The sequence below is a fragment of the Melozone crissalis genome, unplaced genomic scaffold, assembly GCF_028551555.1.
Source record: "Melozone crissalis strain CALT ecotype California unplaced genomic scaffold, PUWL_Pcris_2 ptg000026l_1, whole genome shotgun sequence".
NCBI lineage: Eukaryota > Metazoa > Chordata > Aves > Passeriformes > Passerellidae > Melozone > Melozone crissalis.
Genome location: NW_026535804.1, coordinates 11,049,187 through 11,112,693, shown reverse-complemented (window position 1 = coordinate 11,112,693; position 63,507 = coordinate 11,049,187). Strand labels below are relative to the sequence as shown.

General features: G+C 49.8%; 1 protein-coding gene across 1 annotated transcript; it reads left to right on the top strand.

Annotated features, from left to right (window-relative positions):
* The first annotated feature begins 2,796 nt into the window (after positions 1–2,796).
* Positions 2,797–33,571, top strand: RGS9 (regulator of G protein signaling 9). The gene is made up of 17 exons (XM_054278776.1): positions 2,797–2,949; positions 10,980–11,076; positions 13,740–13,790; positions 13,955–14,061; positions 14,508–14,559; positions 15,978–16,036; positions 16,439–16,515; positions 18,363–18,444; positions 19,314–19,376; positions 24,134–24,163; positions 24,753–24,814; positions 26,939–27,052; positions 27,920–28,035; positions 28,889–28,976; positions 29,477–29,615; positions 30,211–30,296; positions 31,610–33,571. Exons 1-17 carry the CDS (start codon positions 2,887–2,889, stop codon positions 31,779–31,781), a joined length of 1,458 nt encoding a protein of 485 aa, XP_054134751.1. The 5' UTR covers positions 2,797–2,886; the 3' UTR covers positions 31,782–33,571.
* The last annotated feature ends 29,936 nt before the right edge of the window (positions 33,572–63,507 follow it).

The window sequence follows — 63,507 nt, the reverse complement described above, 5'->3', positions numbered from 1 at the left end:
TATCTGAATCTTTAGAGCTCAATGAGGCTGAAGAGCTCACACCTCAGCCTGAGCTTCTCAGGGCTATTTTTCCTGGATCTCCTGCAAGACCATTTTATTTTTGAACTCACTTGAAGACCCAGATTTCAAATGTGTCTCTTATATTCCTCAGTGGAACTGGTAAAGTCAGCATTTTGGGATGAAATGACCATTTTTATTCCTTTAAGTATGTGGGACATGGGAAGTTGTTGATAGTTGATCCTTTACTTAGGCCAGTGTTAGCACCACACCTGGAGTATTTCTGAGTCCTTTTACCATCACTTGTGTAACAGACCAAGTTTGGTTTTAAACTGGAAGTGGTTCAGAGGAATCATTGTAGACTATAACAAGTTTTCCTATTTTGCCTATCAAACCAAGAAAATGAGCTACATCTTTTTATGTGCTCCTTACTCTGATATCATCTCCCAAAGAACTCCTTGCATGTTCTCCTGCCAGTATCTGTCTCTCTAAGAGATAGAAGCACTTTAGTTCACTGGCATCATCAAAATACCTGCTTGCCTTTGCTGTCCTTTCTCTTGCTCCCTAACTCCCCTCTGAACTCCCCTTTTCCTCCCTTTTGCTTCCAGGATCCTCTGTGCTACTGGAGTTTGTCACCCCTGGCCTTTCAGAGGGGCACCAGGATCTGAGCTTGGTTTGGCAGAACAAAACAGCACTTCAGACCCTGAATTATGAGACACTGCAAACATGAGGAGCTCCCCTCCTGCTCATTTGGCCATCAGCTGATGCCTTGGAGCATGAGGATAACTTGGGCACCAGTGTGGGATGACAGGTTACTCATCCGAGAGGAGCAGAGTGTCTGATCAGCAGCTGCTGTGACTTACAGGGGAATTCCACATGGGAAGGGCTGAGCAGACACAGGGGAAAGCCTTCCAAAGCACTGGCTTGTCTGGGTGCCATGAAAGAACAGAGCTAAAGATAAAACATTTCCACAGAACAGCAAAGCAATTGGGAAAGCAGCCTGTGCCTTGAGGGCATGACTGTTCATGGAAAAAGCTCTGCTCCAGCTCAGAGCCAGCCTGCTCCCCTCAAGTGTGAGAACCACAGATCCTGAATCCAGAGCAGTCACACGCACCATGGTGTGGAAGGCACTGCCCTGAAAAACAGCTGCACACGTGTGGGGTGTGAGTGCTCCATCTGTGACATGGCAGCGTGGATGTGAGGTGTGTGAGGCACACATGGCTGGGGGTGCAAATGTGCCTGTGCAATCTGTTCCTGTACATGTGTACATGCTGGGGGTACAAATGTGCCTGTGCAATCTGTTCCTGTACATGTGTACATGCTGGGGGTACAAATGTGCCTGTGCAATCTGTTCTGTACATACACACATGGCTAGGGTACAAATGTGCCTGTGCAATCTGTTCCTGTACATGTGTACATGCTGGGGGTGCAAATGTGCCTGTGCAATCTGTTCCTGTACATACACACATGGCTGGGGCACAGATGTGCCTGTGCAATCTCTTCTGTACATACACACATGGCTGAGGGTACAAATCACAGAATCACAGAATCACAGAATCACAGAATCACAGAATAATGAGGTTGGAAGAGACCTCTAAGATCATTGAGTCCAACCTGTGCCCTAACACCTCACCTAGACTCTAGCACCAAGTGCCATGTCCAGGCTTTTTTTAAACACATCCAGAGATGGTGATTCTACCAGCTCCCTGGGAAGAGCATTCCAGTACTTTATTATTCTTTCTGTGAAAAAAAAATTCCTAATATCCAACTTATAGCTTCCCTGACATAGCTTGAGGCTGTGTCCTCTGGTTTTGTCAGTGCTGCCCGGTGGAAGAGACCGACCCCACATACCCGACACTCAGCCACAGCACCTTGGCCTTAGCTTGTTTAGTGTGACTTCACAGATTCCAGAATGTTCTTGTGCATTTATTTTATCCATCACTTCAGCACAAGTTGCCCCCCAAGCCTGACCCCTGGGGTCTACAGGGCTCTGCAATAGGTCATGACCCAAAACCCTGGGGGATGGGGCTGCCATTCCTTGGACCCTGCACACCCTGGGGAGCTGTGGCCCAGCAGGATGCTGTGTCCAGGGATCGTCTCCTGAAGTGCTGCCCAGGGCACCGCATCACCCTTCAGGGACAGTCAGTCTGCATCGCTTTCTGTGCCTGCTGCAAACCCAGGCCCAAAACCTGGCCATTCCATTCCATTCCATTCCATTCCATTCCATCCCATTCCGTTTCTCCCATCCCATTCTGTTCCACTCCGTCCCATCCCATTCCATCCCATTCCATCCCATTCTGTCCCATTCCGTCCCATTCCGTCCCATCCCATCCCATCCCATCCCATTTCTCCCATCCCCTTCCAGCCCATCCCATCCCGTTCTGTTCCATTCCGTTCCATCCCATCCCATCCCATCCCATCCCATCCCATCCCATCCCATCCCATCCCATCCCATCCCATCCCATCCCATCCCATTTCTCCCATCTCATTCTGTTCCATTCCGTTCCATTCCATTCCATTCCATTCCATTCCATTCCATTCCATTCCGTTCCATCCCGTTCCATTCTGTTCCATCCCATCCCATCCCGTTCCATCCCATCCCGTTCCATTCCATCCCGTTCCATTCCATTCCATTCCATTCCATTCCATTCCATCCCATCTCCTCCGCGCTCTCCCACGAGCGCCCCCAAGCGGCCGCCCCCCGCTCCTTCATGCAAATGAGCTCGGGGCGGCGGGCGCTGATTGGCTGCGGCGCGCGGCGGTGGCGCCGCCCCCGGCGTGTGGCGGTGTGGGCAGCCAGGTGCGCCGGGCCGGGGCCGCTCCGCTCGCACCAGCACCGGCACCACCGGCACCGGCACCACCCGCACCGGCACCGGTACCACCGGCACCATGACCGTCACACGGCTCGACCAGGGACAGCGCTACCGCCCGCGCATGGCCTTCCTGAAAAAGGTGAGGGCTCAGCCGCGCCGGGGGTAGCCGCACCATTAGGGGCGCGCCGGGCGCTGCGGTGCGGTGCCCGGGGCAGCGCTGGCGGTGCTCGGGGCGATGCCGCGGTCACAGCATCTTGCTCGGCCACCGCTCCCCGGGCACCTCCGGGCGGGTGGGACCGAGGGGGAACAGCCCCTGCCCGGGAGTTTGGAGCCATGACTTGTTGCAATCTGTTGGATCTGTGGAGAGCGCCGTGGATCCCAGCTGGCTCGGGGGGGCAGCGTGTGCTGAAGTGATGGAGAAAACAGGACTGTAATGGTGTTTATCTTTTGTAGCTTATCTGAATGGTTGCCCTGACACATTTTCTCCCTCTTCCATTATTCTCAGGGAAAAACCCATCAACAGCACCAGGCCACTCAGTGTAGCTGTGCTCCAGTCGGTCCAGTGTGTGTTCCAGTGCTTTCAGCTGATGTCCACATTCAGACATTGGTGTGTTACACTGGTCTATTACAGCCTGCTCTCCCTCCTTCCAGTGTTCCAGACACGAGTGCATTTGTGGCCAGAAGGAGTGGGATGATGCATGCCCACGTTTTTGGGTGTAATGTGTAATTCTGTGCAGCATTTGGTGGGTTTTTTCTGTAGCATTCATTCAAAGCATGGCCAGTTGTAGTGTAGCTAGTACTGCAGATTTTAAAAAGCAGAGTGTTAAGCTAGCTTTTCTCCCACCCACCTCTCCTGAGTGTGGCTTATCCTGTTGGATGGAATTAACTCAATTTCCAGTGACAAGTTGCTGTTTGAATTGTAGTTAGCTTTCCTCAACGCCCACAACCTGAGGAGGATTCCAGGGGTAAAGGGAGGGAATTTGGGGATATTCAATGCTGAGGTATAAGCCTGGCAGTACCTACTACACCAGAGGAAGTAAAGAGGGTATTTTCTGTGGTGCTGTGTCTTGCAGGGTAAATTTGGCTGGGGAGCCCCGCCAAGGGAAACACTCCAGGCCAGATTCTGCACTGAATAACACTCGGTGGAGTTGTGTGCGGGGGTGCAGAGGAGGAGAAGCTGTGCTTTGAGAAAACAACTGCCTGCAGCTGTGCTTCAGCTGCTCCGTGGGAGTGCAGCAGGCTCTGCACAGCACTCCCAGTTCCTCAGGTGGGAAGATCAGTCAAAACACAGCGAATGCACCACTCACACTGAGAGCAGCCAGGGGGGCTGAGCACTTCCAGGGCTTTGCAAGTCCAGGACCTGTTAGCAGCAGGGAGGGAAGCTTCTGGTGTTCAGTGAGAGCCCTTGGCTCTCAGCTCCACTTTCATTCCTGCTCTGTTTTTTCCAGACCTTGGAGAAGCCATGGAGGCTCAGCTGCTCCATGGCAGTGTGGGCTCTGTGCAGACAGCCCCATCCTCAGAGCTCCTGGGAACACCAGGCACCTTTACTGGCAGGAGCTGAGGATGCTCAGCCTGCACCCAGCGAGCACCTTACAGGCTTAGACCCATGAGGAGCTAAAATCCTGGAAAGAAGCTTTGTTAATTGCTTAAGCCTGTGCTCACGCTCTGCCCCCAGCTGACACAGGCTGTGCCTGGAGGGAGGGATCCCTGCCATGCTGCCAGCACATCCCTGTGTGCATCCACAGCTGCAGGGAGGGATCTCTGCCATGCTGCCATCCCTGTGTGCATCCACAGCTGCCATCCCATCCCTGTGTGCATCCACAGCTGCAGGGAGGGATCCCTGCCATGCTGCCATCCCTGTGTGCATCCACAGCTGCCATCCCATCCCTGTGTGCATCCACAGCTGCCAGCACCCCCTGTGCTGCCTCTCCATCAGGAAGATGTGCCCGCAGCAGCAATCCTGCCATGGGGCACAGGGAAAGGACAGGGGGTTGCTGTAGGGGTGGTGGGCAGTGCCCTGCCCTCGCTGTGAGGCTGCTCTGAATGACTCAGGCTGGATGTGCAGCTTGGTCCTTGTGGCTGAGCTATGAGGGGATCAGAGAGCCCTGTAACACCTGCTCACCATGCTAGCACCTAGGTTGTTTTTATTCTATTTTTTCCTCCCCTTCTAAACCATCTTGGCTGGAAGAAGAACGACCCAAAAGTCTCTTGGGATAGCAAGGAAGCCTCTGAAATGGATTTTGGCTGGATGCTGTGAGAGCTTGAATGAACCCAAGCTCTTGGTGCCTGTGCCTGCTCCAGCAGCCAGACCTGGCTCTGCTGGGCATCAGCTGGCAGAGCTGGGCTGTGCTCTCAGGAGCTCCTGGGCTGGGTGTTTTTCCTTGCTGAGCTGCACAGTGACTCACACCTTGTGGGTAGGGCTGATGGATGCCTTCTTCCCTGCCTCCTCCTCACTCTGGTCCCTGCTGGCTTCTCCCAAGCTGTGCAGCAGCCAGGGAGGGGCTGTTCCAGGCTCTGGGGGCTTTTCCAGCCTGGCTTTGCTTCTCCAGGCTTAGACTTTCAGCAGCTGCTGAGCCTCATCTCCTGGGCATCTCCAGAAATGTGTGAGCAGCTGAATTGTGGTTTTGCTGGAATCCAGCAGACTCCTGCTCTCTGAGGCCCTGGGTATGGCTGTAACTGAGCCTTAGGCCAAGCTCAGCCTCATCCCATCCTCCCTTTCCTTGTTCCAGGCTGGGAGATGTCAGTGCCACATCTTTTTTTGGAAACAAATCCCCTCCAGACTGGGAAGAGCCAGTACAGCCCTGCCCTCCCCACTCACAGATTTACTTCCTTTAGCTGAGGCATCACTCAGTGGGAACAAGCCACTTCCTCTCAGCTTTAATTAAGAAAAAGCAGGAAGTTTTAGCTGGTTAACAATGGATTTTTTTTCATTTCTTCTTTTTTCTGATCATCCATCAACGTGCAAAGCAAGGCTGGTAGTTGTAGACCTAGAAAACATTTGAATGAGCCTTCAGAGGCCAGAGTGGGGGTAAGGACTGTGGTGTAACCTTGGAAATCAGAGCAGGTAGGGCTGCCCCTTGCAAACAGCAGCAGGCAGTGAGGGGGGATAGAGCCAGGCAAATAGCATGGAGAAAGCAGCAGATCTTCAATTACAGCACCAGGACTGTGCGCTCAGCTGGGAACTGCAAATTCCTGCTGGGAAAATGGATATTTCTTCTGTCTGAAGCAAAGCTGCCTCTGTCTGGGTTGATGCTGAGAAGGGCTGAGCTCCTCACCTTGGCAGTGTTCTGCTGCTGCATTTGTGAGTCTCAACTCAACTTTGGAGTTTGTTTTTCCTGCATTGTGGATGCCCTGATCCAAAGGGTAAAACTCAGGGATGGGACCTGCACCCAGGGTAACTCAGCCAAGCAATCCATCACTGCCCACTGTTCCATCCTCCTCCTCCAGAACCATGGGCACCCCATCACTTGGTGGCCATTGGCCTCTCTGGGTTTCAAAAGACGGGTGGCTGCTAAGGAAGGCAGGAGCCTCCCCTGAAATGGAAAATGCAAACCCCCTCCCTCCCAATTGCTGTAAATTTTAAATTAAGGGGCACTCAGGCAAAAATATGGGAGCAGGAAATAACACTTCTTTATTAGGGAAGAAAATAAAAAGATAAAATAAACAATGCAGTAAACAAACCAACACTGCCAGAGTCAGAACCCAACCTGACACCCTGTGGGTCAGGGTGTTGGCAGCAGTCCCATTGGAATTGTGGCTGCAGCCCTCCTGGAGTGTCAGGGGTGGTTCTGCTGGAGCAGGGATCCTGTAGAAAGGTGCATCTTCCTCTGAAGATCCAGGGAAAGAGGCAGCTGCTGTTCCTCTGAGAAATCCAGTGGAGAAGCCGTGCTGGTGTTCCAGAATCTCTAGATTATATCCAGGCAGGAATGCTTGGCTGGTGTTCCAGAATCTCCAGGTTATATCCAGGTAGGAATGCTTGGCTGGTGTTCCAGAATCTCCAGGTTATATCCAGGTAGGAATGCTTGGCTGGTGCTCCAGAATCTCCAGATTCTATCCAGGCAGGAATGCTTGGCTGGTGTTCCAGAATCTCCAGATTCTATCCAGGTAGGAATGCTTGGCTGGTGTTCCAGAATCTCCAGATTCTATCCAGGTAGGAATGCTTGGCTGGTGTTCCAGAATCTCCAGGTTATATCCAGGTAGGAATGCTTGGCTGGTGTTCCAGAATCTCCAGATTCTATCCAGGTAGGAATGCTTGGCTGGTGTTCCAGAATCTCCAGGTTATATCCAGGTAGGAATGCTTGGCTTCTCCCTCTGGGCTCACATCTCCCAATGGGATGCTGTCATTCTTATCAGCCATGCAGGGACATTCAATAGCCTCTTATCAGCAGATGTCTCCCCAGATGTGGAAGAGATAAGGAAAGCTGCCCACTGAAGAGAAGCCAGCTGCCATACAGATGTAAATAAAATACAATTTGCTTGGCAATCCAGGACACTCTCCCTGGGGCTTCCCACAGGCTCCTGAATCCAGTGATGGTTTTTCTCACTTTTTGGGAGTTTGGGTTCTGCTTTGCTCTCAGTGAGCTGAGCCCTGTGACTCTGTGCAGTCCCAGAGGGGACACACAGCTTTCCTGTTGTCTCCTCTGTGGCTTTCAGGGTGACTTCACCTCCAGGCAGAGATCCCAGCTGATCTGAAGGGGGCTCCTGCCTTGTGGTGTCTGTGTGTGTGAGATGAGCTCTCCCTGGAGCCTGGCTCCTTCAGCAGTCCTGATGTTTACCTCTGTGTGCATCCCCACCCATCAACCAGTCAGGAAGTGGCTTCTGGCTCTGCAAAATTCAAACCAGACAGCTCTTTCCTGGCTGAAAGTGTGACAAAATGTACCAGAGCCTTCAGCAAAGCAAGGAAATGTTCCTGCTGTGTGTGAAGCAGCCCTCCCAGCCTCCCTGGTGCTGATGGCAGCTCCTGATCCTGTAATCCACTGTTCCCTTGGGAGAACAGACACAGACAGGCTGGGGTTTGATCAGCAAGGTGGATGCTTTGCAGCCAGGGCCAGGCAGCTCCTTGATTTTTAATGTATTTGTCATTTCTCCAGTGACAAGAGGGAACGTGGCAGAGTGTGAACACCACGAGAGCTGAAGAGCTGCTGGTTAAAGGAAGGGAACATGCTGTGCTGTGGGGCTGGGGGGGTTTCTGAGCCAATTCCCTGCTCTCAGCTGGTTGAAGATGTGTCTGGAGCCCACCTGGAGAGCAGCATGTGCTGTGCTGCCTGCCCAGAGCACAGATCCTGCCTGGGTCTGCCAGGTGTCACTGCACAGGGACAGGGGGACGAGCAGGGCTGTGTTTGCCCCAGGATCCTGCCTGGGTCTGCCAGGTGTCACTGCACAGGGACAGGGGGATGAGAGGGACGTGTTTGCCCCAGGATCCTGCCTGGGTCTGCCAGGTGTCACTGCACAGGGACAGGGGGATGAGCAGGGCTGTGTTTGCCCCAGGATCCTGCCTGGGTCTGCCAGGTGTCACTGCACAGGGACAGGGGGACGAGCAGGGCTGTGTTTGCCCCCAGGATCTCTGTTCTCTGTGAAAGCACTGTGCAGTCACAGAGGGTCACTTCCCAAGGTACTGGCTTTGCTTAGAATCCCAGTTTCCTAAAGAGTGCCCTGCCTGCCTCACCTCATCCCACACAGCTGAACTTCCTGAGGTTGAAATTGTGAGTTCTGTTAAAAAACCTAAAAATATGCCTTCAAATTCCATCACTTCTGCTCTGGTTTTGCTCTTTTAAAATATTTCATAAGTATTTATACAAATATTTATGTTACATTTTACCAGGCTTCTCCGTTCTAGCATTAATTTGTCAGTGCCTTTAAAAGCAGTTGAAAATCCAGTTTTACTGACAAGCCCAGAGTGTATCCTGTCAGTACAGCTTAAATCCTCACAGAACTTGGCAAGCCTTGGGACCAAAGTCACTGTGGTGCCTGTGAAGACAATACCCTCCATTATGTGAGTGTGTCATCAGCTCAGCCTGTTAAATCCTCTGCTCTCAGTTAAAAAGCTGCAGCCTCACCCAAAACAAGTGTGTGGAGAGACCAAATTGGTCCTGTTGGACCAGTTTTGATTTAATAGCCCTGGAAGGAGAAGACAAAAAGGAGAACATCTTCCCCAAAGCTCTCATGGCACTCAGATAATCAAAAACCAGGAGATGAGGAGTGTGCCCCAGCTCCATCCATCTGAGCACAGATCCCAGGTGAAAGAAAAGCTTTGTGCTTTGGGAATGCTGCTGGTAGGAAGTCAAAGAGGAGCAAAATACCTTTGAAAATCTTTATCTTTTAAAAAAGAAATAAAGATAATTGGGAATGAGGAATAAAAGTTGTCTGGCCCTGAGTGTGAGACGCATCCTGTGTTCAAAATGAGTCACCAGGATCCCTGAGGAGTCCCAGATGAGATGGTGCCAGATGGGAGGATGAGGATGAGCCTGCCCCATCCCTGGAGGGGCTGGGAGCTGCCTGGGGAATGCAGCCAGAGAGCCCCCCACGCACCTATCAGGAACACAGATTTTATTCCCTCCCCATTTTTCTTTCTAAGTGCCCAACGCTCCAGAGAAGAACCTTTCTGGGTGTAGTGGGGTCTGGCTAGCAGAGATTTTATTCATTATTTTGCCCTTATCTCTCATGGAGTGGTTCCATGCTGTCCTCCTGTGCCAGCCCTGGCTGTGTGTGTGTCCAGTGTGAGCTGCCAGGGGCTGGAGGTGGCACCTCTGGTGCCAGGGGAGGTTCAGAGAGGGCTGGGGCACAGTGTGGTGGGGTTCACAGGGCTCCCAGGAGCAGGGAAGAGAGGAGAATGTTGACTCCATGTTTCTGAAATCATATATATATATATATATATGCACATATACATATATATACACATATATATATACACATATATACATACATATATATATACATATATATACATATATGTATATACACATATATAAAATTACTGTATTATATTTAGTATTATTTTATTGCATATTATTATATTTATTATATATAGATATAGAATATTAAATATATTTATTTATTATATATAATAAATATATAATATGTAGAATTATATATAAATATAATAGATTATATAAAATAATACTACATATAATAAATATATTATTATATATTTATTATATAGTATTATTTTATTTTTATACATATCCATTTTATTAGATATATTATTAAAACTATATTTATTTTTATTTTATTTTATAGTATTATTTTATTATATATTATTATTTTATAATATATTATGATATATTATTTATTATTATATATTATTATATATTATTTTATTATGTACATATTATTAGAACTATAGTAAAAGAATAGAAGAAAGGATTTCATCAGAAGGCTAGCAAGGAATAGAAAGGAATGGAATGATAATAAAATCTTGTGACTCTCAGACACTCCAGACAGCCGGACTGTGATTGGTCATTAATTAGAAACAACCACATGAGACCAATCACAGATGCACCTGTTGCATTCCACAGCAGCAGATAATCATTGTTTGCATTTTGTTCCTGAGGCCTCTCAGCTTCTCAGGAGGAAAAACCTTGCCGAAAGGATTTTTCATAAAATGTGTCTGTGGCACACCAGTGCCCACCCTGTGGAGTGCTGGCTGCCCTCCTGCCCACTGCTGACATCCAGCCCTGGTGAATTTGCAGGGAATGCCTTGAGGACAGAAGGAATGATGCATCTGACTCCATCTTATCAGAAGGCTAATTAGTTACTTTATTATATAAATTATATAATATCATAAAATTATGAATTATAAATTCGACATTATTATATTTATTATTCTATACTATATTATACTATGTTAGATTACATCTAAACTGAATCTGCCAAGCACTCACTCTGCTCACACTGTCCAAAATCTCGTGACTATCACCCAACACACACACCTAGTCCTGAGAGGCCAAGGAAACAAAACACCGTGAATTTGGTTAAATAATCCCCATATTGCATTCTACTTTTGCACAACCACAGGCACAGCAAATGATAAGAATTGTTTTTTCTTTCTCTGGGGTTCAGAGAATGTGAATCTCAGAAATATCCTTGGGAAGAATTGTGCCTTGCTTTTCTCTTTGAGCAAAAATGTGGCCACACATCCCATCCCATCCTATCCCATCTCCTGCTTTGCAGATTGAAGCTCTCATGATGGAGATGCAGAGCCCAGACACAGGAATCAAGACACAGGCACAGCCAGTGATGGTCACCAGCATCCCTCACGCTGTCACAGGTAAGAACTGCCCTGGGGGAAGGGATGGGCCCAGTTCAGCACAGAAAATCTGTCTGTGATCCCCCTGGCTGTGTGCTGGAGCTCTGCCCCCAATAAATATATATAAATATCATTTGAGATGTACCTGCTACATGGCTGTGTGTTGGAGCTCTGCCTCCAGTAAATATATATAAATATCATTTGAGATGTACCTGCTACATGGCTGTGTGCTGGAGCTCTGCTCCCAATAAATATATATAAATATCATTTGAGATGTACCTGCTACATGGCTGTGTGCTGGAGCTCTGCTCCCAATAAATATATATAAATATCATTTGAGATGTACCTGCTACATGGCTGTGTGCTGGAGCTCTGCTCCCAATAAATATATATAAATATCATTTGAGATGTACCTGCTACATGGCTGTGTGTTGGAGCTCTGCCTCCAATAAATATATATAAATATCATTTGAGATGTACCTGTTCCCTGGCTGTGTGCTGGAGCTCTGCCTCCAATAAATATATATAAATATCATTTGAGATGTACCTGTTCCCTGGCTGTGTGCTGGAGCTCTGCCTCCAATAAATATATACAAATATAATTTGAGATGTACCTGTTCCCTGGCTGTGTGCTGGAGCTCTGCTCCCAATAAATATAAATAAATATCATTTGAGATGTACCTGTTCCCTGGCTGTGTGCTGGAGCTCTGCCTCCAATAAATATATATAAATATTATTTGATATGTACCTGCTCCCTTAATCTGGTTCTCACTCCTGTCTCATTTCATTCCTACCCTTTGAATCAGACAAAAGTTGATCCCCAGGCACTCCCAGCTCTCTCCTGGGGTTAACTCCAGTGCCCTTTTCTTAGCACAGAGGTGAGGACATGCTGCAGCCTCCAGACCTCTCCTGCTCCCAGTGAGGCTGGATCCCAAATAAAAATAAATATTAAAATCCAATTAAAACAAGCAGCCTGGAGGCAGACTGAATGATGGTACTTCAGAAACCAGCAATTAACAATTAGCCTTCCTTTTCATGTTTACTGCTAGGAATAATTTTTCTTGAGTAGGCAGGAAAGGAACAAAATATTCAGCCCACTTGTGTGGCTGTAAGTGACAGCTCTGGCTCCCTCAAGGAGGCTGCAGGAGCAGCAGACAGGAGCTGAGCTGTGCCATGTGCAGTGCTCCAGGCAGCTCTCATCACCAGCAGCCTCCTTGTGCCTGCTGCTCCTTTCACCAGGCACCAGCAGCGCTCTGCTCCTCTGCTCTCCAAGCCTCCACAAAAGCTCTTGTGAGGAATCCCCTGCTATAAATATTCACACATATCCTCCTCCTGCTTCCATCCTTCTCCAGCACTTGGAAATTCAGAACAAAAACTCCCGCTGAAACAAAGTGAGTTTGCTTCAGGCAAGTCGAGAGAATTCCCCCACTGTGTTTGCAAAGCCTGGCTGGCTCAGTGTGTTGTTTGCCCCAATTTTATTTTTTAAAAAAGAGGCTGCAGAGGCGCTGAAGTCCCTTGCCCATGGGAAGAGGCAGTGAGCATAGGGATTTTTCACAAAATATCATGGTGACAGTTAAATTCAGTGAAAGTCAGTCAAATGGCTCACAAATAAACCTCAGTGTTAGATGTGCACCTTTGGGGGAAAGTGCTTACAGAGGGAGCTGTCTAGAAATGAGTGATGAGATAATCCTTTAATTTCATCTATTTCAGGAAGCAGGCAGGAGGATAAGAGCTCTGAGCCCCTATTAGAAAGTTAAGTCATCACTGCAATGTCAAGAAAGGTCAACACCTCAGTCTGCAGTCCTGGGGGAGGTTTGGAGGAAAGGCAGTAACTGGTCAGGGAACAAGTCCATTTTTGCCCTTTATAAATGGAAGGAAGTTAATGAAATTTTCCCCTCAGAACATAAAGCTAAATACTAAAACATTAAACTAAATAATAAATAATACTAAAATATGAAATACTAGAACATAAAACTAAAACTGCTGGAGGTTTATGCTGCCTGTGGTGGGTACAACTGCTCACAGTCCAACAAAAGAACTGGGAGAGATAAAATGTGTGTGAGTTTGATAAATCCTGTGACCACTGCAGCTTGGATCTGAGATTTGGACATCCCTTCTGCCCATTAAGGGACTCTTAGAGGATCAGGCACTGCTCTTTACAAAACTGAGACAGGGCTGTGTGTGACAGTGTTCACAGGGGTCTGAGGATGAGGGAAGAGACGAGGATCTGACTCCATGTTTCAGAAGGCTGATTTATTATTTTATGATATGTATTATATTAAAACTATACTAAAAGAATAGAAGAAAGGATTTCAGCAGAAGGCTGGCTAAGAATAGAAAACAAAGAATGATAACAAAGGTTTGTGGCTCAGACTCTCTGTCCGAGCCAGCTGACTGTGATTGGCCATTAATTAGAAACAACCACATGAGACCAATCACAGATGCCCCCGTTGCATTCCACAGCAGCAGATAATCAATGTTTACATTTTGTTCCTGAGGCCTCCCAGCTTCTCAGGAGGAAAAATCCTAAAGAAAGGATTTTTCATACAAGATGTCTGTGACACTGTGCCCTCATGGCATCCAGGGCACAGTGAGGGGTGAGCACTGGAGAGTCTCCCCCCCCCTGTGGGTTTGGGCACACTCCTGATTTCAGTGCCTGACCTTTGCTTTGTTTTGCTTTGCAGGTAATGATATCATGCAGTGGATCCTTCAGCGCTTGAAAATCACTGCAGAAGGTGGGTAAAAATGTGAAAATGGAGCCTTTCCCAGCTTCCAGTCATAAAACCAAGCTCTCAAGCAGCAAAACCTTTTAGCTGAATTCTCCCCTGCATGAGAGCTCCCTTTTAATTCCAGTGAAGTGTTTCTGTGCAATGAGAACATCTGCATTCTCCATTTTCAGAGGCACTCCACCTGGGAGACCTGTTTGTGAAATATGGATATATCTACCCTCTCCAGGAGCCAAAGAACCTCACCCTGAGGGCAGATGGCAGCCTCTACAGGTTTCAAGTGAGTTGCAGCTCCTCGAGAGGGAGTTCAACGCTGGTTTTTATTAAAAACAGGCAGCTGGAGCACTTCCCAGGAGCTGTGGAGCTGTGCAGGAGGAAGGAAAAGACTCAGAGAAGTCCGAGATTGCAGTTTACAGGGAAACTGTGATAGTTTCTTCAGTGAAATTAGTGTATTGTTCAGCCTAAAAATAGCTGTGCTTTCCTCCAGAGAGTGTTCCCTTCCAGATCTTAAAGCAGCAAATGGAATTGCTGGTTGGACGTAGATGATGTGGGGGCACTGAATAATGAATATTCAAAAAGCACAGTCAGAACAGGATGGGATTGAGGTTCGTGGCTGGACTCTTTCCACTGCTCTCAGTGGGAAATCAGGATATTCCTGGTACTGGGAATGAGGAATCCATCAGTTCAGGGCCTGTGTGCACTAACAGGAGGCTCCTTTCCTTGCAGACCCCTTATTTCTGGCCAGTGCAGGGCTGGGCTGCTGATGACACTGACTATGGTGAGTGGTGGCACTGCAGGTGCCCAGGGTGTGGGTTTGTCACACAGTTCAGTGTGATGGTGTTCACAGGGGTTTCAGGACAAGGGAAGAGATGAGAATCTTGACTTTATGTTTCAGAAGGCTGATTTATTATTTTATGATATCTATAATATTAAAATAAAATTATATACTAAAACTATACTAAAGGAATAAAAGAAAAGATTTCATCAGAAAGCTTGAAAAGAATAATAATAAAATCTTGTGACTGACCAGAGAGTCCAAGGCAACTAGATTGATTGGCCATTAATTAATTAGCCACATGAGATCAATCAAAATGCACCTGTTGCATTCCACAGCAGCAGATAATAATTGTTTACATTTTGTTTCTGAAGCCTCTCAGCTTCTAAAGAAAAAAGATTCTAATGAAAGGATTTTTCATAAAATATGTCCATGACAGTCCAGGGGTATCCAGGGGTGTGAGTTTGTCCCACAGTCCTGCTCCACATCTGCTCTTCCTGTTCTTGTGCTGCATCTCCACTCACAAGGAGTGAGTTCTGCCCTGAATTCTGCCCTGGCAATTTTTTTCATGCTGTTTTGTGAATAATTCTCAGTAATGGTGAATGGAGGGTGTGACCATCTTGAGGTGGCCTTGCTAAGAGAAAGTGTTTAAGCTCTTCTGTTCCACTGAGATCCATCACACAGGAGCACATCTGAATTACCTTGCTGGGGAGGGAAGGCTTTAAACACAAGATTAGATTTCCCTGAGCAGTTAAGTGTGTTCCTGGATCTGAGCCCAGGGCTGTCTTCCTGTAGCTTTGGATCAAGCCCTGCATTCAGAGATGGTTCTTTTTTATTTTGTAGAAAGCAAAGTGGCTTCCAATATCTCCTGATGGGTTTTTCCATATAAATCTCTTGTTGCCTTTATGATGCTTTTTGTTGTAGAGCTGCTCATGACTCTTGGGCTGATCAGCTGGGTTTGCTCCTGTGGGCTGTGCAGTTCCCAGGCTGATTTGTCCATGCCAGGGCTGTCCTCTGTGGGTTTTACCTGCATTATGCTGTGGATTTCCCAAGGAAATAGAAAAGCCTGGTTTCTATAGGAATGTTTTTATTAGAACTTGAGCAAAAACCCACTGGCCTGTGCTTGGAAAACTTGGAGGTCTGAGGAGCCTCAGCACCTGGAAGGTTTGGTCCAGTGTCCCTTGACACTATGGCTGAGTTCCCCAGGGAAGGGTGGCAGAAGGACACACTGCCTGTCCTGCCTGGGCATCAGTGCCATCCCAAAAGCACCAAAGTCTTTTTCACTGAGCTTTTGTGAGCTTGGAGCTCATGCCTGGCAAGATATTGTAGCAGACAAAGGCTCCTGTGATTGCAATGTGGGTAAATTTTTAATTATTGTTGAACTTGTATAACTGACTGTTAATTTGCTTCTACCTCCACAGCAATTTATCTAGCAAAGAAGAACATTAAAAGGAAAGGGGTTTTGGAAGAATATGAAAAGGTGAGGAGACACTGCAGTTGTTCCATTACAAGACCCTCATTTTCTACAGCTTAAGCCCTTTGTTGCTAATGAGTGGGGCACAGCAAAAAAAAAAAATCACCTCTTCAATTGCATGAGGTGTTCCTGCAGCTGTACCAAAAACCAACATTTTGCAAGTGAAAAAAACAACCAGTACAGAAAACTCCTGTGAAGTCAATTATAATTTTAGCAGGGGTAATTGCTCTCCTTGCAATGGTATTTTTGAACTGTTGCAATTCTTGTAATTACGTGCAGAACAATCCAGATTTCTTGGCTCAGTGGCCAGCCTGGCCTCGTTGAACTATGGAGAGTCAAGAAAACCCCAGCATGGGAGTGCCCTGGTCAGAATTTTCACACTAAACTGCTTTTTTATTTTTATTCCAGGAACATTACAACATGCTCAATCAGAAAATAAACTACAAGTGGGATTTTGTCATTATGCAGGCCAAGGAGCAGTATAAGTGAGTTGAATTGCATTCCCTTGTTTGCATCACTGGGCAGGGTGTGAGGAGCAGAGCTTGGCTGGCTCAGTGCACAGTTCAATCACACATTAAAAACACCAAAATGCCTTTAAAATGGCTTGGAGTGGAGGTTTGGGTTTAGCACTTGATGTGGTTCTGTGAAGGAGCTGGGTCCTGATGCTGCAAGCCCTAATTTGAAACAACTTCATTTAGCTCAATTCTCCATGAGGATTTGTGGGTCAGGCCCTGGACTTTGGAGCTGTTGCTGGTCTGGGTCAGGAGTTTCTGGCACATCTCTCAGCTGAGTGGAGAATCAAGAAGCAGTAAATGGTCCCAGCAGGGACTTCTGGAGAAAACTGAAGTGCATACTTCAGTACCCAGCTAAAAGAACTCGATTTTATAACTGAAACCTTCAAATTCCCGGGAAACTTGGTGAACATGAGATGGGAATATTCCTTTAGAGATCTTTCCTGCTTCTGTGGACCCCTGTTACCTTCCTTTCCCTCGTGGCAGGGCAGGCAGTGGCTCTGCTGCTCCTCAGCCTCTGTGTTCCCTGGGCTGGCAGCCAAGTGCTGGGAGTGCAGCTCATCAGATAACTCTCATTAAACACCAGACTGTTGTTCTTGTAAATTGAGGGCAGACTCGGGCTCAGAGATGCCAAATGCAGTTTCAAAGTCAGATGCCCAGGCTGTGTCTGAAGCAGCAGATTAAACCTGTCTGAGGCTGTTTGATGGTGCTGCTGGGGCAGACTGGGGCACAGCACCCAGCCTGTAACCACAGCAGGGAGGCCACATGCAAACTGCCTGCTGGGAATGTTCCCTTCCCATGCTAAATCCCAAATTGTGCTCAGGACTTTTCTGGGAAAGAATTCGTTGGTCCAAGCCCAAACCATGCTGGTGCCTCCTCTGTTTAATTGTGGAGGTGATTTGGGTTTTAGTGCCTGGGAAGCCTCCTCAGAACCATTTCCAAGCAGTTTCTCTCAGAAATGCCTCTGCTTTACTGAGAGCCAGGGATCAGACATGTCCAGGGTGTGTCTCTGAGTGGCTTTCCTTGGGGACATGGGACAGGGACAGAGGTGAAGCAGCAGGACTGGGGACAAGTCAGCAGAGAGGCTTTGTGCCTAAGCAGAAGGGTGTGGTGATGTTCACAGGGGTTCCAGGACGAGGGAAGAGATGAGAATCTTCACTCCATGTTTCAGAAGGCTGAATTTTATTATTTTATTATATATATTAGATTATTTTATGATATATGTTATATTAAAACTATACTAAAAGAATAGAAGAAAGGATTTTATCAGAAGAAAGGAAAGGAAATTTCAAGGAAAGGAAATTTAAGGAAAGGAAAGGAAAGGAAAGGAAAGGAAAGGAAAGGAAAGGAAAGGAAAGGAAAGGAAAGGAAATCTTGTGACTGACCAGCTGACTGTGATTGGCCATTAATTAGAAGCAACCACATGAGACCAATCACAGATGCACCTGTTGCATTCCACAGCAACAGATAATCAATGTTTACATTTTGTTCCTGAGGCCTCTCAGCTTCTCAGTAGAAAAGATCCTAAGGAAAGGATTTTTCATAAAATGTGTCTGTGGCAGAAGGGGATGTGCCTGCTCCCAGCTCAGCTCAGGAAGATGATGATGATGATTTCTCAAAAGGCAGAGTCATGTGTGGCCATGTGAAGATGATGCCCAGAATTAGCCAGGACAGGATGTGGGCAGGGCTGGCATTGGGGCAGTGCTGGCTCAGTCAGGCTGGGACCCACGGGGCACTGCAGGCTGGAGGTGTGCCCTGCTTCTCATCCCACTGATTCATGGGGGCAGAATTGCTGAGTTCCCCTGTTCTTGGCTTTGCAGGGCAGGGAAGGAGCGGAAGAAGGAGGACAGGTACGCCCTGGACTGCCAGGAGAGAGCCTACTGGCTTGTGAACAGAACTCCTGTGAGTAGGGGGCACAGGGTGACTGCAGTGACTCGTGGTGCTCTCCCTGCAGCCACCTGGGACAAGCTGCCATGTGGAAGGGGCTGAGTGCCAGGGCAGGGCCAGCCCAGAGCTGCCCTGAGTCCCCACCACCTTCCCTTGGTATCGCTGGCTGGGGGCTCTGTACAAATCACAAACGGGATGGGACTGCTGGGAACAGCCTTGAGCTGGTTGATTTTCCAGCATCACTCTCATGACATGGTTATGACAATGGGAAGATGCCAGCAGCTCACATCCCAGGCAGCAGAGCAAGAACTTCATGTTACAACTCACTTTAAAAGTTTTTTGACCAATCAAGCACGCTGATTGTAGTTCCATCCAATCACCATAAGCACACGTACCTTCATTTAAAACAATGCTTGCTTATTTCAAATACAATACCTGCTTGTAAGCCTTAAAACACAATGCACAGAGCTCCATTATTAAGCTTCAAACTTCCTAATATCTCACTAGATAAACTTTTCTGTAGCTTAGGGAGTTATTCTAGACAAGCGTTAATACACAGACCATTGTTCTATTTGTCCTTGCTTTTCTACAGTTTAAATAATTTTTCTGCTGACCAATCTCATGGCTGCTGCTTAGCTCTAATCACAGTTCTGCTGTCTCTGAGGCCTGTCTTTTGCAGTTTTCCCAAAACCCTCTGATTTTGTGGATTCCCACAATTGGTTGTTCCCAAAGCTGCAAGGGACAGAGGTCCAGCTGCAGCTTGGAGAGGGGCATTCCCAAATCTGGGGGTTCCCAAGGCACTGCTGGGAGGCCTGGGGGTCTCCTCCTGCATTTGTGCCTTTAAACCAAACGAGTTCCAAAGCTCTGTTTGTTGTTCACCACAGCCAGGCATGCTGAGCGCCCTCGAGTATGGAATAGACCGAGTCACGGATCCCAGTGAAAATAAGGTAAACCAGGTGAGACAGGGCTGGGTTTTATTTACACACCTACTGAATTTGTGGGGCAGGGCCCAGAAAATGTCCCTGGGGTTGTCATTTTTGGGCACTGCAGGCTGAGTGTGACAGCTCAGCTCTAGCAGCTGAACGGGGCAGAGTTGAGGCTCTCTCACCCAGGAGGTGAGGCCCTCAAAATGGCTTTGGCAGCTCCTCCTGCCTTGAAAAGGCTTTGTCAGCTTTCCTGCCACACCAGTTGGTGTGAGTGCTTGGCTGCAGGACATGTTTTCTCTGCTGGTGAAGCTGAACTGAGGAATCCTCTGTCCCCAGGTGCTCCTTTGTATGAGTGCTGAATGAACTTTGTGGGGTGTAAAGGGTCAGTGCAGAGATCCAGGTTTAAAATCAAATTACAGAATAACTCCCAGAGGGTAATTAATGTGTGGTAAGAAGAAGTTGGTGTGGTGGAGACAGCAAAATGTTTTGGAGACACAAAATGTTGCCAAAAATGCATATTGTGGACCATAAAGAAACAGAATCAGTGAATGGAGGGTGTGAGGGCTCTGACTGGGTGAACTGGTCTGAAATCACGCAGATCCACTCAGTGGATGAGGAGCTGGAGCTGCTGTTCCCTTTCCCCATCAGCCCTCTGAGGTGATCCTGTCTTTGTGTCCTTAACAGTGTTATTTGGAAGCAAAGTCAAAACATCTCTGAGCAATTCAATGCAAATGTTTCTGCCATCACCCTCACGGTGCTCCCACAACTTCCCATTGCTGTAGCAGCCTTTAAACACCTCCAGCCAAGGCAGGAAAATTGCTTTGGCCAGCTGTGTTCTGTTGCTATAGAGACTGAAAAGCAGCAAAGTGTAGGCTTGGGATGTATTTTAATTTTTGTTCTTGCTGTAAGTAGCAGCTGCTGAAAAGCCTTTTTTATTTTTTATTTTTTATTTTTTTAAGAGTAAAGAAGTAGTGGAAAGGGAGAGGGATTGAAAGAGGAGTGAGCCAACTTCTCACCCACAGTTTTACAGCTGACATGGAAGGGATTTTAGGTTTGCAAACAATCTGAAGAGCTGCCAGTGCCTGGTAGCACAGGGGAGGGAGCTGAGGGGTCTCTGCCCACTTTCCCCTGGCCATGAGAGACAGGGGAGGCTCCAAGGAGGGCAGAAATCAAGGGACACAGCTTTGGGGTGACTTCCCTGCCATTCTCCCCTCTGGAGGCTGAGCTGAAGAGGGAAGGTTCTCCTTGCTCCTCCTTTTGCTTTTGAAAGAGTGATTGAGAATCCAAGAGGCAGCCAAGAGCCCTCATGGAGCCCCTTTTGGACCAGCAGCTTTATTTTTGTCCTCTGCTCTCACCAGCACCTGTGTCTCAGCAGCCTTTGGAAGAATAAATGGGCCAAGCTCTGGTTTGTGTCCCTGCTCCTGCTCAATCTACCCTCACTTTGTTGGCCAAATTATGGAGTTTCTTATCTTGGCCATTGAGAAGGAAAGAAAAGAATGAATTCCTGATTTCTTTGAGGCTGACATTAGCACGAACATCTCTCCTTCTCTTGCTCAGACCCTTTGGTGGGCTGCTCCCCCCTCACAGATAGAGTCCTCTAGGGATAAACAGGTGCTCAAATTCCTCTGAAGGACTTTTATTGCTGATCCATGGGCAAACCTCGTGGTTACAGTGTGTTAGGGGTTCAGGCAGAAGTAGCCACCTATTGAACAGCTAATTAAGGGATGTTTTAGCCTTGTTTTGCTGTCTCTCAGGCTCACACCAAGCCTCAGTGCTTGAGAGTGAGCCCTGAGTGCCTGCAGGAACCTGCACAGCCTCTGGAACCAGAATCTTTCTGAAAGAGCTTTAGCTTCCCCAAAAATCCCTGTGCTGCCCTCAGGGGCTGCTGAATGAAGTGCCCTGGTTTGTTGTGTGCAGCAAATCAGCCGCAGATCAATGAGTCACTGCTGGCCTTTAATTTCATAAATCCCTGCCAGTTTGCCTGATAAAGTTCTGCTGCATCATCACAAGTTTGGAAAGCACAGGGAGATAAACAGGCAGGGCTCTGAGCAGCTCCTGGCCCTGCAGTGCCCAGGGAGCTCAGAGCTGGTGGCACAGGCTGTGACCAGGGCACTCAGGGGTGCCACAGGATGTGGCACAGCTCGTGGCACTCGCTTGGGACAGGCTGAGGCCTTGCAGTAATTGCCATGTTGGTTTGGGGGCTGCAGTAATTGGGATAAGTCACTCATTATAAGGGCATTGCAAAATTAATCTCATTATGAGAAACCACTCTTTTGTTCCAAAGATGATTTCCTTCCAAATGAGGCAGAGTGGGTGGGTGGTGCAGGGCACTTTGGCACTGCTGCAGGCAGTGCTGGGGTCAGGGAGGGTGGGCACAGCTGGCAGTGCTCAGTGGGACAGGGACAGTGCCCAGGGCCACTTGCAGCAGCTCTGAACTGGGAACTGGGGCACTGGGAGAAAGGGAAATGAAATTACGAGCAGCTCTGGGGTGAAATAGCTGAGATTCCTCCCAGTTCCTGCTGATTTGAGAGCTGGAAGGGGCTGAGCACAGCCAGCACCTGCAGCCTCTCAGGTGCTCAGCATTGGGGTCCCCTTGGATTTGCTGCAGTTCAGTTTGTGGCACTGCTCAGAGATGCTCAGCCCCTTTCTGGGGCAAATCCCCTCTCAGCCTGGAGCTTTAACAAATCCCCTCCCCACCTGGAGCCTTGGCAAAGCCCCCTTGTTTTCCCAGGAGCAGCTGCCCACCACACAGACTGTGCCAGGAGGGCATCCTTGCTGTGTGGGGCACTCAAAAAAAAAATCAAATCTTCCCTTGTTTGCTGATTTTTCTTCACCCACATATAATTTTCCTGTTGTGATGGCATTTTAATTGACCCCTTTCTGTCTCTGTAGAACATTTCACTCACTGTGTTCTCTTTCTCTTTCCCACAGCTGTTTGTCTCGTGTGTGTGCTGTGCTGCCAGGCCCCTCTAGAAGATAACAGCACTTTCCTGCCACGTGAGCTGCCTTCAAGCCACTGTGCCAGCACCCACTTCTCCTTCCCCACTGCACCAGGCCTGCCTGAGGCCCCAGTTGGCAAAAAAAGTGGAAGAAATTAGGGTTTTTTTATGATTTTAACGTGTTGAAATCACTGCTCTAGCCACAAGTTCCATCAAATGGAGCCCTTCAGCTGGCACTTGTAAATGTCATGAGGCCTGGTTTGTGTCTCACATTCCCCAGGGAGACAGAGAATTCCTGTTGTGCAGGAGGGCACAAACACAGGGCTCCAAACAGGACACTTTAGGGCAGGAAATAAAATAAATTTCTCTGTGCAAACAGGTGATTTTTCCCTTCCATTTCTGCAGTTTGTCTGAACCAATGGCCCTGTAGAAATGAGGGGAAGAAATGGAAGGTGGCCTGGAATCAGGGATGCAGCTGATTCCTGGCTGTTCCTCAGCTCCTCCATCATTTACCAGGGTGTGCCAGGAGCTTGTGAATCAGCAGGGGAGGCTGTACAGCCCTGTGAGCAAGGATCCTGCTGTCCTGGAGCTTTGTCTGTCCCCTGATGTGTCCCACAGGGCCAGCACAGCATCACTGCTGGGTTTGCTGCCCTGTTTGTCCCTGCTGAGATGGGCTGTGCTGCCCCTCAGAGCTGCTCATGGCATTCCCATTCCCAGCAGGAAAAGCTTCCTCCCCTCACAACACCACTGCCAGGACCTTTTTTGGTGGCCAGGGTCAGGGTCAGGGCTGGATTTGTGGAGGGGCTGTAGGGATTGGGCTCTGCTGCATTTCTGGCTCCTGCTGCTGCTGAAATGGTGAGTGGGCATCTCAGAACCAGAGCTGGGGGTGTTTTTCTGCCTTGTGGAGAAGAATTTCTCCCTCCTGAGCAGGATGGTGATGATGGTTAAAGTGCAAAAGCAGATCAGTGTCCCCACAAAGCAGCCTGGGGGAGCATCTTGCCTTTCCCAAAGCAGGGGCAGTTTGGGGTGCAGGTGAGGGGAGAGCAGAGCTGCCTGTGCCATTCAGTACCAGAATCTTCATCCCTCATCCCTCGCAAACTGCACTCTCCAAAGCACTCTGCAGACCCCATCTTCCACAGGGTTTGTTTGATAGAATAATTTTGGGGTGCAGGTCTTGACTTAAACAGGAGCTGAGCAACTGAATCCCTTCCTGAGCCTTTAAAGGCTTGCTGGGAGCATCCCTGACTTAGCTTGTCTTTCCTTCTCCCTTCTGCAGTTTATTCCACACAAATAACTGTGCTTCAAAGGAAGCTGTGGGAATAAACACCCTGCAGTTAATTCCTTGCCTTCGATTGCCTGCTCGTTTGTGGATGACATGTAACATAGGCTGAGTTATTCAAATCACAACCTAAACACCCTTTGCACAGCAGATACTGCTTCTGAGGCTTTTAATTGTGGTGTTTATATTTTGCAATGTGTTGGTTCCTGTCTCCTTTAGCTAATATTGAATGATCTAATCTGTGTCTCGTAAATGAATCTATTTTAGCTCCATTAGAACAACCCCTTAATTGAAGGCATGCAGGCAGCCTGTGATGGGAGAAGCAATGCTAAACAGTAAATACAGCTAATGGGACAATTTACTGTGTGGGGATGCTCTTAGCTTTGATGATACCCTGATTAGCTCAGCTGCTGTGTTTGATTTTAATTGTAATCAGAATTAATTGGAGAGCGCTGCACAACGGCAGCGCTGCAACGGTGTTTCCATGGCTCAAAAAACCCCAAAAAACAAATGTAAGCACCCATCCCAATTTAATGATTATTTTTTTAAATATTTTACAGAAAAATACAATGGAATTCTACAGGAGAGAGGTGAGTGGTGCTTCCCTCACTTCTCAGTGTTCATCCTGTGTGGCTCAAAGCCCTCTGTGCAGGGCACGGGCTCTTTGCAAAGCAGAATCCCTGCCTCATTGGAGCTTTTATCAAATTAATTTCAGGCCATTCCCTCCCACTGCAGCTCTCCCAGTGACGGGAAGGCTCAGGCAAGGACAGACACCAGGGCTGAAATCCAATAGATCCAAATTAGTGGTGGGGAAATCACGGTGGCGCCAGCGCAGAGACAGCCAAGAATCAGTGCTAATTACATGCTAAATCATCCAGAGCATTTGTAGGTGCTGAGGATGGGAGCTATTATTCAATTTCTGTATAACATGGGGAGTGCTTTTTAATTACTTGCACATTGCAAAGTGAGTTTGTGATGTTTGCAGTGAGCTCAGTGAAAGCAGACATTTTACTGAGACAATTCAGGGGTCCTGGGGTTCCTTGGACATGCACTAATTAGGGAAGAATCAGTCCCTGCTGTAATTAGCCCCACTACCTGGGAGAGAAGCAGTCTGAGGTTTAGATAGGCCTTATCTTCCAACCTCTGTGCTCCTAACCATGGCCATGTCTGATCCCTCAGATCATGTACTATCAGCAGGCCATCCTGAAGACCAGAGTGAAATCTTCTGTCTCTCTTGGAGGGTAAGTCCTGATTTCCTTCTGTCCACACATTAATTAGTCTGCAGTGCTTATCTCCCGATGAGCTGATGAAGCTGTCTGCTCTGGCAGCTGGTGACTCAGCCAGGGCATCCATGTGGTGGCCCAGTGCTGTCTGGGCTGTCTGGGAGGAGGAGGAGGAGGGATCAGCAGGATGAAGAGGCTCCCTGGGAGCTTTGCTGCAGAGCAGCACCAACCTCTGGCTGAGAATCCCACTGGGATCAGGAGATGCTGACACTGCCCTGGTCAGCTGTGATGCCTGGGAGGATCCAGCAGTGTGTCTGTCCTTCAGGAGGAGCAGCCAGCAGGACAGACTGACCCTCCTGTCCCTGCTCCCCACCCTGGGCTGTCCCTGCCCCATGGTGGTGCTCACCTCTGGCTGTGTAACCCTGCAGAGGGAAGCAGCCTCCCCATGAGCATCCAGGCAATTAATTAATCAGCAATTCCCTTTCCCAGTGGGAGAGTTTCCTGGTCACATCCTTGATGAAGCCTCCAGCCCTGGCTATAGGCACTGGTGTGTGTGCCAGAGGCATTCCTCCTGTGCTGACCAGGCTCCTTGAGGTACCACCTCCTGGTGCACTGCCATTGCCACCAGGGATTCCTGTCACACCTGGCATAAACAAGGTGCTCAGGCCATTTCCCTGGGGAATAATCTTGGGTGAATGGGATGGGTGGAAGAGAGAGTTTTCTGAGAGCCACAGCTTGCAGGGCACCAGGGTTGGAGAGGCAGATCTTCCTTGCACAAAAGCAGATCTTCCTGCCCAGAGCTCTGGAGGGAGGCTGGGCTGGCTCTGCCCCATGCTCAGTGGCCAATTCCCTGCACAGCTCAGGGAATGTTCATTTTGTCACTGACTTCCAGGTCAGTTAAAACTCTGCTGCCCCAATTCTCCAAGCTGTGAGCTGGAGCTGGGGACCCCTGGCTGCTTTCCAGGAATTTTGTGGTGTTTCACTGTTTGGCAATGGAGGTTTTTTCTCATCAGTTTGGTGGGATGATGCTTATCACCTAGATCAAAAATCTCAGGGACTTTGGAACTCCTGAGTGTCAGCTGCAGGGTTGGGTCCAAATCAAATTATTGTTAATGAGGATTTGAGCGGCAACTGGGCAGTGTGCATGCTTCAGAGCATTGCAGTGATTTGGGAGAAGCTGCAAAGCTCTTCAGGACCACACAGCAGTGCTACCTGAGCTGACAGGTTTAGATTTGCTGGATCATGGGCTGGAGTGGCCAGTGCAGGTGCTGGATGCCTGGGCATTCCCAGTGGGAAGGGAGGATGGGGCAGCTGTGTGCCAGCCCTGTGGTTGGCTCTGTAGAACTGCAGGATGAGTGCCAAGGTGCCTGTTAGCAATGGACACTGCACTCTCAGCTCTGAGCACATCAAAGCACTTTGGCCTGCAAGGAATTTTAAATGCAGAAACCAGAGGATTTTTATTTTTCAAGAATGAAAAAGGGAGGCGGGAGCTAAAATTCCAGGACATTCGTGAAAGCAGTTGTAATTAGAAGTCTGGCCAAGTTGGAAGGTAGGAGAAGTGTTTGTCTGGTTCCTGACGGGAGAGAGGCAGCTTTGTGCCAAGCCCTCAGAGCCACTCGCAGAGGAATGAGCCCTGTGGTGGGTGATGGAGGAAAGGAGAAGCTGGGATGAGCCCTCAGCATTCCCTGACTTTCCCAGAGCTCCCTGAGTTCTCCCATGGCCCATGGCAAGGCTGAGAACCCACCTGGGTGAGCACAACCCCTGGGTTCCTTTCCCTGACACTTTCCCCCCAGAGCAGGGCAGGATCAGGCCCTGGCCAGCTGAGAACAGGAGACAGAAACTCTCCCTGGAGTCCTAAATCTCTCTTCCTTAAAATGAAAAGGCAGAAGGAGGCGATGGAAGAGTCTTGTACCTCCTTGTATTTGACAAATTCACTGCTTCAAAAGGAGATTCTGCTGGGAAATGGAAAAGATTACCTGAGCTAATGAATTGATTTTTCTGGGAAGGCAGGGGCCACCTTCCAGATCCCTGTGCTGAGAGTCCTGCACCTCTGAGGAGATCTGTAATCTGTTATTTGGCTATAATGGGGCTGGCTGCAATTCTGCCTTCCAAATTCATGTTTTGGTTTTGGATTTGTTGCAGGGTTGTGAAGTACTCTGAGCAGTTCCTCTCCAATGATCCCATCCTGTCTGGATGTCTCCCCAGCAACCCTTGGATATCAGATGACCCTGACTTTTGGGACCTCAATGCAAAGCTGTATGTATTTCTGTTGTTTTGCCTACCTGTGGTTTACAGTGACCTTTACACTGATAGAAATCAGGAAAGGGAAGCACTGATTTTCGTTGTGGTATCTGATCACAGAGAAGTGTTCCTTTTCAAACTTATTTTGAAATTGGGAGTACTCCATGCTGAACTTTCACCATTACCTTCTTCAATTCAATTTCTTAACATCACAGAAATTGCTGAGCTGATATGGGAGTGTGCTCTCAGCCCTGCTGATGGGTCTGATCCTCCCTGGATGAGTGGAGGGTGAGTCCTGTTCCACCTTGACCAGCACTGAATGGAACAGGAGCAGCTCAGGCTTCAGCTGCTCCCCTGACTCTTTGCTCACCCCCTCAGGCTTCCTTAGGAGAGGCTTTGGGTGGGAGGCACACACTGGTGGTCCATCCCTTCTCTGAGGCCTCCCTTGATTTCCCCTTTGGATAGGGTTTGCTAATTACACGGTGGCTTGGAGCATCCAACATCTCAGTGGTTCAGAGGGCAATCCTGGACTCACTGAATCCCATCAGACATCCCCAGGGATGCCTGCACTGAGTGCCTTCATGAGAAGCAAAGCTCTGGGCAGCCACCAGTGCCTCCTCCAGGGTGGGACTGAGTCAAACCTCAGGGCAAGGCTGGCTGTCCCTGAGAGCTGCAGAAATCCCAGTTAAATCCTCATCCCGCTGCGCCCTGAGTTGTTTAATTACAACTTACTTAGTGGCTTGACTTCAGGAGCTCATTACACCACTCTGGAAAACAAGAGAATGCTGAGAAGTCCCTTGGCACTGCAGCAAAGGGCATTTTGGTTTTAATTAATCTGCTAATGAGAGGAAGCAGCGGTGCTGTTGTGTTCTCCCCGTGCAGGGTGGAGGTGCCCACCAGGATGCGCGTGGAGCGATGGGCCTTCAACTTCAGCGAGCTGATCCGGGATCCCAAGGGCCGCCAGAACTTCCAGCTCTTCCTGAAGAAGGAGTTCAGCGGTGGGTGGCAGTGTCCCCGTGTCCCCAGGCTGAGGTGACACGGCTGCTGCAGGCTCTGCAGCCAGGGCAGGTGGTTCCATCTAGTGGCACGGGACACACGGTACAGCCCAGCCTCAGAGGGCTTGGATTGTATTTTAGGAAGGAATTCTGCCCTGTGAGGGTGGGCTGGCCCTGGCACAGGGTTTTTAAAGATTTTTTAAGATTTTTTAAGATTTTTAAAGATTTTTAAAGATTTTTTTAAGCCTTCTGATGTTTGCATTCTTGTAGCAAACTTTCTCACACGCTTTCTGTTAATAACTCATTGTTTTACATTCTTTTATGGAAGAAGAGAAATTTGATAGACTGCTAGTTTGTCCAGTGTCATTGGAGAGGTGGCACTGTCACCCTCCTGTCCCTTTTGGAAATGACACCCCACTGTCACTTTTGGAAAACTGAAAATAAACTTCCCTTTTCTTCACCTTGAGAGCAGCGGTGTGTGTGCTCATCTTGTTTCGTGTTCTATAGCAACACTCTAGCTGCCCCTGGATGTGTTCAGGGCCAGGTCAGACAGGGCTTGGAGCAGCCTGGGATATTTGGAAGGTGTCCCTGCCCGTGGGAGATGGAATTTCAGGTCCCTTCCACCCCAGAGCATTCCCTGATTCTCTGACTGCTCCCAGAGAAGGGAACTGGCTGAGCTCACAAATTCTCAGAGGTGTCAGTGGGCAGAGAACAGGGGAAAGCTGTTCTTCTCTTTCAGTCAATTGGAGAGGCTGCTTTGGGGCCAGCAAATTGTGCCAGACAAATCCAGGAGTTAATAAATGGGATTGTGTTTTCCTCAGTCTCATTCTCTGCTGATTGTGCCCTTGTCATGCAGGAGAGAATCTGGGTTTCTGGGAAGCCTGCGAGGATCTCAAGTATGGAGACCAATCCAAGGTCAAAGAAAAAGCAGAAGAAATCTACAAGTGAGTGTGAAAACTTTCCACTCTTTAACTCTTTGTGCATGAGTGCCATCACCTTCCACAGGTTCTCATTCTCCAAATGATTTATTCCCAAGATTTTTATGTGTAGGCTGATATCAGATGTGGCTGTCTTTTGTCCCCACACAGGAAAAGAGCTTTTGGAGATGAAAGTAGAAGTGGATTTTTATATATATATTTACTTTTCCTCTCTGTTCTCTGTTATATTTCAGTCTTAGGATGTAATTTCAATATTGGCATGGAAATAGCAAAGTTCTTGAGGCTGCCACAAGCAAAGTGGGGAGAGGCTTTTTGCTTCCAGGGAGCTACAGTTATGTGCAAGAGGAAGTGAGTGCACTGAGTCTCTGATGAAGAGAACATTGATTGCCCAAGATCAGGACAGCAAATAGCTGCAGGGAACTGAAGGGACTTTTCCTTTTGTGCACAGACAGGAGTCTGTGGATTCTCCAGCTGCTAATGGCACTGTTGATTGCTCCTCCTGGCAGGCTGTTCCTGGCTCCGGGAGCGAGGCGCTGGATTAACATCGATGGCAAAACAATGGGCATCACAGTCAAGGGCCTGGAGCACCCTCATCGATATGTTCTGGATGCTGCTCAGACCCACATCTACATGCTGATGAAAAAGGTTTGTTATTTGCTGCCAGAGCCTGAGGGGGATTCCAGCCCTTCCAGAGCCCTTTATCAGCTGTCCCTTTCAAGGGGCCTTTGTGTGAAAATCCCTCAGATTTGCTGAGTGAAGCAAGTGCTGCTTCAGGCATTGGCATTTTGCTGCTGCTCCTTCCCTCTCAGCCTGTCCCCAAGGTGGTGGAGTCAGGGGGCTGCTGCAGGTCCTGCTTTCAATTCCAGCTTCCATGGAAGCAGCAGAACTGGACTGATTTTCACCCAGTTTGAAAAGTTTGGCTCCTGGAACACAAGCTCCTCACCTTGCAGTTACTCTGAGACCCTCCTGACCCAGGCTAAGCTTCATTCAGATCTTTTGATCTGGGTCTTACCTGTGAAGCTTTATTGTGAGATGGAAAATCCTGGGAATTTTCCAGCCAGATGAAAGGATATTGGTTTAAATAGCTACATTTGCCTGAAAGATGCAAAGTCCCTTGAGCTGCTGGGGGAGATTATGCAGTTCCCAGCCTCCCTGGCTCCTGAGCAGCTGCATTTGGTGGTGATTTTAATAAGGGTGTTTGCAGCCCATAACTACCAGTGTCTCTTTTTTCTCCTGGTAGGACTCCTATGGCCGCTATTTAAAGTCTCCAATATACAAGGAAATGCTGGCCAAGGCTGTTGTGCCACAAGAGGGTGTCAAAAAAAGGCAAGTGAAACTGGCTGTAATTGTGGGGTTTGTTTTTCTTGTTGTAGCAAGGGTAGAAAAAGCCCAAGTCGCAGCAAAATTACTATGATTTAGATGTTCTCTTAATTAAATAAAATTTTGCACTGAGAAGATGCTTTGCTTTGAGACTGATGGTGCTGTTTATTCATGAGCCCTTTGGAAAAGGCTTGTGAACAGGAGTGGAGCTGCTGATTGCTCAGCTGCCTTCTCTGCTGGGTCTGCTGAGAAGGGCTGGGATTGTTGAATTAATTCAGGGCTCCTTTCCTGAAAGGAGACAGCACTGGTGGCCTGAGCATGGGAAAACTTCTGCCCACCAAATCTTGGCTGCCAGAGCAGAGACAGACCCAAGGTCTGGGATAATCCATGGGATCTCTGTTTGTAGAGGTTTCAGGATGAGGGAAGAGATGAGAATCTTGACTTTATGTTTCAGAAAATTGATTTATTATTTTATTATATATATTATAATAAAAGAAAATTATATATTAAAACTATGCTAAAGAAATAGAAAAGAAACATCAGAAAGCTAGCAAAAAAAAGGAATAGAATGATAATAAAATCTTGTGACTGCTTACAGCTTTGACACAAGTAGCTGTCATTAGTTATCAAGTAAAAACAACTCACACAGACCAATCAAAAATGCACTTGTTGCATTCCACAGCAGCAGGTAACCATTGTTTACATTTTGTTCCTGAGGCCTCTCAGCTTCTCAGGAGGAAAAATCTTAAGGAAAGGATTTTTCATAGAAGATGTCTGTGACACTGTGGGTCTGGTCTGAGTGATGGGCTCTGAGCGATGAGTGTCTGTGTGCCCTCAGCAGCAGGACTTGGACACTTTTAGCAGTCCTGCAGCTTGTGTGTGACACTGACTCACCCCGTGCTGTTCAAAGCACTTTGCTGGGTCACTCCTCTGGCCATCTCTGTGTCCCAGCTGGTCCTGCCGGGTCACTTTGCTGGGTCACTCCTCTGGCCATCTCTGTGTCCCAGCTGGTCCTGCTGGGTCACTTTGCTGGGTCACTCCTCTGGCCATCTCTGTGTCCCAGCTGGTCCTGCCGGGTCACTTTGCTGGGTCACTCCTCTGGCCATCTCTGTGTCCCAGCTGGTCCTGCTGGGTCACTTTGCTGGGTCACTCCTTTGGCCATCTCTGTGTCCCAGCTGGTCCTGCTGGGTCACTTTGCTGGGTCACTCCTCTGGCCATCTCTGTGTCCCAGCTGGTCCTGCTGGGTCACTGTGCCTGCCAGGGGGAGGTTTAGGTGCCCTTCTCCTCAGTAACCCTGTCCTTGCCCTGTCTCTGCCCAGCACGGGTCTGTTCGGACGCCGCCACCTGCGCTCCAGCCCCAGCCCCATCATCCTGAGGCAGCAGGAGGAAGAGGCCAAGGCCAGGGAAGCCGCCAACACCGTGGACATCACGCAGGTCATGAGCAAGCTGGATCGCAGGAACCAGCTGCAGAAGGAGGCTCCTCCCAAGTAGGCTCTGAGCCCCGCAGGGAAAAGACAAGGCGAGGCTGGGCTGAGCTTCGTCTCCCCTTCCTGAAGGTGTCAGTGCTGCTTTAGCTTTCCCGGCCGGCTCTGGGCTCTGCCGGCTCCCGCGCGTTGCCATGGCTGCTGGAGGGCAGATGTCCCTTCCCGGGCAGTGCCAGGCTGCTGTGCCAGGCTCGGGGGGCAGCACCCTGCACACCCAGGAGGGGAGATGCCCCCACAGCCGCGGGAGGCTGCAGAGCCCGGCTGCCCGTCCCTGCTGCAGGGCAGGGCAGAGCTGTGCCCCACTGGGTTCAGACCAGCCTGCCTTGGCCCTAAGGGGATGAGCCTGCAGGGAGCAGGGCGAGGTGACCCAGCCCAGAGAGTCCCTGCTGGCCTCCATCCCATGGGGGGCTCTGCACCCTCCCAGGGCACCCCCTGAGAGGAGCACACCCCCACTCCAAGAGTCCTGCACCACAGGCACGGGAGCTGCCTGTGGGAGCAGTAGCAGGAGCATTTCTGAAGGTTTAGCTGACCTTCTGAATTTGAATGACACTCCCACATCCCCTGGCACGCTGGAGATGATCAGCTCCGCTCTGCTCTCCCTGTGACTCCTGTGCTGTCAGCTGGGTGTGCAGGTGCAGAGAGCTGCCCCTTGCCAGAGCCAAGAGATTTTATCCAGTCCTTCCCACCTCTTGTCTTGTCTTTTTCCTGCTCTTCTATTTTCTGTTGTTAAAAATCCAACAGGAGGTAGCTGCAGTTGTCACTGGCTTGTAGCCCAGAGGCAAGGGAGAACAGGGTAGAGGTGTTGAGAGCAGATTTCAACTTTAGGTAGTATTTTCTTTTTCTTTTGCTCGAAAGCTTTTTCTTGCTTTAGAATAAGGCAAGCTGAAATACCACAGTAGTGCTAGAGAGCTCAGGGATAAAGATTGCAGGCCTTGCTGGAAAAGCCCAGCATGCCTGGACCAGGCCAATGGTTAGCAGAACTGTGAGGATTCCTGCAAAGCCCAGTAAAGGGAATTGGAGGGACTGAAAAGCTTCCTTGTTTGTTAAAATTTTGGGGAAGGAAAGGAAGTGGGTGGAAGCACTGAGGTCTGGGAAGCTGCTTTTTTCCAGTTCACATTGTTCATCCCTTTTTAATAGTGGTGGGATTTTACAGAAAATGGGAGATCATAGAATCCCAGAGTGGTTTGGATTGGAAGGGATGTTAAAGCTCATCCCATTCCACCCCCTGCCATGGGCAGGGACACCTTCCACTGTCCCAGGGTGCTCAGAGCCACATCCAGCCTGGCCCTGGGCACCCCCAGGGATGGGGCAGCTTCAGGAGAGAGCTGGCAGGGAGTGGGAGCCCTTGGATAGTGGGGTGCATGCAGGCCCTGGGGTCCTTGCAGGGCAACTCCCTGTGAACAGGGGACAGTCATGATGTCACTGTGTCCCCAGCAGTGACTCTGGCCCTCCCCGTGGCAGGGTCAGGGGTGGACACTCTGATTTGGAGTCACTCCTCCACTTGTGGCTGAGCCAGGGAGGTTGTCCTGCCCTTCCTTACCCCATCACTGATAAACCTCAGAGGAATTCAAACTGAGTCACCCCAGGCCTTCCCTCTGATGTTGCTCTCACTCCTGCTGGAGGCACAGGCACATTCTGCACTGCTGGGCAGGGGAGCAGGCTCAGGCTGCCTTTTTTCAAATTTAAACCACAAGGCTTTGTTACATCCGGTGCTGAGCACCCTCAGCCTGTTTGGACATCAGAGCACTGGAAAACTCTCCAGAACCTGGCAGGGTTGTCCCAAAGGCGCTGGGCTGTGCAGAGTTTGTGTAACATGGAGCACTGAGCATGTTGGGATTGCCAGTATGTAGGAACATGTGGAAGATCAAGTCAGAGTATAAATAATAAATAACAAATCTGTGTGTTCCCGTCAGTCCCTCTGATTCTACTTCTATTTTGTCTGCTGCTTTGCTTGTTATGTTCTCTGGATCCATTCCTTTCTCTGATTCTTTGTCATCTCTGCTTGGCATCGCTGCTCCCCTGCCATGGGTTGTGCTGCATGCTCGGGAGTCACTGTGCTTGCGGAACTCCAGTTACACCAGGAACTGTGTGGAACAGCAGTCAGTGCTTGTGAACACCAGTTAGTGCATGTAGAACACCAGTTACTGTGTATGAAACACCAGTTACTGTGTGGAACACCAGTTATTGCATGTGGAACACAAGTTTTTGCACGTGGAACACCAGTTACTGTGTGGAACACCAGTTATTGCTTGTGGAACACCAGTTTCTGCATGTGGAACAAGCAGCCATCCTTCACACCCAGGCAGGAGCTGTCTTTGCCCTGCCACGGGCTGATGGAGCTGCCACAGCCCAGCCTTCTGCTCCTCATCCTCTGCTGCTCAGTCCCTGAAGAGGAAAGTTGCCTGGTACAAGCTGAACTCCACTTTGTGCCAGCCGTGAAATTGTTTGTTTCCATGTGTTGTTTAATTTTTTTGGCCATGGCTTCCATGCATTCATCTGTCTAATAAAAATAAATGTAGAAAACAGAAAAAGAGCCGAGTTCATCCTTCTGTGTGCCATCTCTGCATGTGTGTGTGCATGTCCTGTGCGTGCCTCTGCTCTCAGCTCCTCTCCCAGGACACTTGAGCTGCATTTCATTTTGCTGGGACTAAGTCCTTGGGAAATGGGAGGGGACGTGGCATGCAGCATGTGCTGTCCTTGTCCTGTCCAGTCCGTGCTTGGGCTTGTCCTGAGGGCTGGCTGAGCTGGGCTGGAGCCTGCCCAGCCCCAGCCAGGGACACTGGGGTTCCAGCAGGAGATGGCATTGGCACTATGAGGGTTGGGGCCCTGGTGGTGCCATGGGTGTGACATGGTTGTGTTGTCCCTAACCACGATCACACTCCTGGCATGACAGCCTCCTCCTGCCTGCAGCTAATGGTGGTGAGGAGTGACACAGGCTGGTGTCTCCTCCAGCATCCCGGCGGGTGTGGGGCTGGGGCTTTGGCAGCAGTGACCCCGCAGGCAAGGTGTGACAGCAGGCAAGGTGTGACAGCCCAGTGCTCGGGCAGGGGGAGTGCAGGGAAGGGGACAGAGCTGCAGGACAGAGGGACACAGGCACAGACATGGCTGGAGTGGCTGGAGCTGTCTCCCAGCTGAGCCCTTCTCTCCTGGCAGCACCAAAGGAGGAGCGGGATTCTCCTCATGAAGAAGCCTGGGGAGCCCCGGGTGTCACGCCCAGACCTGACCGAGCCTCTCTCCTTTTCCTCCCCACAGCCAGCCCACCGAGCCTCCCGCTCCCCCGGCCCGGCTGCCCACGCCGGCCCCGGCACCCCGGCATCGCCCCCGGCCGTGCCTCCCGTGTCCCCCCTGCCCCGGGGTTCCGCCTGTCCCTCCCCCATGGACCGGGCCCTGGGCAGCGCCGCGGGCACCCGGCCGAACCCGCGGGCAGCCGGCCCCGGCCCCTTCGCCTCCGGCGGCCGGAGATCCCGCCTGGCCGCCCGGGCCTGGGCCCGGTTCCTGCGGAGGGGCTGCCGGAGCTCGGACATCCCGGGCTCGCTGCCGGCCCGGGGCCCCGCCGTGCCCCACGGCAAGGTGCAGCCGCTGGGCGGGCGGGAGCGGCGGCTGCGGCCCGACAGCAGGACGGTCAGCAGGTGAGCAGCGCACGGACACACGGACACGCACCCGGACAGGGCTCGGCTCGGTTTGGGATTAGCCAGAGGGAGAGGTCCCTGTCTGGGAGTCACCTTTGCCACACTTGCCCCAAACCCCAGGCCCTTCCCCGTCTCCATTCCTGCAGTTTTCCCATGGGAGCAGGCGAGGAGCCGTGCTGGCAGTGCCTCTGCTGTTGTCACACCTCCTGTTCAGGGTGCAAAACCCCAGGTTTTACTTCTAATCCCTGAATTTGGAAAACCTCTGTGTTCTTGAGCACTGACTCAGGTTTGGTTGAGTGATTTCAAGAACCAGAAGCGACAAAGAAGGGGAAATCTTGAGAGTCGCTCAGTGTTTGTCATTCCAGGGCAGAGATGGGGAGTTTTTGCCTGGCAAGGCTGCCTCTGCAGGAACCAAACCCTGGCCATGTCCCTCACCAAGAGCAACATGTCCCTGATCCCTTTAACCCACCTCTGCTGCCGGCCGAGTGAATGAGTCCACATTATAAATTCCAAAGCACAAACCTGAGGGCTCCTGCTCTACCTGGCTCCAGAGCTCTGTCACAGGGCGGCCTTGCAGATTCAAAGCAGCGCCAGCACACATTCCCCTCATCCTCCCTCTCCGTGGGCTCGTTCCTGGGAGTTTTGCTTTGGGATTTGGGGCTGGAATGGTGGAAATCTCAAAGCCGAGCTCGCTCTCCGCCTTGGAGCACATCAAAAAGTGCCGTGTGTGTGTGTGTGCGTGTGCGTGTGTGCGTGTGCGTGTGTGTGTGATGAGTTTGTGTTTTTCCAATGCAGCTTCTTCCAAGTCAGAACGGCCGCGCCTCCGGAGAGCCCGGCCTGCCCCGGGGGCTCTGGGCAGGGAGAGGAGAGGCAGCCCCGGGCTCGGAAGGACTCTGCAAAGGAGCTGATCTGCCCCTGGGAGACCCCCACAGGACAGGGGAGAGCAGGGTAACCCTGACATGGATGCTCCTGCCAGGCCTGAGACTGCAGTGATGGCCATGCGTGGCTCAGCACAAGTTGGAGAAGTGTGTTGGAGCCATCCTCCAGCAGCAGGGACACCCAGACCACCACAGCTCTGGATAACAGCCCCTGGTGTGCCCAGCTGTTTGTGATCCAAGAGCTCCAAGCCTCTCTGGACTGGTTTTCTTTCCTGTCTTTGGTGTGTTCAGTTCTGCTCATGACAAACTGGTCGATAAAGGAGCCTGGTTTCATGCCTTGGAGCAGATGGAGGACGTGTGGGTGATGTCCTGGGAATCGGGCTCTTATCAGAGTTTCTGCCTTGGCCATGAGGTGTCAGCACACTGAACACAGCACAGCTGGAGCAGGGCTGGAGGGGGCTGGCAGGGCAGGACTCAGGCTTCAGGGCCAAAACAGGGGCGTGTTTGTGTCCCCAGCCTGGGCCCACCTCCTGTTAATTACAATTTTTTAATTTGAAAGTGTGCTGATTAAGAGGCTGGGGAAAATGGAGTGCCCCTCATGAGATGCTGAGTGGCAAAGCATCATTCCTTCATCCAAACCAAACATGATGCCAGAGGCACCGAGGAGTGCAGAGCCCTCCTGCGTTAGCTCCAGCTTCCCAGTGCGTGGGTTTGAAACCATGGCTGGACCTGGGAACACCTGGGGAGATCCAAACCGAATCCCTGCTGGTGTTTTGGGCCCCTCCAAGCTGGGATTGATGTGTTGCCACAGGCAGTGCTGATGTTGAGTGTTGGATTGTTGCCTTTCTTATGTCAGTGTTTGAAGGTGGTTGTTTTATTCCCTGGATGAATTTCCTCAGTGTGTGTGTGCTGTGGGTCCCTGTTCCGTGCCTTGGCCATGACCTGTGACTTCTGATGTTGCTGTTTTGTACTTTCTGATTATAAATGGAATTTTTCCTGTGTGGCTGATGTGGTTCCACATGCTCAATCCTGCTGTGGGATTTTAATCTGTCCTCACACACACTCAGTGCTCCCTGTCCCCCCAGATCTGGGCTGACACTTCCCATCACGGGGCAATTTGGGAAAATCAGAAGGCTGCTTCTGTCTCCAAAGAGTCTTTCCCAGGCTGCTGGCCCTCATTACCATGGTGCCCCTCCTGTACAAACACACATTGGCTCTCGCTGGCTTTGCTCTGTCAGAGGGACCTGGTCCTGCTCTGCTGCCACTGACAGGGACATCTGTTATTGATGAGACACAAATCTGGTGTCTTCTGCAATTTTTGGTGTGAGTATTGTTACTCAGCCACTCCTGGCAGGATGCTGGTGATGTGTAATCCAGGAAACACAACAGGAAGGCATTGTGATTTGTCAGAGAAAATAATATTATATTCAATATTATGTACATATGATAAGAGCCATCCTACTGTAAATACTTCTCTCATTGGTTTCAGGCTTCTCTTGGGCACCTCCTTGCCTTTGAATACTCGTCATGCTCATCTTCCACACCAGAGGAAAGAGCTCAGATGCAAATCTGCTGCTCTGCCAGGGCTGGGACACCCAGTGCAGCCAGGTACACACCTATCCCAGAGGCCAGCACTGGCACTTCCCAACATTTATCCCTTCAGGGCACTGATTTTTATTCCTCAATATCTTCTAAATATCTTTTTTCTCAGTATCCTTCAACCAGATCCCTTTTCCCTGGGGGCACAGGGCATCTCAAGCCGGTGCCTGGCCCTCCAGTTGGAAATGCAGGTTGGAAATGACAGCTCCAGAGGCCCCTGCTGCCCCCGTGCTGTGACATCTGAGGCTGTGTCCCCTGCTGGAGGCCTGGCGTGCCGGAGCTGGGAGCGCTTTCAGCTCTGGCACTTCAAACCCCTCTCTGTGCAGGAGCCCACTTATCGCTGCCTGGAGTCACCTGGAGGAATTAGCTCTCTGCAGCAACTTAGACATCCAAGGTATTCCTGTAATGTGAGGGATGTGGAAGGTTAATGACTGGAAAAAGTGATCGCTCCCTGTGGGCAGTTTCTCAGAAAGCTCCCTGCTGCTTGGCTGCCAGAAGAAAGGAGATTCCAGCAGCAGCAGCAGCAGCAGCAGTGAGGGAGCCTCGTGTCCCCTGCAGAGGCTCCTCTCTCCAGCCTCCCATGGCTGCACACACCCTCCCACTCTGTCTCAGTGCTGGAGGAGCTCCCACACCCCAGGTGCTGCTGGATGGGCTGCAGTGGTCCAGCTTTGGATATCCCCAGAATGAAGCTGGAAGGAGATTCACTCAGGAGAACCTGAGTGGTTCTCCAAGTGTGGAGGTCCCACACCCGCTGTGGGAAGGGCTCCTCCAGCATCCTTCACTCAGGCTGATCCACAGCTGCTGGCATGGATTTGTTGTTTGGAGCAGCTTCTGGGGTTCCCCTGCGCCTCCACGAGAGCTCTTCCCAGGCTGCCTCAGCACCAGCCTCAAGGGGACACTGTTGGGACAGGATGGGAGCGAGTCCCACGCTGTGAGCCTCATCCTTCTCTGCGGAGATGGGGCTGCCGGCTTTGGGAGTCACAGCCCGTGCTGGGGAGGAGAGCTGTGTGTGGGGGCATGGCCAGCTCGGAGAACCTGGCTAAAATCTCCAGGTTATGGATCTGTTCTCCAGGCATCTCTTCAAGCCTGACATTTCCCTCTCCTCTCCAGCTGGGCCAAAGTGCTGAAAACACCGAGGGGCTGTTTCTTCCCCGGGCTCTGGGACCGTGCATTGCTGGAGCCTCATTAATTTAAAAATGGAACAAAGAATGCTCAGCATCCAGCAGGATCAGGCCTCGGGAGCAGGAAGTACCAGCTGGCCCGGGAGAGGGCTGGTTCCCATGGGATTCCCAGTGTGGTTTTGGCAGGCGGCGTGGTTGGGATGGTTCTTCAAGCAGGCTCTTCCTGCCTGGAATGCCAGGCCTGGAAGAACAGCTGACTCAGAGCGTGACAGCTCCTCACAGCATCCCCTCCTGAAAGGAGCTGTCAGGGAGGGTTCCTGACACCGCTGCCTCTACATTTTGTGCGGGTGGCTTGAAAGCCGAGCTGTAAGCTGAGCCCACGTCATGGTGCTCTTGGAAACGCCTGCCGTGGGTGGAATTCACCCCTGAGCAGCGCCTGGCAGCCCACCCTGCTCCCAGAATAGGATGCCAGCACAGCCCAAGTGCTTCGTGCTGCATCCACCCCAACATCTGAGAATCTGAGCTGTGATAAACACACAGTGACAGAAGCACCGTGACTTGGCTCTTTGGGGTGCAAAGCCAGTCATGGAATAATTTTCCCCTTGCCACGAGGGATATGTTTATGCATTTTGCAATACACCTGGCCCAGAAGCAGAGGTGAGCACCTCACAGGATCCCTTTCAGGTCGAGGGTTCCCAGATCTGTTCTGCACCACACTAAAGAGGAAAAGATAAGCTCTTGCAAGTCAGTTTATTTTTTAAAATTCATGTTGCCATAGCAGCTCAGCACACTGTCTCAAGTCCTCCTTCTTGCAAAACTTTGATCACCATGAAAACAGAATTATGTTGTTCCCCAACACATTCTATACATAAATATGTTGAAGTTCCCATAGTTCATGCCTCAACACCTCTGCAAAGACCTCTTTTATTTCATGCTCACAAAGAATTTCTCTGGCCAGAGGTCAGTGTTTTAAATCTTGGTTTAAAGGCATCTCCTCAGCACCTCTGTGGTCCTGCTGCTCGTGTTCCCAGCCAAGGTTCTGGTTCCAGTGGTTTCTAACACACCACAGCACTGAGCCCAGCCACCAGCTGCTGTCCCCAAGATTGCAGGGATACCCTTCTCCCTTGACTCTGCTCCAGCCTCTCCTGAAGTACCAAAAGAGCACAAATCCCACTGAAACACCCACTCAGTTGTTGTTATCCAGGAGAAGCACTGAGCTGTGTTATCCTCGCTCCCCTCCAGTCCCATCGTGCTGGGTTCCCTCTGTCCCAGGGAAGGAGTCTGTCACCTCCTTTGGGATGGGATGAATCAGCTGTGGGAATGGTTTATTTTTGGCTGTAGGGGATGAGCTCCAGCCTGGACAAGAGTTCTGTGTGTGTGTAGGGTTTGGTGACAGCTCTAGGTGGGATCACCTGACACCAGGGGCTTTAATGAGAGTTCCTGCATCCAGCATCAGGTGCAGGCAGTGCTGCAGCCCCAGGGCTGAGCTCTGGCTCTCTGCAAGCTCTGCTTCCAGCCTCAGGAGTCCTGGAACCATGGAATGCTTTGGGTTGGAAGGGACCTCAAAGCCAATCCAGTCCCACAGGGACACCTTCCACTGTCCCAGGGTGCTCCAACCTGGCCTTGGGCACTTCCAGGGATGGGGCAGCCTCAGCTTCTCTGGAAAATCTGTGCCAGGGCCTCCCCACCCTCACAGGGAAGGACATTTTCCCAATATCCCATCTAACCCTGCCCTCTGGCAGTGGGAAACCATTCCCCTTTGTCCTGTTACCACTTGTTCTTATAAATAATCTCCCTGCACCTTTCTTGTCAGGTCTCCCATTTTTCCATAGCAATACTGGAAAAGACCGAAAATGAAAAAAAGGAAATTAGGCTAAATACAGACAAATTTGGAATAAGAGCCTACACAGTCATTTGATTAAACGGCACATCACCCTGAGCCCCCCTTCTGCTGTTGTTGTTCCCATTAATCCAGCTCCTCACACAGAGAAGACCCTCCTAGACCAGGACTGGGAAAGGTCACTGGAATTTTTATTAATACTCACAGCCAGACTTCTCCCAGTCAGCTTTTTTGCCCCCCCTCAATAACTGAAGGGAAAAGAAAAAAAAAAAAAATGAAGAGGAGGAAGAGGAAGAAAAAATTGGGGTAAAAGTTGAAGAACACTTTAATTTATAAGAAAAAGAACTAAATAATTGATGTAGTCATGGTGCCAAAGGTAATTTCTGCTGCTCCCTCTATCTCACAAAGACATTTAGCATTGATTGAGATCAAAGTATCAAAAACCCCTGCTGCTGAGCTGAAAGGCAAAACTTTCGGCTGCCTTTCTCCGCTCTAATAATATCGTCTTTATGTAGTTAATAAACTGCACACTTCAGTCAAACTATATCATTACAGAAGACTTAGGGAGCTAATAATTTAAAAGCAAAGAATTGCCTCTGTTCTTTGCTTTGAACTAAACAACATTCTGTTGAATGAGGGGGACATCAAAGCTTTGTTACTATTACCAATGTGGCTGGAGCATAGGGCCGCACAGAGTGTGTACTTCAGTCATCAAGAGAAAAAAAAAAGATTAAAGATATTGGCTTATCAACCCACAGGCAGAACCAGGTGTTTTCTTTTCTGCTGTGCAAGCATCAGGTGGTTTGCTTATCAATGAGTTTTCTTGTTAAATAGATGTACATGACTTAGGCTGATCCTGCCGATCCCGTGGCCCTTTTCTTTCCTGAGCCATCTTTGAAAAAGTTGGGCTGTGGGGATGTTTGTTTGCAGGAGAACGCTTTAATTGGGCCTTTTGTCCAGGGCCAGCTCCTGCTCTGTCACTCCCTGTTGTGCCAGGCCCCTCCCTGCTCCCACCTTGCCCCTGGCATGAGGGGCAGCCTCGTCCTCTGGGGGTGCACCAGGGTGGGATTGGTTGGAGATTAACAAAAATTATTCATGGGAAGGGTTGTAAAGCATGGAACAGCCTGGAACGCAAGGTAGATAGTGACAACCCCTGGAGGTGGAGTCACCACAGAGTCACTGATGGAGTCACCACCCCTGGAAGTGCTCAAAAACCAGGTGGATGTGGCACCTGGGTTAGTGGTGGTCATGGTTGGACTCGATGAATTTGTGATTCCATGGTTCACCCCCTGCCTGCCCTCCCATCCTCAGCACCTCAGCTCCTGCCAGGGCAGAGCTGTGTCCTGGGCACCAGGAGGAGCCTCTGGCATGGCTGGGGCTGAGGAAGGCACATCCTGCTCCTTTCCCTCTGCCTGGGGAGGACAGGGAGCGCCTGTTCTTCTCCTCCTGCTTCTTCTTCTCTTCCTCTTCTTCCTCTCTTCTTCTTCTCCTGCTTCTTCCCCTCTCACCCAGCAGGCAGTGGCCTGGGGAGCTGTGGCACTGCCAGGAGTGGGTGTCCATGGAGGGTTTGGTGTGGAGATCCCCAGCTCCTTGGTGGGGGTGTGAATCCCAGTGATGGTCCCGGATCATTCTTTGCCGGAGGATTTTTTCTCCAAGTACGGCCCCTCCTTATCAACCCCACTGAAACACAGACCTAACCCTAACCCTTTCCTGGGACATTGGGCAGGGGTAAGATCAGTAAATCCAGTCCAAGGAGCCTTCAGGAGCTCATCCCTTCCCTGCATGGCCACATCTGCATATGAGTGCCTGGATCTGACTCCAGGTTGGAATTTCTGTGTTTTTTGACTGGCAACAGTTGAATGTGGGGCTGTGGTGTGAGGCCTGAGGCCTCACCAGCACAAACAAGGTCAGCCACGAGGTCAGGGGGCCTCTAAGCCCCCCTGGTCTGGTGTCCCAGGCTGGATGGATCCCTGGATGCTCCAGGCAATGTGCTGTGGGCTCTATTATGGGATCCTTGCACTTCTTAAATGCCGCTTTTCATTTGCATCAAAAACTCTCCTTGGTTCTTGGCAGTCTGGGTCTCATCCCCTATTAAAGACTGGAATTTAAAAAAGCAGAAAATAATGGCTTATTTCAAAGTAACAATTCCAGTGCTTTTTGAAACGCTGTCCTTATTCAAAACCACTTAAATTTATACATATTTCTAAGTCGTTATTATCCTCAGAGGCTGAACCAATTTGGGTCTTGATTTCTCCAAGTGTTCTCCTGGATTTCTGTGTCAGAAAGTTGAGCTGCCATGTGAGCAGATTGGACGTTAACCACAGGTAACAAATTGTTCCCTTGGAATTATTGCTGAATTGTTCTTTAAAATACTTTGCAAAGCCTTTTACTACAAGGAGAAAAATCGTAGCAAAAGGACTTTGGGAAAGGGATAATCTGATTTTATCCTGTTCAGGTGCAGGAGTGTGTGCCTGAGCATGCTTGTAGACATGTGCACATGTGTCCTTTTGTGGGCTCTGCTCTTTTCTCTGTGGAATTGGCCTTGCCCTGCCTTCAGAGTGGCAGTTTAGACCTGCTGGAGTGCTGTCTTTGCCTTTAATTTTGACAAGATTAGATTATTGCAATAATGTGATAATGTGACCAGGGAGGAGTTGTCCATGACAGACACCACGTGCAGGTCGTGTGTGTTGTTTGAGGACAGAAATAATCCAGTGGAGAGGTGGGAAAAGCTCCTGTACCCTCTCTGGCCCTGTGGCTCATATGCAGGCATGAAGCCACAGCTCTCAGGACTCACAGAAATGTTGTTCTCCTCTGCTGGGGAGGCTTTGAGCTGCCCTGAGCTCATCAGACTGATGCCAGCCTGGACTGTGCCACACCTGAACCAACCCCATTGTTCCTCAGTGGCATCAATCCAAGGGGGACTCTGGTGTCCTCTGCTTGACTTATTTGGGCTTCCACTATCACAGAATCATCACAGTGGGAGGAGACCTTCAGGATCATCCAGTCCCACCAGCACCCAGCACCTCAAGCGTAACCCCAAGTGCACCCAGATGCCTTCTGAGCACTTCCATGGTAGCTCCACCACTTCCCTGAGCAGCTTATCCCAATGCCTAACCACTGATGGGCTCTGTTGGACACAAAACACCAAGATCATCCAGTCCCACCAGCACCCAGCATCTCAACCATAACCCCAAGCGCACCCAGATGCCTCTTGAGCATGGTCAATGGTCCATGACATGACATGACCATGTTGACATGAGTCCATGGTGACTCCACCACCTCTCTGGGCAGCTCATCCCAATGCCTGACCACTGATGGGCTCTGTTGGACACAACACACCGAGATCATCCAGTCCCACCATCACTCATCACCACAACCATAACCCCAAGTGAATCCAGTTTCCTTTAGAGCTGCTGTTGCTCCCATTAATCCACTTCTTCACACAGAGAAGATCTTCCCAGACAAGGACTGGGAAAGGTCTCTGGAATTTTTATTAATACTCACAGCCAGACTTCTCCCAGTCGGCTTTCCCCCATTTCCATGGTGACTCCACCACCTCTCTGAGCCTAATATCCTATACCTGATCACTGACAGGCTCTGTTGGACACAACACCCAAGATTTCTGTGAATTCTGTGAATTTGCAGCCAGAAATCAGCTTGAGGTGTTGTGTTGAATACAATTTTCAGGGCAAAGTGCTCAAAGCAAACCGACAGCACAGTGTCTGCCTGGCTGTCCACCTGTCTGTCTGTCTGTCTGTCTCTCTCCAGGCAGAGTCATCCTCGGAGTGGCTGTTTCTGCAGGATTTCTTCACAACAGTGCAGAGAGTGAGCAGAGAGGTTCTGGCTGGACAGAGCTGCAGAGCTGGAGGCTCTGGAGCCAACCTTTGCAAGATGTGGCAGCACAAAGATAACAAAGCGCCTCCGATGGAGTGCAAGGCACAGGGAAGCTGTCTTTAGCCTTTACCAAAACCACTGTCAGTCCTTTGCCTTTGCAGGCACAGCTCTAGCAAAGCTAATTGGGTTAGTGCCTTGCAGGGGGCTCTCAGTGTCTGCAGGAGGTGGGCTGCTGCAAACACCTTCCCCTTCAAGGCACACAGCGTTGCCTTTTTCACACCACAGCTCTCTCCCTGGCTTCTGTTCTCCAAAAGCAAAAGTCCCAGGCTGTTCTTCAGTATCAGCCATTACAGTGTTTCAGCTCTTTCCTCCCAGCCATTTTCAAATGTTCAACTTAAAAGGAAAATGTTTCATTTTAGGCCAAATCCCCCCTTCCTCTCCCTTTTCCCTCTCTTCTCCTTCGTCCCCCCCCCTCCCCTTTTCTCTGGAAGAAGAACAAAGTCATTCAAATCAGGAAGCTGAGGAACTCCATGTATACTTTCCACTGGGACCTCAATCCCTACTGGTTTGGCATGATTTGATTGAAGTGTAATTTAATCCTTCATCATTTGTCATAATGTCATTTATATATAAAAACAACACTGCATCCAAACTTCAGATCAGCACCAAGGAGCTCTCCAGGAGGGATGGGAAGGGGCTGAGGAGCTGTGCTGATGGAGAGGGGGTGCCCGGCAGTGTCCCCCCCAGGATGGAGCATGGCATAGTTAAGGCAGGTCAGAGGAGAAGGGTTTGGGCTGCCAGGGAAATGAAGGGGTGGCTGTGAGCATTTCTGTGTGACAGGGGTCAGGCTGGCTGGGTGAAATACCTGGGCACAGGTGAGCAACCTGGCTGTCAGCATGGCTGGGCTCTGGCTGTGTTTGCTCTGGAAAGTGCAGTGATGCTGGTGTCACTGCCCTCTGCCACCAGCTGTGAGCTGCACACCTCAAACCTCTGCTTGTGCCGCAAGGGGAAAACACACAGGAGCCCTTCATGGTGGGAAATTCCTTCCCAGCCTTGCTCTGCCAGCAGGTGCAGCTTCCTCCATCCCCTCCTCTTCACAGTGACCTCAGCAGTGTTGCTCTTCACCTCCAGGGGCTGGGGTTGGGGTTGCAGCAGATTTTTGTCACTGAGCACCCCTCATGGATCTCTCAGTGAGGAGCAGAAACACCAGACTCATCTCAGGGCTGTAGGAGGCTGAGTCTTCTTCCTTTTCATCAGAAAGCTCAAATACAACCACCTTTACCCAGGAGAGGACAGGCAGGGATGGCCCTGCAGATGGCACCTGGCTGATCAGGCAGGGAGGCACTGCAGGCTTAGGGGGCTGCTGGCTCCTGCTGGTTTGGCCTTGCTGCTCATAGATGGTGATCATGGGCCAAGCCCTGCACGGGCTGCCCTGTGGAAGCTTTTCTGACCCCAATTTTCCCTCAGTGCAAAGGGAGCTCCATGGGCTGCCCTGTGGAAGTTTTTCCCACCCCAGAGTTCCCCCAGTACACAAGGGCTCCATGGGCTGCCCTGTGGAAGCTTTTCCCACCCTCAGTGTCCCCTCAGTGCAAAGGGAGCTCCAGGATGGGCAGGAGGCTGGTGGAAGGGCAGGATCATCCCTCTGTTACTGTTCCTGTTCTTCCCTGCAGCTCCGCAGAATAAAAGCATTTTCTGAAGCTTTGGTGCAATATGGACCAAAAAGCAGTCCAGGGGTAGCTGACAGGTGTCAGGAAAGCTCTGCCCTGCAAAGCCCCAGGGGATTTTGTTTCCAGATCTTCACAGCTCAGGCAGGGTGAGATCCCTGCCCCTGGGCACCGTGGCTTCTCTTCCCCTCTCAAGCTGCACCTCCCTGCTCCTTGCCTGATGTTTTTGGCATGGTCTGGGCTCACAGGGAGGCATGTCCTGGAATGCACCACGGCCCATCCTGAGGAGAGCCTCTACACAACAGGGAGGTTGTGACTAATCTGCAAAACGCATGAGGTGCTTGACTGGGGGATGTTTTGGAGAGAGATGTTCAACATCTTCACTTCCCCTTCCTATCTGTTCACTGAGCACTCTAAAAGGAAATAGGAGCAAGGGGAACAGATAAGCCTTATCCCTCAGAAAGAAAACATTCCTGGAGTCAGGGTATATCAGCCAGACACTGCCTGCCTTCCTTCAGCCTGAACTGGGCAGGGATCCCAGCAGCCAGAGCCTGGGCACCCCAAAATACAGAGCCTGGGTACCCAAAATCCAGAGCATGGATATCCCAGAGCCTGAGTATCCCAGAATCCAGAGCCTGGGTATCCCAGAGCCTGGGTACCCCAAAATCCAGAGCATGGATATCCCAGAGCCTGGGTATCCAAAATCCAGAACCTGGGTATCCCAGAGCCTGGGTACCCCAAAATCCAGAGCCTGGGTACCCTGGAATCCAGAGCCTGGGTATCCCAGAGCCTAGAACCTGGGTCTCCCAGAATACAGAACCCAGAATCCAGAGCCTGGGTACCCCAGAATCCAGAGCTTGGATATCTCAGAATCCAGAGTCCAGAGCCTGGGTATCCCAAAATCGAGAGCCTGGGGATCCCATAATCCAGAGCCTGAGCATCCCAGCAGCCTGAGCCTGGGTACCCCAGAATCCAGAGCCTGGGTATCCCAGAATCCAGAGCCTGAGTCTCCCAGAATTCAGAGCCTGGATATCCCAAAATCCAGAGCCTAAGTCTCCCAGAATCCAGAGCCTGGCTACCCCAGCAGTCTGAGCACCCCACCAGCCAGAGCCTTGCTCTCTGCTGGGGTCGGGACAAGAGCCAGAGGTTGGAGGTTGGTGGGGGACAGCACCCAGCACCCTCAGAGCCCTCCCTGTCGTGCCTCCCTCCCCCTGCCAGCCCAGCTGCAGTCTGCTGTGCTCTATCCTGCTGTAAAGCACCCACCAGAGAGGGCTGGGTGAGGCTGGGACCCCCACTCACCCCCACCAGGCTCCACTGGGGCTGGGGCTCTGCCCCATCCCTCCCCTCTCCCAGCAGAGCAGGGTGTCTATTCACAGCACTTGTCAAAAATTAAAGCAGAACCTTCTTTCAAATGTTCCATCTGTGCTTGGCTGCCAGAAAAGCGATTCTTCCTCCAAAAAAAAAATTTGCATTTAAAATTCCAAATATGCACTTTTGCTCAGACCAAAGAATGTGTGTTCCTGCTTTCAAGTCGGGCTCCCTGTGACCTCTAGGTTTTAATAATTTCAGCAAAGTGTCATTTGACAATTCAAATACAGGCCGTAAGCACAGGAAAGTAAATGTCCTTTAAGATAAGCACATATTATATTGAGAGTTGATGATGAGAAGATTTCACCTACAGCTAGGAACTTCAGAGCAATGTGTATGACACTTCTGCATATTAAAAACCTCTTTGGTGAAATATTGGTATTTCCAGATTTCAGCTTTGCCAGCTCTCAAGCATTTCCACTGTTTAATTCATAAGAAGGTGTGATGGCCTTGTGTATAGAGGGTTCACTGTTTAGCTTTTGCTTCCCAATTAAAAATAAATCAGTGCTCAAATCCTGCTGGCTGCTGATCCGAGGGGGTGAAGGATGGCAAAAAGCTGTGCTGCCAACCCACTGCTGGCCCAGGGATGTGAGGCTGAGCCCCCAAGCTCAGGATCTGCTCACTGGTTTCTCCACATCCCCTGGGTTCTGTTGGGCTGCCCTGTGCACAGAGCAGGCTCTTATCACCCCAACACCCAGCCCAAACCCCAGATCGGCGTGTCACCAGGATTAATGACCCTCCCTGTGCTCCTGGTAATCCCTCCCAGGGCTGCACAGCCCTGCCTCTGTTTGCTGAGGTGCATGGGAGCCTCAGAGCTGCCCCAACAGAGCCTTTTTCATGAAAACTGCTTCATTCAACACCTTCTAAGGGCTGCGGCCGCAGGGAGGGGGCAAGTTTACACAGATGCTTGTGTCTCAGGCCTTGCTAGCAGGTGTCTCCTAACTTTACACAGACCACCCTCACACTAAAGGGACTGCTTTGCTCTGAGGCTGTTTGAGTTCCATGGCTTTGCTCCCCAGGTTCCTGTCCTGCAGGGGATTTATGGCTCTGCAGGCTGACAATGCTCCCTGAGGGATGGGCCAGGGTGGCTCCCACAGCACCCTCAGAGACCTGGGCTCCCCTGGCCGTGGAACCCTCAGGCTTTCCAGGGAAAGGAAAACAACAGCAACACCCCTACAGGGCTGTGGGGCCTTTGATTTGTTTGTTTGTTTGTTTAAAATGGGTCGGGGGGTGTGGGGGGAAGAGTTAATGATAGGTTTAGGCAAAGAATTTCCTCTGAAGCTGGCCACGTTGTGTTGCTGAGGTCGTGTGACAGCTGAGATTGCACAATTAGAAATGTTTTGAGGCATTCCTTCAGCCTCGAGAGGGGAGGAGGGAAGGGATTTAGGGTTTACTGTTTGTAGTTTGGGGAGCAGACACCCAGAGAGCTGTGTAGGGGTGAGCATGGAGAACACTGCCACCTTCCCAAGGGGTGCTGGTGAGCTCCAGCTCAGAATTTGGGGCTCCTCAGGCTTTGGGGAGCTTGGGTTGGGCTGTTGCAAGGTTTGTGTGCCTTTTTGCAGTTCTCTGAAATTTCTTTGGTTCCCATTGGGAGTTAGTGGGGAGGAGATGTTATTGGGGCGAAGGGTTTGGGGTGGAGGGGACCGTAAAGATCCATGGGCAGGGATACCTTCCATTGTCCCAGGTGGCTCCAGGCCCTGTCCAGCCTGGCCTTGGGCACTGCCAGGGACCCAGGGGCAGCCACAGCTGCTCTGGGCACCTGTGCCAGGGCCTGCCACCCTCCAGGGAAGGATTTCTCCCCCAAATCCCATCTCCAAGTGCAGCCCAGCACCCCAGCAGTGCCTCCCAGCTGCTGCAGGAGCAGGGATGGGTGCTCAGAGATAGAAATGGCATTTCTGGTTCATGTCCTTGTCTGGTGCAAGGAGGAGTAGCCACAAGATCCATCTCCTTCTGCTGCTTTATCAGCTCCCGGTAGAAAGGAAAGGAGGACAGTCTCCTGCTGATCACAGGGAGGTTCTTGGCTGAGTTTATTCTCGGCTGCTTGATAAGTCCAGCCCTCACCCCTCTGGTCATTTAATATTTTGCTCCTGACAGGGCTGTAGAGGCACCATTTGAAGGCAGCTGAAGTTCAGGCACCGGATTGTCCCTCCAAAGGCAGCCGGTGCCACTGGGGAGGGTCCCAGCAATCTCTGAGGATGATTTTTCCTGTGCCCCCAGCCCCTCTCCCACACAAAGCTTTGTAAGAGCTGTAAGGGATTAGTTTGGAGAGGCACGATAAAAAATAAATGACTTTGTTGTGCTTTTGAAACAAAATAATGCTTTAATAGCAGAATCCTTTTCAAAGTTAGCAGTTAAGAGTAAGCAGTACTTTAGGCAATGCAGGCATCTGCTGCAGGGACTTTCCCTCATAATTAGTTAATGAGCTTGATGTACTTTTCCCATCTAATTAAGATGCCATCCTTTTAGCCTTGTTAGGAAAAGTGAACTTTGGAGACATGTCAGAGACAGGTCCCCTGGCTGGGGAGGGAGGTGTGTGTGAGTCTGTGTGTGAGAGCTAACCAGACCTGTGTCCATCTCCATCCTCCTGGCTGTGATAAAGCTGCTGAGGAAGGCCCCAAAGCAGGGCTGGGGTGGGACAGCCCTTTCCCACCTCCCTTGAATTGTGACTTGTGGTGTTTCCACCCTCCCTTGAGGGTGGCTTGTGAGTCCATCTGCCCGAGCAGAGGGGTGTGCACACGTGAGGAAACCCCCAGAGCCAAAGGGAAGCAGCAGATCTCACCAAAGCCAGTGGTTTCCCCCAAACTCAAAAGAAAGAGCTGCTTTGAAAGGCCTCTGAGGGCTGGGAGCTGCAGGCCTGATGGTTGGTCAGGGCTGTGGGCTCGGAGTTTGCTCTGGCAGCAAATGAAAGCAGCCACAGCTCCAGTAGCTGGAAGCTGCCTGTGTGCTGCAGTGCCAAAATACAGGAGAGCACTGGGATAAAAATCCAAGAGGGGCAGAGATGGAGTGCCAAAATACAGGAGAGAGCTTTGGGATAAGGATCCAAGAGAGTCAAAAACTGAGTCCAAAATACAGGAAAGCATTTGGGATAAGGATTCAAGAGGGGCAGGGAGTGCCAAAATACAGGAAGGATCATTGGGATAAAAATCCAAGAGGAGCAAGGATGAAGTGCCAAAATGCAGGAGAGAATTGGGAGCAGGGATTCAAGCAGGGATGGAGTCCCAAAATGCAGGAGAGGGCATTGGGATAAGGATCCAAGAGAGGCAAAAATGGAGTGGCAAAATACAGGAGAGCATTGGGAGCAAGGATCCAAGAGGGGCAGGGATGTAGTGCCAAAATACAGGAGAGAACATTGGGATAAGGATCCCAGAGGGGCAGGCACAGGGACCTGCTGGCTCCTGTGCTGGCTTTGCTTCACCAGGGCAGCAGCAGGGGCAGGCACTGGGAGCACAGCCCCCTGGTGTGCCCTGTCTGGGGCAGAAATCCCTTGGGATGGCACAGGACACCACATTCCCAGCCCTCCAGGACCTCCCATCGCTTTTACAGCTGCACTCAGCTGTGCCACAAACCATCTGAGAGCCCAGGGCTGGGGTCTGGCTCTCCTGGGGATCAGGGAGCAGCTCCTGCTCTTTCTTGGAGCATCTGGAGCACCAGGTCAGCATGAAGGGGGCTCAGCAGAGCAGAGTGACTCCTGCCTTTCACAGCAGACACTGACCTGTGGCCACCCCGGGATGTCTGTCAGCCTCTTTTCCCAGCTGACCCCATTTTCATGTGTTCCCCCTTCAGAGCTGGGCTCCAAAGCCTGGATACATTTCCTCCTGGCCTGCCGTGGTGCTGATGGGATTTAAATATGAAAAGCATTGCTCTCTGTGCAAGTTAAGCCTTTGGTTAAAAGTGCAGGATGTTAAGAGGTGTGGGATATTTTTTTAGTCTCTTGTAAGGTCTTTTTCAGTGTTCCTTATGAGATGGTGTTGAAAATCTCTGTAATATAATGATCCCACACGTGAATATGCAATATCTCTCCTCCTTTTATGCAGAGTTTCCCCAGCTAATTTCACAGTTTACTCCCTTAAATCCTTGCCATCCTTTGCCATGAACTCTGGAGGTTTTGCTGCCACATGGTGCATGTGGTGCTGCTTGTGTATCTGCCTGGAATTAATGTGGGCAGCCTTCATCTCCTGCAGCCTTCCTGCAAAGATCAATGGGCTTAATCCTCGGCCTCCAGGATCTGCTGAGCTCTCTGCCTCTTGCCCTGTGGTGCATCTTTTCCTTGGCACCCTTTCAGTAAAAGTTTCACAGAATTACAGGCTGGTTTGGGTTGGATCTTAAAGATCATTTGTTCCACCCTCATGCCACGTGCAGGGACATCTTCCACTAGAACAGGTTGCCCAGAGTCCCATCCAGACTGGCCTTGAATATTTCCAAGGATGTGATGTGTTTGGGAAAATTCAGGTGATGGGAAGTCTGACCTCCCTTCAGGTTTTGAAATGAGAGACTCAGAGCACTGAGGCAGGAGGTGTCCCTTGGATTGGCAGGACCCTTTCCTGAGCCACAGCCCACTTGGGTTGACAATTGGAAACCATCCCACACCTTCACTATTGCTCCTCCCCACCCAGGTTTGGAGGACTGGTGCTGCAGACAGCTCCTTTTTACCCCTCAGAATCTTCAGAATAAGAGTAAAAATATAGAAAAAGGGAGCAATCATGGGTCCAGCTGCAATTTTACAGCTCATAATTGTCTTTACTCAGATTTTCCTGCATGGGCCAGTCCAAGGCTTCATGCACAGCCCAGTTCTGTCAGGGATGTTCTTCCCATTGTCTTTAGTGGAGAGAACTAAATAATAAATAACAATCAATAGAAATCATAATACATATAAATAAACATAAATATAAATAAAATAAATAATAAATCCTGCAGGTGATCCTCAGCTGCCCCTCCCTCATCAGCAGGCACCCCTGGTCCCTCTGGGATGGCATTCCCTAGACCCAAAATGTGTCTCCACAGCTCTGTCCAGCTGTAAACAGCACAGGAGGGATCCTGGCTGCAGAAATGTGGGCTGAGTGGTGAGGATACCATCCCTAGACCCAAAATGTAAACTGTCCTGCTGTAAACAGCACAGGAGGGATCCTGGCTGCAGAAATGTGGGCTGAGTGGTGAGGATACCATCCCTAGACCCAAAATGTAAACTGTCCTGCTGTAAACAGCACAGGAGGGATCCTGGCTGCAGAAATGTGGGCTGAATGGTGAGGATAGCATCCCTAGACCCAAAATGTAAACTGTCCTGCTGTAAACAGCACAGGAGGGATCCTGGCTGCAGAAATGTGGGCTGAGTGGTGAGGATACCATCCCTTGGCTCAGCAGCCTGGGCGCAGGGACACGAGGGGACACTCGGTCAGGCTGCAGGCTCTGATAGACTCTTCCTCTGCCCAGCCCAAAACAAGAGAAGATAAAACAGGGATGAGAAGACAAAGAAATAACAGCAAGGCAGGAAAACAGCACGAGGGGAAGGTTATGGCTGTAAAACCCATTTTGGCACGAGTTTCCCCATAAACTGCAGGCACAGTGCAGCGGGGAGGCAAACTCCCCTCTTCCTCTTCTTCCTCGCCAAAGCACACACACCTCGCTGCTGGCACTGTCCCTGCTGCCACCTCGGGGTCCCCGGAGAGGGGCTGCCACTCATTCGGGGGTGCTTTGAAGCGGGCACAAAGGAACGAGTCATTTGAGACGCTTCCTGCCTGGTGGCCTGGATCAGCCCCCGAATCATCCCCGCCGCTCCCGCCTAATCCGCTTGTGCATCTTTGAAGCCTTTTCTGTCTCGCAAACAAATGATCAACTGCAACTTATTTTTTAATCCATTAAAAGGTTCCAGATATTCCCCCCCCCCCCTGTAAAAAAATAAAAAAAGAAAACAAACCAAAATAGCCAGCCTTGGAACCTCAGGGAGGAGGGGGGTTTGTGAGTATTGACGGGGTCTCTGCTGAGCACAGCCAAATATTAGCATCAATTTGTGAGTTGCTTGCAAGGAAGAAATGTCAAAGGTTCAGCTTTTGCTGTGAGCTAATCCTGGCTATTAAAATACCAGGATCTCAAGGAAAGTAGCTACAAGATGGTGTTCAAATGTCTTGGATGCAGCATTGTGTATGGCACACTTGATCCAAGGGACCACAGAGTCAGGTCTGGTGCTGGGAGAGAAATCCAGGGACTGTTGTCTTCCATTTGCAGCTGGGTGTACCTGGAAGGACACTGGTCTGCTCCCAGACATTTATATAACTACCCTCCCATTAAGTTTGATGTGAATTAATTGATGCTTTCCATTCCTTCTTTCATGTTTTGCTCTGAACAAAAAAAAAAAACCCTAAAATTACGAAATCCAGCTGAAACTTAATTGAAAACAACAAGTTCCATCTGGCCTCACATAAATTATGGCCAAAGTTGCCATTTTAAAGAACAGTTGTTGTTGTTTTTGTTGTTGTTGTTGTTGTTGTTTAATGCTGACCTATAAATCAGCTCAAATGGAGTTCAAATCAACTCAAAATTGCGACCAGGTTTGCTCAAGGGGGTTGAAAACTTGAGCAAAAGGTTTTGGGAGCAGCTCAGCTGAGCTCTGGGCTTGCAAGGATCCAAGAGAACCCAGGATTTTGTACTGGGCATTTCCCAACACCTAAAGGGGCTCTGAGAGAGAAGGGGAGGCCTTTTGGATAAGAGACAGGACAAGGGGGATGGTTTCAGACTGACAGAGAGTAGGTGTGGATGGGATTTTGGGGAGAAATCCTTCCCTGGGAGGGTGGGCAGGGTGCCCAGAGCAGCTGTGGCTGCCCCTGGATCAGGAATTGTGCAAGGCCAGGTTGGATGGAGCTTGGAGCACCTGGGACAGTGGAAGTCCCTTGTCATGGGACTAAATGACCTCTCAGTGTCCCTCCCAGCCCAGCCTGTCCCATGGTTCTGTGCCAGGCACTGGAGCAGGAGCAGCCCGAGGGCTCTGCCCTCCTCTGAGTCACCTGCTCCTCGACTGAACCTTAAATAGTGCTCTGAGGGTGGTTTTAACCACACACTCTAAAAATCCCTCCCATGGCACGGAGCTCTGGGGGTGCAAGCAAAGCCAATCTGTGTCTCACACCCTTCCCTGGCTGTCCTGGCACTGGGGAGGGGCAGGAAAGCTTCTCCTCCCCACAGCCCCAGTCTGGGCCCTGCTCTGTGAGCTGCAGGTGCTTGTGCTGCTGAAATGTGGGCTGAATGGTGAGGATGGCATCCCTGGACCCAAAATGTGTCTCTGTCCAGCTGTAAACAGCACAGGAGAGATGCTGGCTGCTGAAATATGGGCTGAATGGTGAGGATGCCGTCCCTGGGCCCAAAATGTGTCTCCAGAGCTCTGTCCAGCTGTACATAGCACAGGAGAGATGCTGCAGGGTTCAGAAGAGGAACTGGGAGTGAGATTGCTCTGACTAGAGGGATGAAAACAGCTCTGGTGAGCAGTGGGGCTGAAGGTTGTGTAAAACCTGTGAGTTGTCTGAGTGTAAGGTGCTGCTGCCCTTGGGAGGCTGACTGGGCTATTTTTTCCAATTTATTCAATCACTGCACATCTTTAAGACACAAATACTCAGCTGACCCTCCTTCCTTTTGGGCTGGCTGCACCTTGTGGAGTTGAGCATCCTCCTGTGATGTGTAAATGACCAGTGACTGCTGCTGATCAAAGAGCACTGGCTTGATAGACACATTTCAGCCTCCTGTTGGACACCCAGGTAGCATTTCCTCTCTCACATCCCAGGCTATCTTTCCCAGAACATGCATTTGCTGGATTCATTCTCTCCAGGCAGCCAGTTCAGGGGGAGCCATTCCTTCTTCCAGCTTGCCATGGCAGTGCCTCTGCTTCTGTGAGTGACTGCAGGCACCCCAGGATCCCCTGGGATGTCACTCAGATGTGTAAATTCTGCTCTGAGCAGGAGTGGGGGATTCGGATGGAGTTGCTGGGAACAGTGTCAGTCCTGTGTGGTGGCAGCACCAGCAGAGCCAACCCCAAACTCCTGCCAGTGTGGGGGAAACACAAATTGTCCATTTCTGTGTGCTGGGCAGTGCTGGGGAGCTGCCACAGCAGAGGAGCTGTGCAGGGCTGGTTATCCATCAGAACAGGGGGGCTGGGACCCTCAAACCCTTCAGTGGGATGTCAGAAATGCTTCCAGGCCAGGCATTGCCCTCCATGCAGATCTCAGGTGTGAACTGAAGCACTTCTGCTGCGGCTTGTTGGGAAACCCACAGCAATTCAGAAAATCCACAGCAATTCAGAAAATCCACAGCAGTTCAGAAAATCCACAGCAATTCAGAAAATCCACAGCAATTCACACCAGAGGGGGGAAGATACTGTGTTTTACATTATTTTTCATTTTTAAAAAGACAACTGGAATTACTGTTCTACTTTTGTCAAAGGAAGGCACCAGTCCAGTGTGTGGGAAGTGCTTCAGCCTTGTCCCTCTCTGACATTTCCTTTTGCCTTTGGTCACAAAGAAAAAGCAAATCAGCCTCTGCCCCTGCCACATCCTGGAGGAAGCTGCTCCCTGTGTGCAAACTTGTAGGAAAAGGGAATTAATTAACTATAGGTGGTTTGTATTTGGATCCAAAAGGTTCTTTCTGTTGAGGGGGAATCGATGTGCGGGAGCATCTCCCTCTTCACTTTGCATTTGTTGCTGTTTTTTGGGAGCTGGAGCTGAGGGCTGAGGTGTGGGCACAGCCTCTCCCACCACTGGAGGGTGAAGGGTCCAAAATGTGGAAAAAGCCAAATTGGAGGAAAGGGATGGTTTGAAATGGGGTCCTGAGCCCAGAGAGATGTGTGTCCTTCCCAAATGACAGTCTGGGCTGTGCTTTGGGAACTGTGATTTTCATGTCCCCTGGGGACTGAAGGGTTTTCCTTTCCCACCTCCAGGAGTGAGGAATGGGCAGTGAGAGCCTGCACTGTCATTAAATGCTGTGGTTATATGGCAAATTGCTCTTTTCCCTCTGTTTAACCTTCCAAAGTGATGAAAAAACACTTCAGACCCCTGAAAGCAGCAGTGAATGTCCAGCACTGGCTCCAAAACCTTACAGGAATCACAGAGACTTTGATCTGCCATCACTCCACCCCCTTCTACTTTCTGTTGTTTAAGATTTACCAAACCTTGCATCTCCTCACATCAAAATTCACCTTTGTTTTGCTACAGATAATCACCCAACGCTGATAATAACAATAAAATTCCAAGGAAATCTCCCTGTGGCAACAAGTAATTGACCCAAGAATTTTCACTAGAAGGAATTATGATTTTTTTTTTTAATAACCACACAGCACTGGAGATGCTGGTCCATGGGGGGATGCTCTGCTATTGTTCTCATCAGTCCTGATGCTTTGCCTTCACCCTTTGAGTTCTCTCAAAGGATCGAGATTATTTGGTTTCTTTGAAGAACAAAGGAGAAGGAATTTTTTTTAGATGACTGGCTATTTTGATCTGCAAGGTCTGCACGCAGTGTGAGGGAACAAACATCACTAAATCATTAAGGGAAAAGGGAAGGGTATGCATAATGGAAAGAGAAACACAAAAGCCACCGAGTGCGGCGGTGGCAGCCGGGGCTGGGCGTTGTTTTCAGCCCCTCTGCTGATCCTGCTCGGGGTTTGGTGCTTGGTTTCTCCGGGCCTGGCCTCCTCTCATCCATTATTTGGCACCTCAGCACTGCCAGCCTCACTTGGTGAGGTTTAGTTAGAATTCCCAGTGCCTTTGGAGCAATAAAGGACGTTGAGTAGGATGTTTATTTAACCTTAAAGTGTCGTGGAGGTGCCCATGAAAATCCTCTTTGGCTGCTTGGACTGAGGGTGCCAACCTTGGGTGGCTCAGAGGGGACCTTGAGGGACACAAATGGCCAAGCCAAGGTGTCTCTTTACCCCAGGAGATGGAAGGATTTGGAGCTTCAGAAAATGGAGATCCCTTGGAATCTGTATGGCATGGGATGGAACACAAGCATACCCCCATTGAAATCTGCCTTTTCCATTTGGGGAGATAAGAAAATATCACATGTTCTGAGGAAATAGGATTAGCTTGTAATTAAGCAAAAATCCTCCTGTTTAGCATAACAATTTTTTTTTTTCTTAAATTAACGAGTGAATATTACCTGCTAATTACGGGCTACACAATATACATAAAGCAATGGCTAATTTGTGTATGAGTGTCTATTTTTGTTGTGTTTGAGAAAAATTAAACTTTAATACAGCCATTTGTCCAGATGCATAAGTAGAAGATGTTTTGTGGACTCCCAGCTAAACAAACACATCCTGCTGAGCCGAGTCCATGCTGATCCTGCCAGCTGGAACCCAGCAGGTGATGCTGTAGCTGACTTGAAAATGCTCAGCTGGAGGTGCTCACCTAAAAAGGGAGCACACAGCACACCTCGAGGCTGTCACAGCCTGTGCAGGGCAGTGCAAGGCTGCTGAGGAGCTCTGAACCACAGAGGGATCCTGAAATTTGGAGGAGTTTTAGTCTGGATCCGAGCTCTGCAGACTGTTCTTGGCCAGGGCCTGGAGCTGTGCTGGCCTTCTCCTGGCTTTGGCAAGGAGCTGAAAGCGTGGGGTAGTTCTGACAAAGTTTGGGCTTGTACAAGTGAGCTTGAGCTGTGCTGTGGCTGAACTTTGCCTTTTCTTGGTGGATCTTGGTTCACTGGTTCACTTGAAGCTGTGTAGGGTGAGTGAACTTCCTCCCCTCAGATTTTAACCCACCAGTTTTAGATTTAGCTCTGCATTCTGCAAACACTTCAGCACACATTTTTCCTCCCACACTTAGCAGGAGTGCTCACTCACACACAACCAAACATGTGCTGCTTCTCACAGCATCCAAGGGGCTGCCACAAAGATTTCAGGTTCAACTTCCATTTTCACATCCCTTGAACTGGAGCTGCTCTTCTTCCAGAAGCTGCCCTAATTATTCACTTTGATGCTCTAATCCCCTTCCTGCCCTTGGACACATGGATTTGTGAATGTCCCTAATCTCCAGTGGGGATTTTCCCTGGTGATTCCAGGGTCCAGATGTCTCCTGGAGATGAGTGAGTGTTCCTGACACACAAGTAGCCGTGTTGGTCGTGGGGTTAACCAGAACAACTTCTGAAAACACACAAAGGGGGAAGCATCACCTTGTCTGGAGTGCCACTGCCACGTGGGGAACGCTCCCAGCTGTGGCTGGCTGTTCCTGAGAAGTGAACAGCCCTGGGCATTGGCTGCTGGCTGTGCAGCAGGTGGCACCTGAGGGAGGGCACTGCCAGGTGCCACAAGGCCTCTTTTGTTGGGGAAGATGAAACAGGAAAGCCTTATAAATGTGATTGTCTGGAAAAGATTTTGAGAATATAGAAACTATAAGCGAAATTGAAATGAAAGCAAGCTTTGAGATACCTCAGTTTCTGAACAACTGGAAAACAATGGTGTGGCTGGCTGAAGGTGATCCCTTTTTGATGAAACAACACCCTCTGCTTGCAGACAGGCCCAAGGGTCAGAGCAGACCCTGCAGCTTGGCAGGAGGGGCCCAAAGAGGAGTTTTTAGGGTTTAAAATGTAACACAGTATGGTAATGTAGTGATTCTTATAGGCTGTATGTAAATGCTGTAGGATTTGTATCTTGTACTAGATTGGTTAGTGAGAATTAGAATATTCAACACAGAAGATTTATAGTATTGTAATGGGAACCTCACTGTCTTATGCTTTTACTCTCTTACCCCTTTTACTCTCTTACCCATTTTACTCCCTTACCCTCTTACTCTCTCACCCTCTCTCTCTCATCCTCTCTCCCCCTCTCTCCTCTGGGGCCTGCTCTGAGCTGCGGCTGCAGCTCCCAGCAGGGCCCTGCACCCAGGCCCTTTGCAATAAACCCCAAGTTCCAAACCTGGCTGCAGAGATCTCTCGTGTCCGTCTGTCCTGACTATCCTACCCCCCAACGCTCCAACACTCTTTTATTCAGGAATATGGATTATTTTCCAAATTTCAGCAGCTCTGTTCAGCTCTCACCAGCTCGGCCTGGCCCCTGAGCAGGTTGGGTTCAGCTGTGCTCTCCTGCCTGGGTTTTGGGGCACAGGGCAGGGTGTTGTCCCTGATTTGGGGGCAGGACAGTCCCTGTCCCTGATGTCACCCTGTGCTGGCTCTGCTGTGCCTGCCTGGGAGCACAGCCACCCCCGTGCTGCTGCTTCCTGCTTGTAGAAAAGCAATATTAAAGTCTACCTCGCAGAAAAGTGAGGCTTCCTCAATTAACAAACGTGCTCACAGGCTTGCCAGATGAAAGGAATGTAAAATACCTTGATAGCTTCTTTTATGATCATTAATAATAGTATAAGTTACCTGAAAGGCACAGAGCGTGTCCCCAGTGGGTTTTGATCTCTTGTCATGCCTGGCTATGTGGGATGGGCAAGGCTCTGTCTCTTTGGGGAGTTGTTAGATGAGAAAACAGGCAGCAGAGATTTCTCCACCCCCTGCTCTGCTCTATTCCCAACACTGCTTCGCTCCCAAGGATCAATATCTGAGCTGAGAAATTATATTATTAAGCTGCACATTGTAATCAGACATCAAGTGGAGTCCAGTTCCCCCCTTGGCTCACATTAGCATGCCCTGGTGGAGTGCTGGAGCTTTTGAAAGAAGATGCACATGAAGAGCATCATCCATGCAAAATATGTGGGGTGCAGGAGCGGGCCGGGCCTTGTGCAGAGCGTGTCTGACGACTCTGTGCCTCACAATTTGCATTACAGAAAAACAATCTTTTATTTATTTAAGTTGGAAATCCCTTTGCATCTGAACTTCAAGTGTGCAGCAAACACACTTTGATCATTTTAATGCAGAAGTCACTGATTTACAATAAATATTGTGTTTTCTTTTCATACTTCTTTTTGTTCTTTGAGGAGATTAGAGCAAAGGAAGGGAAATAATTTTTGACCTCATTAGAATTGCTGGTGGTGGAAGGAAATGTGCAGAATGAGGAAGATGCTGGGCTTCAAATGGTCCCAAGCTAAGGACAGGCATTACAGCATGGATGGGTCATTAATTCCTGACTAGGGTTGGGACAATGACTCCACTCCAAATGCCTCTGAATGGGATTTGGGGGGGAATTGTTGTTTTTTGTACAGGACCAGGAGGAAATGGTGGATCCTGGACACATCCTGCTGTGGGGTGCACCTGATAATTCACTCCTGATAATTCACCCTTGAGATGTTCTAGCTTTGTGGATCCCTGAAAATCACCTGTGTGAAAATCACCTGTTTTCTCTGGCTGTGAGCTTGGGATGGGACCAGAATGGAGCCCAAAAAGGGCAGTGAAATGATAAATGGAGCATCAGGCACGGTTCCACCCCAGGTTAGGCAGGTTGTTGTTGGTGTCTGTGAGGGATCAGTGAGCTCAGGGTGGGTCAGGAGCAGCTGAGCCCCTGTGAGCTGGTGGAGCTGATTTTCTGATTTTTGGGCATGGGTTTGCTGGAACATCCTGATGGGTTGAGCCCCCCCTCCCAGTACAGCTTCCCAGGCAAGCTTTCATGTGGATTTGCAGAATTCCTCCCCCTTTTTGGGGATAGAAATAGATACAAAGTGGATACTTAAAAAAAAAAACCCGGAACAAAACCCAAAACAAAAACAAACAAAAACCACAACAGAAACAAAATCCCCCAAAACACAAAAAAAAGCCACAAAAGAAAACCCAAAACCCCAAAACAAAGCAACCACTCCCCCCAAATCCCATCCAGCCCACCTCGAACAAACACAGCTTTCTTCTGGGGCAGCACAGTGGAAAGGGAAGGGCTCAGGTCCCTTTCTTGCCCCTCTGCTCTGACATGATCCGAGCTGACTCGGCCTTTGTGGCTTCCCCAGGGCAGAGCAGCAGCTCCAGCTCCCAGGTGTGAATTCCAGCCCTGCTCCTTTCACAAGGGACATTTCTTGCTGGGCAGGCTGGCACAGAAAACAATTCAACAAAAGGAGTGGTTTGCTTTGGGGTCACTCCTGCCTTCCCCCTCTGTCCTTTGCTGCTCTTTTTATTTCCTTATTCCACGTGGGCTCCTTTTACTTCATTCAGTGTGGGGTTTTTTTCTCCTTTTTGTTTGTTTGTTCATTTGTTTTTTGGTTTTTAAAATTTTTCATCTTGGAGCAAACTTATGAAATCATATTCCTGGTGAAAATTTCTAAAGAAAAGGAAAGGCCACAAGGAAACTCAGCTTGCTTGGACTTTACTCAGGGCTTCATTCAGTGTGGGTTTGCTTGTTTCTTTGGTTTTGGGTTTTTGTTTTTGTTTTTTTTTTTTTGTTTGGTTTTTTTTTTGTGATTTTTGGGGTTTTTTTGAGTTTTTGGGGTTTTTTTGTGTTTTGTTGTTGTTGGTTTGGTTTTTGGTTTTGGTGGTTTTTTGTGTTTTTTAATATTTATTTTTCATCCCGTATCAAACCTATGAAATCATATTCCTGTTGTAAATTTCTAAATAAAAGAAAAGGCCACAAGGAAACTCAGCTTGCTTGGACTTTGCTCAGGGCTGTAACTGGAATCAGCAAGAGCTGAGGGGTGTTGGTTGCTCCAGGTAGGTTGGTTACTACAGCCCATAAAGGGCTATTTTGTGTGGGGTTTTACCCTACAGAAATGTGCCCCATCCCACCCTGCAGGAGCAGCTCCAGCCCCTGCTGCCACATCCCAGTGTTAAAAACAGCTTAGAAACTGTTGTAAAATAGTTTATAATTGTACAGCATGTCCTGTTAGTTTGGTTATTATATTGTAAAAGGGGTTAAAAGGGGAGTTATAAGAAATTACACCTCAGTAAAGTGCAGCACCCCCCAAGTGAAACGAGCCAGCCTGGACAGAACTGTAATGGGCCAATCAAGGGCTTTAAACCTTCATGCAAATGAAGGATCCAGAAAGAAACCAATCCAGGGGGACAAAAAACAGGATAAAAAGGGGCTCCTGACCCACTGAATTTGTGCAGCTCCATCTGGGACATCAGGGCCGTCACTGGGGCCACCGCTGCTGAGCAGACCCAGCGCTGCTCCATCCTCAATGCTTGATTTAGGCTTTTCCTTTTTATAAGATTTAGACTTCTTTTTTATAATAAATGCTGGAATCACTTTATCAGAGCCACCTCACCCCAAGCTAGAGCCAGAAATCTCAGCAGCCCTGGGAGAAGCTGGGAGCACCAAGCTGGGGTGTCCTGCAGCTGGATTGAGGGGATCGCACCTGGATCAGAGCCCCAGGTGCCCCCTTTCCCTGAGATGCTTGAAAAGGAACAGTAATTTTCACTTAAGCCTCATTTCCTGCCAATTTAATGGGACGTGATCCTGCAATTCCCTTCATGCAAGTTTTGCTGTGAAAACTCTCTGGATTTTGGAGGGGTTACAATGGGGCTGAATTCCTCCTCTGCTGGGAGTGGGTTTGGGGAGGCTCCTCCAGGATGGCACCAGCTCATCCTCAGAAACCTCCACCAAAGCTCAGACAGCATTTGCCAGTTATTATCTGGTGGCTGACTGAGTTTAGGTTTTCTGCTGACAATAAAACAGTGGGTAAAAGGAAGTGATTAGCAGCTTACAACTGTATCTAGTTCCTCCTGAGCAAAGCTCTGTGCTTTATTTTGGGCCTTGGAAGATGAACTGTACAGTATATTGTTTGAAAAGGCGTCCTCTGTTTTGGAAAATCTCCATATATTTTGTTTCCATGTTATCTGCATGGTTGTAATTAGAAAATTATGTGCCTTCTACATGACCTCCTCATAAAGAACATATTTAAAGTGAGACAATAACATTCAATTCCCTTTCTAAACCATCAAAAAGAAAATGGTTTTCAAGGCATTTCTTCCTCCTT

What these genes read in the sequence shown, in the direction of transcription:
- RGS9 (XM_054278776.1), top strand. Translation starts at nt 2,887, where the DNA reads ATGACCGTCACACGGCTCGACCAGGGACAGCGCTACCGCCCGCGCATG. An exon ending in TGCTGATGACACTGACTATG is followed by an intron (nt 14,560 to 15,977) that starts GTGAGTGGTGGC and finishes CTACCTCCACAG; the next exon opens with CAATTTATCTAGCAAAGAAG. An exon ending in TCTTCTGTCTCTCTTGGAGG is followed by an intron (nt 24,815 to 26,938) that starts GTAAGTCCTGAT and finishes GATTTGTTGCAG; the next exon opens with GGTTGTGAAGTACTCTGAGC.